This window comes from Marmota flaviventris, chromosome 16, assembly GCF_047511675.1.
Source record: "Marmota flaviventris isolate mMarFla1 chromosome 16, mMarFla1.hap1, whole genome shotgun sequence".
Taxonomy (NCBI): Eukaryota; Metazoa; Chordata; class Mammalia; order Rodentia; family Sciuridae; genus Marmota; species Marmota flaviventris.
The window spans coordinates 43,332,776-43,404,864 of NC_092513.1; positions in this window are offsets into that span (position 1 = coordinate 43,332,776).

The window sequence follows — 72,089 nt, forward strand, 5'->3', positions numbered from 1 at the left end:
CACACCCCTTCTTGTACTTCTTTATGTCACATCAAGATTTGCCTGGCTACCTCCACAGAATAGCATGCTCTATTGGTTTATTAAGACTTTTCCTATAGTTAGTAGACTTTCACTCCCTCAGAATACAAAGACTTCTGCCCACAGGTTGGCTGTTTTCCAATTTATCCCTCCTAGATTACAAATGAATATTTACAACCACATTTATAACATTAATTATATGTAATGTTAATAAATGGCCCTTGTTCACAACCAAGGGAGAAGCACACTATTCAGTGGAAAGAATATTTATGATTCTTCCCCAGTTGGTGCTGGAATACAGAAACAGGGTGTGACCTTCTTTTACAAAATTGCCTACTAGTCAAATTTTCAAACTTTGTGACAATATTGTCAATCATGGTGATTTTAATTATTTGTCTTGACACTTTTCAAAAGGTGTATCTTTAGAAATAAGTCCAAAACTCTCCATATAACCAGGGACTCCTTGTAAGGTTAGACCTCAGAGAACAGGACACGGGAGTGGAATTGCTGGACTGAGGAATGGTTAGAGCTCAATTTTTATCAGTCCAGGTAGAATGAGTGAGAATGGAGGAAAGATATAAAATGAAAAAGAATATATTGTAAAAATTAGAAAGAACATAGCAGCTACAGACAGGAATTCAAATTGTGCTGATTCTTTGACCCTAGATGAATGGAAAGAGGAACTGACATTAACATAAAGTTTAACATAAAGTACAAACAAATAAGAAATTAAGAATGAGATGGAGAATAAAGAGTAAATATTCTCTAGAATATGGGAAATTATGAGCTGCTCGTAGGATTCTGTTAGTCAACCTTCCTTTATAGTGGTCAAATACCTAAGATCATCAACTTAAAAACAGAAAAGGATTGTCTGGACTCTTGGTTTCAGAGGTTTCAGTCCATGGTCTGTTGGCTACACTGCTTTTGGACCTGTGGGAAGGAAGCACATCATGGTGGGAGCACATGGTGCAACAAAGTTACTCACCCCATGAAAGAGAAAGAAAGAGGTTGGGGTCCCAACCTCCCCTCCAGGGCACAACCTCAATGACCTAACTTCCTTCCAACAGGCCCCACCTACTGAAGGTCCCACCACCTCCCAGTAACACTATGGACTTGGAACCAAGCCTTCAGCACATGGGCCTTTGGAGGATATTCAAGATCCAAACTAAAGCAGACACCAGGCTTTGAGAACTGAGCAGAAGCCCAAGCCCACTCAAGCTCCTTCCCTTCCTTTATCTTTCTTCTTCCTCCTTCCCCTTTTCCTTCCTTGACAACTTTCTTTGCTGTAGAGTTCCTGAAAAGGGACTGAGGCTTGGCTGCTGTGGTTCTTATCCCAGTTGAAGCACAAGTGCATCTGTGTCCCTTGAGGCTGCTCACACCAGACCCAGCTGCAGCTGCACCAGTCTGGTTTTGCCAGTCATTCTGGAACACCAGATGAAATTTTTGGGGTGGAGCTCAAGGAAAAACTCAAGTCTCTGGATAGATATTTGTAAGTCCTCTGCCTAGAGATAATAATTGAAGCATTGAGAGTAAATACATTCTTCTAGAAGACAGAGGGTGAAGAAGAAGGCTAATGGAGAACTTCAGGACACCTATGTGTAGGGCCCAGAGGCAGGAAGAGAGACAGAGATAAAGCCAGAGAAGTGATTCAAGGGAAGAACAACAGAATAAACTGAAACCTGGGGTTTTAGTTTCAATTGGGCAAGGAAGGAGCAAGCCAGAGTAAGTGTTGCTGAGCAGCAACATGATGCTGCATGAAAAAAAAAAAAAACAACACACGATTGCAGAGTTGGGTGGACTTGGTGACCAGCAACGACTGCTGTGTTTTGAAAATGGGATCTTAGCAATGACTGAATGCAGACTATAGAATGCACAGCATTTATAGGACCAACCCTCATGCTCCTAAGAAAACTCACTCCTCCATAGTTAGTTACTAGCTACCAGGCTCAGGCCAGAGGTGGAGTATTGGAGATAGGGAATGAAGAATTAAACACAGGAGCAGTGGCTTCAGAGAATAATATGCAAAGAATATTATGGCATGCAATTATTAAACTACATGTTTATGATTACAAGTTACCTACTAGGTAATATAATATCTATATCCTTTATAGAATGCTTTCTGGTTAAATAGAAATGCTGAGAAGAAAGAAAAGTTTGAATACATAAAGGAGAGTGAAAATCATTCTAAGATATGTGTGTGTGTGTGTATAAGTCCAGGAAAAAAAAATTGCTTCCCTTAGATAGATAGCGCTTTTCACTTGAGAAGGAAGGGCTTGCTGCCTAGAAAAATGAGGGTTTCATTCATGCAACTTGCAATCTATACAATGATACACGTAGATAGAAAACCTGCTGTATTCACACTTAGTAAGAACTATCCATGTACCTGGTTTTTCCTCTGTGCTCAGCAACATTCATTGTTTTCTTCAGAATACATGGTTTTCCTTATTTATAGCCAGAAAAAATCAGTTTGTCAATGTTCTATGCTGAGCTCTCCCCAAATACTCCTTCCCAAGGGAGCACAGAGGCAACCAAACAGAAAAGTCCTCAGCTGAAGTGTGTGGCGGCCAATAATCACATTATTAAGGACATTTTCCCTGTGTAGAAGTTCCCAATCAGCTCCAGTTCTGCCACTGTTAACCAAGCCTTAAGGACAATTTGGTGGTGTTGGTTATGTTTGGAAAACTAAAAAAAATTTTTTTTCAATCCGAGTAGGTAACTTGTAATTATAAACATGTAGTTTAATAATTGCATGCCAGAAACAGTAATAATTATATATATATATATATATTTTTTTTTTTCTTATTTCCCACTTGAAAGTGAAAAGAGAAAAAAGAGTAAAGATAGTTATAAATATTATTTAATTTCCTTGAGAGGACACCAGCCATCAAATACTTATTTTAAGTTTTATGTTGAAATCTTGTGCATGTATTTTTAGTAATTTTTTTCAGTGATTTAAAAGGAGATATTTTCTATTTTAATATATCTAGATGACAATGCTCTGAATAAGAATCCACAGGAAATTTAGGGAAGATTTTTGTCATTGAACAAAGAAGGCAAGGAGGAGCCCTAGAACTCATGGATCCAGATGAAATAACCCCTTCTTTGACCCCTTCCTTACCTCCATTCTATCACTTGCAAGAAAAGGGGTTCCCCAGAACTGTGAGTGGCCCTGCTTAGGTTACATCTTTTTTTCCCAAACATGCACAGCTTTGTGCCACCTTTTGCCTTGACTGTGGTCAACTCCTTGGGTCTCACAACCCTGTCTGCCTCATGTACCACAAGAACCTGAGAACTTCACATCATCCCGCATTCCCAGCCCCTGCACAGCCTACTCTCTCAGCATCGATTAGTATTTTATGAATTTTGCTTATTTATCAGTCTGTCTCCAATTAGAGTGTAAATCAGAATTGTCCTCTGTGTTACTTATGGCTGTATCCCGGTGACTGAAACAATGACAGACACATAGTAAGCACTGCATAATTATTTGTTGGATGAGTGAATGAAAAACAAATTGAGGAAATGAGCATTTGAATTTGACATCAGCTTGGATGTGACCATGGAGACAAAGCATGAACTCACAGGACCTGAGATGTTTGGAGGGTTGTATTCACTGGTCAGTGTCAGGAAAGGTAGCAGTAGTATATAATGAACTCAAATCTAGGAATTCTGTTTATGCAGAAATTAATTTGGATCATGAGTGGTCATAATATTGGCAAATTAGACAAAATACTTAAAAAAAAAACAATAACAACCCAAAATGTTTAAAATTTGTGTTAAATAGCCTTTCATCACTATAACAAAATTACCCCCCCCCCCCCCGCCAAAAAAAAATATAAAGAGAAAAGGTTAATTTGGGCTCACAGATTTGGAGATCTCAATCTGTGATCAGTTAGCCACATTGCTTTTTGGGCCCCAGGTGAGGCAGCTCCATGGTAGGAGAACATGATTCCCTTCAAGGGTATACCCTCAAGGAACTAAGACCTCTCACTAATTCCCAACTCTTTTTTTAAATATTTTTTTTATTTGTTGCTGAACCTTTATTTTGTTCATTTATTTATATGTGATGCTGAGAATCGAACCCAGTGTCTCACACATGCTAGGCAAGCACTCTACCACTGAGCTACAACTCCAGCCCCATAATTCCCAACTCTTAAGATTCCATCACTTCCCAATATAGCCACTCTGGGGACCAAGGCTTTATCATTTGTAACCTTGGAGGACATCCAACACCCAAACGATAGCGAAGCTCTTGAATAGCAGCTTCTATATCTAAAGTCTTTCCAGTATAGAAGCAGAATTTATGATGCCTTTTTAGGTCAATATTTGCCTTCATATGAGCTGAAATTGTTTGAACAAACTGCAAAACTAAAAGAAGCTCCCACACAATTTTAAATTTGCATACTAAATTCATCATGGTACTTTAAATTTATTTATTTATAATTCTTTTTTTTTATTAGTTGCTCAAGACAATACAATGATCTTGACATATCATACATTTGATTAAATAGGGTATGAATTCTCATTTTCCCACATGTACAGATTGCAGGATCACATTGGTTATACATCCATGTGTATACATACAGCAATCCTAGTGTCAGTTGTATTCTGCTGCCTTCCCTATCCCACCCTCCCCTCCCATCACTATTCTCTACTCATTCTACTGGGACACTTATCTCTCTCTCTCTCTCTCTCTCTTTTCTTCCCTTCCCCCTCACACCATCGTATGTGTATTTTGTGAACCCATGAGAGTCTCCTTCCGTCTTCCGTGCAATTCCCCTTTTCCCTCCATATTATAAGAGAAATATGTGTAATGTAATAACTGTTACTACTAGCAACTGGTAGCTGTGTAAATTTAAAACTATATTCCTTATGCTATGTCTGTAGGATCATGTTTGAGATATATATATATATATATATATATATATATATATTATAACCAAAATTTGAATAATTTGGTTTATAACAGTAATTAAATATATAATAAAATGTAAAATTAAAAAAAAATAAAAGAAGCTCCCAGCAAATAGTTGTCACTCAAAAAAAGCATTTTGGGTGAGGAGATATATTAACGCCTGGGCAAAAATGATGAATTAGGCAAAATATATCTTTAATTTTGCAGATCTGCCTCCAAACACTTGGGGCTGATCTGCAGGTTTCTTATAAGACTATTTCTGAGTTCTCCCTCATCCTGAAAAGGCCTTCTGCGTACAAACTAACTTCTGACTTTCCTCTCCTCTCTCCCAAATATAATGACATGACTTTTAGACTCCATTCATGCAGAACTGTGCTTTTTCTTTGCTTGATAGACCATAGAATTCAAGAATAACAATGCCCAGAACAGGTTAAAATGCTCAGGATTTTAAAGGTTCCCTAAGGGATGAATGATGCTTGGTCAGTCAGGTGTTCACTACTGTGACCAAATACCTGACCAGGAAAACTTAAAGGAGGGAAACCTTATTTTGATTCATGGTTTTGGAGGTTTAGTCCATGGTGGGCCAACTCTATCTTCTGGGCCCAAGCTGAGGCAGAGCACCATAGTGGAAGGAGATGGCCAAGAAGCCCTGCTCACCTCATGGCCACCATAAAACAAAGGACAATAGGGGTTATAACCTAGTGATAACCCTAGTGAATGCCTTAATGATAAACCTCCTCCAGCCACACCCACCTGCTTATAGTTACCACACAGTTCCTCCACACTAGGATGGATAATCAGGCTCATAATCTGATTATTTCACTTTTGAATATGACTTCATGAACACAGGAGCTTTGGGGTGACACCCCATATCCAAACCATCAACTATGCTCGTGGTAAGAAATGTCAGGCAATATATAATTGGACACTTTTTGCTTAGATGAGTGAAGAAATGAAAATATATTTTATTTTCCGTTACTTCTAAGGAAAATCAGTAAAGTTTTCTCTCCAAATTATTATTTTTTTATTAATGGATAATTTGAAGATGTTTCAGTACATAACATATTCTAAATACAAAGAACATCCTATGTATCAAAATTCCCTAGGTGACAATTATGGTAAAAAATGTAAGAAAATGATTGGGGTTAGCATGGAGAGAGAGTGAAGAGAAAACGAAGAAATAAACAGTTTTGAGAGACTGTTAAGTGTGAGGTACTTTCTCATGTATTTTCTGGAACTTCCCAACATGACTGTGTGAGATCCATTATAAGCTCCAGAATTTCCTACCCTACATGAAGCAGCAAGTCCTCCCCTGAGCTGCCAATCTCAATGACTTTTCCTTTTCCCTTCTTCTCTGTCAGTCCATTACACAAAGGTTTATGAGTATGTAACTGGACTTCAGGGAATTTAGCATTTGCTCTGTCCAAAGTATTTATTTTAAAAATGAGTCCAGGTGCACTGGTGCGCACCTGTAGCCCTGGCTAATTGCAAGGCTGAGGCAGGAGGATGACTTGAGCCCAGGAGTTCAAGGTCAGTCTTGGCAACAGAGTGTGACTTTGTCTCAAAGGGGGAAAAAAGAATGATTATTTTAAAATTCATCGATTCATCTATCTTCCAATTACTTTAAAAATATTATTAATAGAAAGAAAATTCATCCACCCAGAAACTCTAATGGGAACTATAAAAATCAAGACTTGAGTTTCATAAATTCTCTAAACGCTTATCATTTTCACTAGAACGTGCCCCACTGGAGAAAAGGTGGCAAGTTACCCATAAAAATCCTTACTTACCATGTAGCTTTTATTTAACTTTAAAAAAAGAATTTTAAAGTTCAAAAAATAATGAGACAGTGAATTAGTTTGGTGATGATAACTGCTACTCATGTTATATGAAGTTCCATTTTTTGTAGTCACAAATAGGGAATGAAAGCATTTTAACAGATGTTTGATATGGTTTATAATAGATGCAGAATTTTGTCTAAACTATTGAGCAACAAACATTCAAGATGAAAATTGCCACTTTGTTGAAACCTGTTATGCCCAATAACATTGTAGAATAACACAAACAATACCAACATCCCTATTAAACTTAAGTTGATTACTCCACTGTGGATTGGATGGAGAGTGTTCATTTTTCAGCTTTAGGTCTCAACCAGTGATTCTCGTGTCACTTTCTGGTGTTTTCAATCCAGTAACCAATATTAAATGTGTGGAGTTTTTTGTTTTGTTTTGTTTTGTTTTTGTTTTTGCTTGTGATTGGGATGTGAAGTCAAATTCAGAGGAAAGGTGCAAGATGACACACAGGATAGTGTATTTGGGGCAAACATGAACTCAGGATAGGAAAGGCTAATCCAAGGAGTCAGGGCCATCTGTAGCAGGGGCACCCCTGACAGGGGCAGTGTCTGAACAAGTGGAGAGAAGGGGTATTGCCAACAAGAACATCATGGGCACTGTGGGAATTAAAGACAATGAGAAGATGTATTACTGACCAAGGAGTATGAAAAAACATGGTAGAATGGAGGAGATGCCTTCCACCATGCCTGACACTGATGAATGCATATGTGGTGATTAAATAAACTGGTAAAACAGATTACAAAAGGATTATGAATCAAACAAAATAATTTTTTTTTTTTTTTTTGCAGTGCTGGAGATAGAAGCCAGGCTTGAGCATGCTAGGCAAGTACTCTTCTACTGATATACACTGCAGCCTCAAGCAAAATAATATCTGTTTTTTTTGTTCACTACACATTTCCAGTTTCCCCCATATGCTAAGGGTTCCATAGAGAAATGTTTAAATGTTGATTGATTAATGTATGATGCACTTAATGTGCACTGATCAAATGATTGATATTATTTAAATTATGAGAGTCCTTAGTTGAACACCTTTATTTTACAGATTAAAAAAAAAACATTAATGATTTGTTAGTGTAAGACAGTTTCCATTCTGATTTGATTGAATAATATTAAAAAATCCATGTTGTTTAAAGATAGTCTATAGTGTTCCAAGGAGAAATTTTATGGACACAGAGTATTATATTGCTGGCTAGAGAATTAGAGCTTTCTACAATAAAATCCTTCCTTTGAAACATGGAAACGAGGAGACTGGGGAGATTAAGCAGTATGCCCATTTAATCTCCCACATACTCACTCACTTACTCATTCAATTAAGAATACATATTATAGACTGAGATTGTGGCTCAGTGGCAGAGTGCTTGCCTCCCATGTATGAGACACTGGGTTCATCTCAGCACCACATTGAAAAATAAATATATAAAAATAAAGGTTTTGTGTTCATTTACAACTAAAATATATATATTAAAAAAGAATATGTATTATGGCCTTGACACCATTTCAGTTAAACAAAACATATGAAATTTGTGCCTTTATAGCATTTACATTGTAATTGGGGGAGAGAAAATCAGTTGAAGGGTCTAGTAGTTTACAGTATAGTAAATGGTAAATAGAAGAGAAAGAACATGGAGGGAGATAGGAGCTTAGGGCAGGGAAGGAGAAATTTTAGTTTCAAGAATGGTGGCTTGAAACATTTGTGTTAAGATCTAAAACTTGTACAGGAGCAAGCTCTGAGGATGTCTGAGGGCAGATGGAATAGCACAGGTCACAGCTGTCATGAATGATCTATCTATCTATCTATCTATCTATCTATCTATCTATCTATCCATCCATCCATTATCTATTGATACTGGGTGTGGAACCCAGGGAGTTTCACCCTGAGCTCCATTCCCAATCCTTTTTATTTTTTATTTTGAGACAGGGTCTCACCAAGTTTCAGAGGTTGGCCTCCAACTTGTGAAGCTCCCGCTGAAGCCTCTTAAACTGCTAACATGGCCTGGATTTATTGAGTAACAGTAAATTCATGAGCTACGTCATTTTCATTGGCTTTAATTCATTGAAATACTCACAGTTCACTTGGTGTCACCAATGAGGCCATTATGAGTTCTTTTATTGCATTATAGTTTTATTCACTAGTATCTATAACCCAGAAAAGCTCAGAAAGGGTTAAGGCAGCCCCAGGGTTTCAAGAGGCAGAACTGAAAGCCAAAGCAGAGAGCTGATACAGATGCAAAAACAGTCACTGCAGATGGTCAGGTAAGATTAGAACCAACCTAAGAACCTGTTGAGGGCCCAGGGATATTCAGGAAGCAGAATTTGCTTGGCAAAGAGTGAACTGAATTGAAGCTCTAGGGACAGTGAGGAGTTCATTGCCTGTGGCCCTCTTGAAGCATTCACCAAATGGTCTGATGGGTGAGTGTTCCCAGTACCACTGTCTTACCGGTCCTTCCTTTTATGTGTCTCAGGTGAGCGACTTACATCATTCCATGGTGTGATATTGTGTTAGTCAGCTTTTCATCTCTGCGACAAGAGATACCTAACAAGAGGAACTTAGTGAGGAAATTTATATTGGGCTCGTGTGGTTTCAGAGGTTCAGTCTATGGTCAGCCAATTCCATTGCTTTGGACTTGAGAGGAGGCAGAGCATCTTGGTGGAAAAGGTGCAGTGGAGGAAAGATGCTCAGGTCATGGAAGCTAGGAACAAGGGAGGGAGGGAGAGAGAGAGAGAGAGAGAAGCCAGGGACAAAATTAAATCCCCATGGGCACAACCCCAGTGACCTACTTCCTCCAACCAAGCCCCACCTGCCTATAGTTACCTCCCAGAATCCATTCAAATCATTAATCCATCAAATGGATTAATCCACCCATTAGGTTACAGCTCCCATAACTTAATTATTTTACCTCTGAGCATTCCTACATTGTCACATGAACTTTTCAGGGGACATATCATATCTAAACCATAACAAGTATACCTGGTAAGCCCACGCACCTGCTTTGGCTGATACGAGTTTGACACACTAATGCATCCATGTGTTTCTGATTTAATTTAAGTTCACAGGTGGTCATTTTTATTAGCACAATTAATCTATCAATTTGTGCCTTTTTGTTGTACTGTGAAGCTGGGCTTATTCTTTCTGATAAGTTCTGCAGGCCCAACATTTGGTGGTTGTCCTTTTGCCCAGAAAAGTTACCAAGTCATACGCTTTATCACTTTTTCTCAGAGTGAAGTAGTTCATGGTAAGCTGCTTTATATGGTGGAGTATCTCAGGGACAGGCACCTCTGACTATACCACATGGAGTCACTCAGAGCAGGGTACAAACTGCTCTCCACAAAGGCCTGAGGTAACAGTGTGCCTAGTATATATATTCTAGGAACATCCAGGAGGCCTGGATATCTGGGATGAGCCAGAAGAAATTTGCTTAGAGAGGTTAATGGAAGACCTTGTGTGTCACAGGAAAGATTTTCCTTTTTACCTTAAATGTTCAGAAAGCCACTAGGAGTTTTAAATAGAGGAGAGTTGCAGTCTAGAGTTGGTCTCACTCTTGGTGAACACATACCTGTCTTGAAGCTGTCTATGATTTCATGAGGAAGAATTTATTAGTCCCTCCTGGGTTCTCATAGTATTTTTTTTCTATTGTCATCACACTTTTTATTTTTGATACCAGCAGGTGCAGTTGTTCTCGTTTCTTTCAGTTACTCCACTCTGATACACGTAACCAGTGCATCCCATGGGATTTCTGTACATAGTAGGCACTTACCAAATGCTTCCTGCCTTTACATAGCTTTCCAACTTTTATTATGGTGAATCCAATTCGAAAATGTCACACCAGTACGGAACGAGTGATATTTAGGGTGATTTTCAGACATGAATGAATCAAACGTGTGCATCGTTCATTTGAAAAATTCTGCCTGTATCAATGTTTGATTTTTTTTAAAGCAATAAATTGAAATGTCATTCCATGGAAGGCCAAAAATATTTAGTCAACTGTGTCACCATTGAGTTACCTTTATAGACATTTCAAACAACCTTGCAATTCCTTTGGAGTGTATCCTGTGAACTATAGCTATGGAATTAGTCCTGTGAGTGTGATCTGACAGTACTAAAAGGCCCTACCTGCCTTAAAATATTTCCACGATAAAGACTGCCCCCTCCTCCGCCCACCACTTACCAGTTCCCAGACCCTTCAACCTTTAGTTTCTACCTCAGGAGCAATTTCTTTCTTACACTGCAGTGAAAAGGGCATAGCTTTCAGAAGGCATCTATAGAACGCACACTGGTATCAAGCAGCTGGAATCACTCACAGCCTGGTGAGAACTTGGTTACAAACTCTGCTTTCCTTGCCCCTCTCCATCAGCTGAAAACATGACCATTCCTCTATTTATTTATATTTATGCAAAGCCTTCTAATTCTTCAGGATGCTAATGACACCGTGAACACCCCTCTTCTGAGCATGCACATCTTTTGGATGAATGATTTAATCAGCTTTGATGATTTGGAATAACAGGACTTTACCAAGAGACTGGCTCTTCTGAGTTGAAAGTAAATGTCTTAACCTCCCTCACCATGACATTTATTTTCCATAAATGGTGCTGGCTCTGGCTTGGTATTCTCTTAGCAGCAGGAGACCATTATCCTGTGAGAATGTTCTCTCCCCTTTCACTTTATCTCTTAATTATTGCCCTCTTTTTTTTTTTTTATGGACAATGCCCTTAGGAATTTTCATGTAATTCCACCCCCCTCCCTCTACTCCTCCTCGGATTTGTACTGCCACAGGGAAAGGATTTGGTGTTAACCCCAGAAAGTCCAGAATAATGAATCTTGTAGACAGTTGGCTCAGTATCCCAGGAGTCCTTTGAGAGGGGACTGAGATGCTGTGAGCAACACACAGGGCAAATGTTTGGGAACAAAAAAAATTTGCATGGATGCCTTGGAGGGAAAGAAGATGGTGGTGTAAATCTCAGGGCTGGCAGGGAGAGGGCTAGAAGATTTAGTTCTTCCCACATACTAGTCTCTCCACACAATCAGCTGCATCTATTTTATTTTAAAGGGAACTTTTCATCCCTTCCACTAACAAAAATAGCCCTCACCACGTAAATCCCAGCTCTGTTATTTTGTTGAGTCTGAAGCCAGTCAGATTAAAACAATGGCTACAAAACCCCTAGAACTCTCCTGATGCATCTGAATGGCTGTTTGTTAACTTCAAAGCTGACTATTTAAATGCTAGCCTTATTAAGCAAGTAATCCAAAACATAGGCACCCAGTTTGAGTCATTAGCATTTGGTTATCTAACATTTGCTGTTGCTAAATTACAATGCAGGGTAAAATCTTTCTATATTTATATATGTATAAAATATATAAAATCATTTTAGGATGCAAGTTTATGTTTAAACATAGATGCTTCTCTTGTATTATTTATAAATCTAGGGGATCCTGGGTTAAAGTTACCATTTTCTGCAGAGTCACATAAAAAATCTATTACGAAGAGCACCCTCATGCTTTTGGATGTTGGCTCAAGGGATCTACAGAATTCTATTGAATATGTCATCAATATTTATTGACTGTAATTGTAATTTCAAATAATGGGGAACATTAAGCTCTGATTGCAGGTGTTTCTGGCAGTGAAGGAGTCTTTTTCCCCATTTCTTTGAAAATGCAAGAAAAAAAAATCCTGGTGCTTTTTCCACATATTATAAAAGGTCACTGACAATAGCCCACCTATAGATGCTGATGTGTGACATTTAAACTGAATACAAAGAAAGCATGATAAGCATTAAAAAGAACTAGTTGCTTTCAAGATAATGCTGTTTACTAAATCCATTCTCTTTGAAAAAAAAATGAAGGTAACATTCCATTTTACTTTCAGAGATTACTTGAAAAATATACACATATACTACTTTTGAGAATGTGAATAAAGCATTTTCTAACCCTGATATTTATTAATTTATTTTTCATTAAAAAGGATTTTTTTAATATAATGGATAATATTTCGGATACATCATAAATCCTTTGCTCTGTGTATTTACCTTAAGGAACTTTATTTTCTGCAATTAGTGATCATGTGTGGAGATTTTTAATTTCAATTAAATTTGTTTTTTAACTGATACATAAAAATTGTACATACTGGGGCTGGGGTTGTGGCTCAGTGGTAGAGCGCTTGCCTTGCATGTATGAGGCACTGGGTTCAATCCTCAGCACCACATAAAAATAAATAAATAAAATAAAGGTATTGCGTCCAACTAAAACTAAAAAATTAAATATTTAAAAAAACTGTACATATTAATGAGGTAATATGGTTGAAACATAAATTTATCTCCTCATTTATCTTTAAAATCCTTTCTTCTAGCTTTCTGATTTGTACAATATATTATTACCTCTATCCCCCACTGTGCAATAATAGCACTGCTTGCTCCTTCTAACTGTGACTTAGCACCCATCTCCTTGCCCCGCGCCCCCCTTGTTCCTTCCCTGTACTCTCCCAGTCTTTGGTGACCATCATTCTACCTCAACTTCTAGGAGATCAACTTTCTTACAGGGTACACGTGAGGTACTTATCTTTTCTGTGGCTGACTTATCTCACTTAATGGAACCATCTCCAGTTCCTTTCATACTGTCACAAATGACAGCATTTAATTCTTTTTTTTTTTTAATGGATGAATAGTGTTTCATTGTGGAGATGTACCATATTTTCTTTATTCATTCAGCAGTTGGTGGATACTTAGGTTGTGTCTATTTCTTGAGTATTGCAAATAGTGCAGTAATAAACACTGGAGTGCAGATGTCTTAACAGCCTGACTTCATTTCCTTTGGATATATGCCCAGTAGTAGAATTGAAAGATCATATGATAGTTCCATTTTTAATTTTTTGAGGAAATTGAAAAATTTTAATTTCTACAATGATTCTACTAATTTATATCCATCCTCACCAATAATATATAAAAGTTTTCTTTTCTTACATCCTCACTTGTTATCTTTAATCATTTTGATAGTATTTATTCTTTCTAGAGTGAGATGACATTTCACTGTGATTTTGATTTGCATTACACTGGAGATTAGTAATTTTTGGGGGAGGGTACCGGGGATTAAACTCAACAGCACTAAACCACTGAGCCACATTCCTAACCCTATTTTGTATTTTATTTAGAGACAGGGTCTCACTGAGTTGCTTAGTACCTCGTTTTTGCTGAGGCTGGCTTTGAACTAGCAATCTTCCTGCCTCAGTCTCCCGAGCTGCTGGGATTGTAGGCGTGTACCACCATGCCTGGGTAGATTAGTGATGCTTTTTAATATTAAAAACTTCTACACAGAAAGGAAATGATCAATTGAGTGTAGAGAAAACTTATAGAAAGAGAAAATACTTTTAAATTACATATGACAAGGGGCTGATATAAGAAACTCTTAAAAACTCAATAGCAAAAAACCAAACAACTCAATTATAAATGGGCAATAGACCTAAATAGACATTTCTCAAAAGAAGACATACAAATGGCTAACAGGTTTTTGAAAAACTGCTGAACATTACTATCACTGATATCTAATCTACAGATTCATAAATTTTGGTTTAACAATATGGCCTGGGCTATGCAAACTAGAAAGTGGGGAAATATTCTTTGGGTGATATATTCAGTTATATCTTAGTGAAAAATATCTGAAGTGTTTATAACAGGAACTCTGTGTACGTGTTGCCAAAAGCACCAGTTGAAAAAGCTAAGCCATTTAGAAAACTGTTTTATTTTTGACATAAATATAGGACATAAATAACTGGCTGGACTGATTTAATCTCTCTGGGTAAAATGTATTATTTAACCCAATTTATGAAATGAACCCCTGGTTTAGCGTTCTGCTATCACAGTTGAGTCTGAATCTGTGTGAGGGGCTAATAGAGTATGCCCAACAGTATGCCCAGAGAATACTCTCCTCCAATCACAACTTAATATACCTAGGGGGATTCAGAACATGATACCCCTAAACATGGCACTGTGGCAACTGAGAAAACTGTCAAAGCAAAAAGTTCATTCTGACCTCTCTTGCCTTTCTCTCTTGAAGCAGGGTCACAAGGACATACTACAGTGACATGCCACATCGATGTTTTGAGCAGCTCAACTCACAATAACTAAACTATGGAACCGGCCTTAGTGCCCTTTCACAGATGAATGTTTAAAAAATGCAGTATATATACACAATGAAATATGTGTATATATACTCAGCCATAAAGAAGAATGAAATTATGGCATTTGCCAGAAAATGAATGGAACTGGAGACTCTCATGCTAAGTGAAATAAAACAATCCCCCCAAACCAAAGGGAGAATGTTCTCTCTGATTTGTGTATGCTAACTCACAATGAGGGGGTGGGGTGGGGGTTAGGAACGAAGTACTTTGGATTAGACAAAGGGAAGGAAGGGAAGGAAGGGAGAATGGAAATATGAAAGAGAGTAGAATGAATTGAACATTACTTTCCAATGTTCATATATAAATATACGACCAATGTAACCTTACATCATGTACAACCAGAAGAATGGCAAGTTATACTCTATGTATGTATAATATGTCAAGATACATTTATTGTCATGTATAACTGAAAAAAAAAAAAAAACAAATAGAAAATTTTAAAAAATTCTCTGGCCCATCTCTTCATAAGATCATAAGATCCTCATTCCAGGTGAGTCCTGCCCTATACCTGGAGGCCAAGAAGAATATGAACAAACAGGTCTTGCTAAATTCCCCTGTAAGGTCATAGTGAGATCAGGATTGGGTCATCATCCCTCTGATGTTGCAGATTAAACACATGAAAAACACTGAGGCAAGAGTAGAAAGCAAGATTTAAGAAAGGTAGCAGACTTCTCTGCAGAGACGGGGCCCCAGAGCTGGGTGCACAAAGAAGTGGGTATGTCTTGCTCTTTTAGAGGCTCCCAGAATCCCCCTACCTTCTCTGGGTTTGTGCCCAAGAGCAGGAAGGAGCAGCCCTCAGGTAATCACTTGTGTTGGGAAGTGGAATCCCTAGAGGTGTTAGCTGTTAGCAACCCATTGATAATCAGCCATCATCTTCTCTTGCCCCCCTCCCCCATTTGTCATCAATCATTATCTACACTGACTGTTGGGCCTTCTGGAGGCTGCCTCAGTTTATTGAGGAATGTGACAGTTCCTGTTCCCTCAGGCCAGGCAGGGCTGCAGGTAGATTGCTTTTTGGCAAAGAAAGCTTGTGGGGAGTCAATACAGTAGACTCATTTTAGAAAATTATTCTCTTGACCTCAAGTTCCCACCATCCTCATAATTGATCTCCTTACAATACCCCTTTATTTCCAATTGTACTTCTAATACCAATGCCCATTCTTCATCGATTCTAAACATAAAAACACAGTTTTCCCTGGGTTCATTGAGTCTTTGCCTCTGAAATCTCCTGATCACATGAAACTTTGGTTAAATAAATTTGTTCTGCTTTTCTCTCATTTACCTGTCTTTTATTTTGGGATATCAGCCATGAATCAAGTGCGAGACGAGAGAAGGTATCATTTTTTTTTTTGTCCCCTACATTGTTGATTACTAGGTAGGTTTGTAGGATCATGGGGATGAGTGGGAAGAAAGAATGGGAGCCATAGAAGGAAGGTGGACTGAATCCATCAGCCTCTGACTGAGGCTGTACGTTGTAATTCCAGAATTGGAATGAGGATTCTGATCTTTTCCTGGTAAATCAGTGATTCTCAATGTTTTCTGCACATCATACTTGTCTCTCCAACATCACTATTCCTAGGCCAAATGGGAGGCCTCTGAGTTTGTTGCCCATTTCTGTAACTGCATGGACTTTACACATAAGAACATTCATGAGTTCATGCATGAACTCCATGAGATGTGGGGAAAGCCAAAGCAAGCTGAAATCCTGCTGTCCATTCTGGAAGGACCTAACGGGGAAGAAAGTGAAGATGCGTGGATAAGAAGACCAGTTTTCACGGCTGTGGGCAAGGTAAATGCTGACCTGAGAGAAGTGGAGCTGGTGGAGTGCTATGGGGAGCCTGCTTCACCAGGTCAGGAGAGGTGCAGTATTTCAATGAATGGGCCCTGCACAGGCCAGGGTGTGAGCTGAGCTTCAGGTTATCAGGGAAATGGAGCCATCATCCAGCTAGATGTTTGGGCCAGCTGGGTGTGGTCCTTAATCCCAGTGCCCAGATAAACTGGGAATGTTGCCTAAGCATGAGCGACACACAAATCCTTTGGAAATACAGAGCTTAAAGCCAACACACTCTGATGTTCTAAACATAACATTGCTACCTAAATTGATAAGTTAGGACTCTTTTGCATTCTTTCTGATAGATTTCAGCGAATTTACACAACAGCCTAATGACTGAAGAATAATACAAGAAACTGTGTATAGAGCCAGCATTCCAAACAAACATTACTCAACTGAAAGAAAGAAAAAAATATTAACTTATATAGAGTACATTTTGTTTTTTTGTGGGTTTTTTGGACACTGGGGATTGAACTCAGGGGTACTTGACCACTGAGCCACATCCCTAGCCCTATTTTGTATTTTTTATTCAGAGACAGGGTCTCACTGAGTTGCTTAGCACCTTGCTTTTGCTGAGGCTGGCTTTGAACTCATGATCTTCCTGCTTCAACCTCCCAAGCTGAGGATTATAGGCATGCGTCACTGTGCCCAGCAAGTACTTATTTTTGATGTATACTATGCTAAGTATTTTTAAAGTATTTTAAAAATATTATTTACAATAATTTAAGATTTTGCCATTTTTTTATAGACAGGTTTTTGAGTTTAAAAATTGAACTAGGTGACAGGTCAGCTGGACAATTTTCAAGTTGATCAGATCATATTAAAGTAGATTTATGTCATAACTGGAAGAAGGAAGATGACAGGAAACTGAAGGACTTCTCTTGTTCTCGGTACTATTCAATGTAAAGTGGATACTTAATATTTTAGTAAACAGACGAGATGAAAAACAGATCGAAGTTAGCTGGAATGGGTAACTTAAAACCAAGAAAATGAAATTTATCATAGTTAAATATATCTGCATGTATGTATATTTTTAAAAAGTAGCTATTTCACCTATATGGTTGGCAGAAATCTGAGAATATCAATCCATGTTTAAAAATGAGAATTCTGAGGATATTGCTCAGCTCTTTGTTCAAGATGTGGATGTCAAAAAATGGTGTTTTGGGCAATTTTGAGATGTAATGCATGTTAAAGTTGATTAATATATTTTAAAAAAGCACTTTGCAAAGTGACTAGCATAAAATAGATGCAACTTATCGTCAGCTCTCATTATTATTGGGTTTGATATTCTTAACAGAGGGAAGGGAACGATGTCTGTTTTCCAAAGCAAATTGCAAGACAACCCCAGATTTAAGAAGCAGGGAAACTGACTCCACCTCAGTGAAAATATCCAGATAAAGGAAGGGAGCTGTGGAGAGCTGGCACCACTTTTGCAAGCAATCTACCATCCATATCGCAGTAGAAGACTGGACAGAAAACCATGTCAGTATCAGGCAATCAGCAGAGGGGCTGCAAAGGCCCAGGCAACAGCTCTGATTATGTGGGAGATAAACCAACCACTTGGCCATAGACCAGAGTCAGCTTTGACCTTCTGAAGGGCTGGGGGGACCTCTGGGCAAGAGCAGCTGTCCTGGCAGTGTAACATCCCTACGAAGATGCCAGGCAGCCTGGGCTGCAGTGAGGCACCTGGTTAAAAATCAAGAGAAGAGGAAGAACGTGAGGGAATGCCTTTTGGAGTATGTGCACAGCATTCTTGGTGATTATCAGAAATAACAAGGACTGTTAACAAGAGGTTGTGTCATGGAGTTGAGGCTGGGCTGGAGTGACTGTAAGCCTAGGCAAATTTGGTATCAGAGTGAACATTTGAACTCTTAAGAGACATTGTGATTACTCACAGAATATGCACAACATGTTTTTATTTATTTATTTATTTGTTTGTTTTCGGTACTTGGGGTTGAACCTCGGAGCACTGTATACTTGAGCTACATCCCTGGCCTTTTTCATTTTTTTTTTCTTTCTTTTTCTTTTTACTTTGCCAAGGCTGGCTTCAAGCTTGCAATCCTCCTGCTTTGACATCCCAAGTAGCTTGGATTACAGGTGTACATCACTGTCCCTGGCCACAAATGGCTTTAATGCTAATTTATGGTCCTTCTTCAAATGAGTAAATTAATTACAAGTAGCCAAGACCATTCTCTCTGACCAGTTCCTGCCTGGACTGTCCTTTTTCACCATCCTAGACGCAGGTTGAACCTCTTCAGGAGTGTCAGCTCCTTGGTGTCCACAGCATTTACATTACAATAGCAGTTATCTCGGATCGGACTTAGCCTGAAGTGTTTGAAATTCAGCTACAAAACTGGACATTTGTTAGTTATGATGATTCCTATTCTTTTCAGATGATGCATGAATTTGGGGAATTCTGGACTTGAAGAAGTTGCACTCTTCCATCTTATGCACTCTCTAGGATTGTATTACCACATGAGAAAATGATGTTACAGTGCCCCCATCTCTGCAGAAATGATGGTGAAGGCCATCTTATTTTTTGGCATCTGGAGAGCAGAATCCCAGTTTTCTGGTCTTGAATTACCACCTTCCACATGGAAAACTACTGTCTTTCCATGTTACTTATTATTATTATTATTATTACCTGGAATTGAACCCAGAGGTACTTAAGTGCTGAGCCACAACCCCAGCTCTTTTCAGTATTTATTTAGAAGCAGTGTCTCCTGGGTTGCTTAGGGCCTTGCTAAGTTGCTAAAGCTGGCTTTGAACTCCCGATCCTCCTGCTTCAGCCTCCTGAGCTGCTGGGATCACAGGTGTGCAACACTCATGTCTGGCTTTCCATGTTATTTTGAAATATCATTTCACTCTCTTTTTCCTTGTCTGCCTCTATTCTCTAGTCTAGTCTATAACCACATATTGCCCAGTTGAGGTTATACTTAGAATTTAACCAAGGTAGCTAACATACATGAATCAATAAAATAATTAATATTAAGCTTTGCTTTATTGATGGAAAATAGGATGGGAGCTACCAATAGGAGTCATTCTCATTGTAGAAGACTAATTAATACACAGTATATGGAAAAAGTGAGATCTGAGCAGGCCAGGGAGAACATCATATACAAATTCTTAATTCCAAGAGACTGATGATAATGTATTTCTAAAACATTTTAAACATACTAAATGTGTACATGTTTTAAGTGTGAAATGTTTCTTAAAACCACAGATTTCTTGTCCTAGTTCTACAGGAAAAGCAAATTGCAACACATGTAAAACAGCTAACTTCTTAAAAATTAATAAATATGAAAGATTAATTCTTATTTGTACTTTTTAACCACAGTTAAAATTTTCTGCATATTATGGTTTTCAAATACAAAATACTAAGTGTTCCATTAATATTCTTAACTGCTGTTGAAACTAAGATAATCTGTTCTGATTTTTGATGAGATAAATTTTAGGAGAGATGGCCTTTAAAAATAACTTTCAATAGCAAAGGCCCCTTTTGCTACCTTTACATTTGGTATTGAATAAAATCTTGTCTGAGTACTATGAATGCATTATTTATAAGTGTGCATTGTTATGTGTGAAAATTATACAATGGAGGCATTTTTAGCATATACATTTAGATGGATAAGTGAGTGGGCGAGTAGATGACATATAAGTCCATCCTTGCAAACCCCTGGGATGGAAGCAGAAGGAAATCAGCTGAGAATTCTCTTCCTCCCTGGAGACCTGAGATAGTAACACTGGGATTTTCTGTGTATCAGGGGCAGGTTGCTCAGAGTATGAGCAATCTGAGTGGGTGGCACCACTGAGAGACAGAAAATACAGGTCTCCACTCTCAGCAGAACTTTGCACAACTGGAGTCAAATATCAGTCTTCTTGTCTCATTTCATATGCTAGCAGGAGATTTAATTGTTTAAACTTTGCAGGCAACCAAAGGAGCACTGGTTCCACCGTGATGCTCATTCCTGTAGTTCTCTCGTCCACCTGGGATCCCGGCTTTCCTGTTTGTCTATGGCTCTCTTCTCTTCATCTTTATTCTTTCTGTTTCATTTTCTCCTTTGGCAAACTGTGGGTGGAGTGGATGAAGGAATAACCATAAGAACCACTGTAAAAGACAGAAATCTCTACCTTTCTCTTGTTCTTTTCCTGATTGAACTCAGGGGCACTCAGCCACTGAGCCACATCCCCAGCTCTATTTTGTATTTTATTTAGAGACAGGGTCTCACTGAGTTGTTTAGTGCCTCACTTTTGCCGAGGCTGGCTTTGAACTCACAATCCTCCTGTCTCAGCCTCCAGAGTCCATTAATTATTGTTTTGAAATTTAAAAAAAGTTATAAGATTTAAAATACTACAAAAAGTTTTGAAAAATATTTACAGTATAAGTATAAAAGAATTTTTCGTGCAATAAAAATTTCTCTTCTGTTCCTGTTTTTCTCAAGTTATCTGTTTCAATAACTTAGTATATAGTTTTTATACCCAACATCCTTATTCATTGTGGGGTACATTTTGCATGCCTTGAATTGTGAAAGGATAATTTTCACTCTTACTATTAATAAATTGGCATTTACTTTCTATAAATGTGCTCCTTTTAAGTAGTTAACTTAAAGACTGAAAAAGGTTTGCTATATTATGCAAAGGTTTATATTTATGGTGAATTATCACTGTAAAAAAAGTTACCTATTTTAAACTTCAGAAAGTTTGTTAAAAAAATACCTTGCATTTCTTCTGTTTGTTTCAGATTTTTTGATTGCTAGAGTTCTTGAGTATGAAGTTTTTCTAAACTTGGATCATTGAGTGTTAGCTATTATTTTGTGAGAGTTGTATTTTACAACTCTATTTTTCTTCTCAGAAAAATGGATTGCATTTTAAGATTAAATTATGAATGATTTTTAAGGGTTCAAGCTTCCTCTTTTTCATATTATCTTTGACATGTCTCCCCTAAAACTGAATGAATTCAGCTTGAGATTGTAATAGAAATTGTAGGTTCACATTCCCTTAATTGCCTACCAAAATCTAAGTGCTGAAAACTGACACATTTTTCATAACTAATTTGGTAGCATCTTGACCTCTTCTGAAGATGTTCAGAATAACGTGGTAAAACCAAATGTGGAATGAAATGAGGTTATTTATAATCGTTTTATCCTGCTGAGTGTAAATATTTATATGTTTCACTGAAGAAATATTAAGATGTTTGTGTATTGGGTGCTGTATATATAAAATATACATCTCTGCACTTTCTAAAATCTGATGAATTTGGAATTCCAAAACACATTTGGTCCCAAGTATCAAAGCAAAATTCTCAAAGAAAAAATATATGACTATCATACAAATATAAAATGAATGCATATCAAAGATATTCCTTATTAATTGATGAGGTAACCAGTAAGATAGCTAGATTTGTTCAAAGGAGAATTTAAGAAGTAAAAATTTATGTCAGGCAATCAAAGGAATGTTGAAATAGTTTTTAAAAATATAGTTAATGGCATGTAAGGTAAGGAAACCAGGTAATCTTTCCCACCCAATAGGAATCTATAAATTATGTTATTTCAGAGTTTCTGGACTATAATAAAATATATTGAATAACAAATCAAATCTGGGTGCATTCTACATATTTATATAATACATATTTAAACAATGACACTGAAAGGCCAAGCAGTTATCTTTAAACTTTATTCTAAGTTTTGGATAATTTTTCTAACTGCTCCCTTACCCCCACCATAACCATAAATCTTTTTTAAACTCTATTATTTAGCAAAAGAAAAAAAGGCTGGCATCATTTAATTTTAATTGATTATTTACATAAGTGCAACAAGAAATATAATGAACACATATAAGGCTCTTCAAGAACATAGTGTTTTGCAAATTAAGAAAAGAAAATTAACTTTTGTTTTAATTTTTTTCTAAAGAAATTTTGGCTTAGATATTTAAAAGTCTCCATTATTTGTTCTTCTCTCTTGAACCTAGCAAAGCAAGACCAAGAAACTACCTCCAAGAAATTTTACCTTCTGTATTCGTAGACAGAATAACTATCTCCTAGGTATTCCCAATATTTCATAATTCGGACTACCAAGAAATGTCTTTCCTTACTCCTGTGTGTCTTGGACCTTCTAAGCAACAGACTAGGTTCCAGGTCAATTTTCCCAAGGAGGGCCTTGTAGTCTTTGGCAACTCATAGCAAAATATCATCCTTATTCTTTAATGGTGAGCTTGTTATACTATAACAAATAAGAATCATTCTCAAATGTCACATCCAGATATGGCTGTGGTTACACAATTAATTTGTACAATTATACTTTAGGAAGGTAGAGTATGGATTCCCATTGAAAATGGAACCAACCTAGATGTCCTTCAGTGGATGAATGGATAAAAAAATATGGGATATATACAAAATGGAATTTTACTCAGCAATAAAAATAATAAAATCATGGCGTTTGCAGATCAATGGATGGTGTTGGAGAAAATAATGCTAAGTGAATTTAGCCAATCCCAGAAAAACAAATGCCAAATGTTTTCTCTGATATAAGGAGGCTGACTCATAGTGGGGTAGTGGGGAGCATGGGAGGAATAGATGAATTCTAGATAGGGCAGAGGGGTGGGAGGGAAAGGGAGGGAGCAGGGGATTAGCAAGGATGGTGGAATGTGATGGACATCATAATACAAAGTACATGTATGAAGACATGAATTGGTGTCAACACACTTTACATACAACCAGAGATACGAAAAAATTGTGCTGTATAAGTATAATAAGAATTCTAATGCATTCAACTGTCATTTATTTTTTGAAAAGTCAATTAAAAAAGAAAAAGAGAAAATAAAAAAGAAAATATGCATATAACCATATTTTCATTGAAAGTAAATAGACTGTAAATATTTGAATGCTGAGGGGTTGATAAGAATTAGCAGTCATTTACCAAATGTTTCATCTTAAGCAGCAGAAGCATAGTCTACTAAATTGAGACTTAGAGAAAAAAATTTTTTAAGAAGGAGACGGGCCTTCTCACATACCAACTAGATAATAGAGCATTAAAAAATGATACTAAGTATATGCCAAACTAAACAACTAGTGTTAAATTTCTTTCATTGGTTCGTTTAGTTTTATGTAATTAATTCTTAATTTCATGTAATCTGCTCCTAGAATGAAAAGGATTGTAAATCTTAACTCTTATCTTGAGGAAGTTTTGTTATCTAAGTGGAGTTACCTTAAAGCTCCATAGCTTGACCATGAGACTTTGCCCTGACATTGCTGGTATCAGCCTTCTATCAGTTGCTGAGATACCCTTTGGTGGAAGATACCAATTCAAGTCTGTAGCTTATAGCAGTCTTCAAGCCAACAATACGGTAGTGCTCAAACCTGCTCCAAAATGGAACCAAAGGGTGTGATTAATTTATTATAGTAACCAGTAATATAAAAATGCAGGAGCATAAAATTCTGTATTGCAGTAAAATTCATAAATCTTTCATGAGAATCTGACCAATGTTTCTCCTGAGGGTAAGGATATATAATGGACATTGAGAATATTAACATATTTCTAGGGTTTTTACACTATTCTGTAAGAAAATGGTTTGCAAACTTTCCAGGCACGGGTATCTCTGGGAAGGCTTATTACAGCATGACATTCTGGGTCTCACCCTCATAATTTCTCACTAAGTAAATCTGAGGTGGTAATCTACAAGCTAGCTTCCTTCCTTCCTTCCTTCCTTTCTTCCTTCCTTCCCTCCCTCCCTCCCTCCTTCCTTCCCTCCTTCCTATTGGAGATCAAACCCAGGGTACACCTGTCCTACCACTGAGCCATACCCACCCACACTCTGCCTAGAATTTGTACTTATGGACAAGAACCCAGGTGATGAGGTCTGAGGATCCCATTATGAGAAACACTGGTATAAAGGGTGTAATCTCTGAAACAATTTCATGAATAACACTTAACCTGGATACAGATTTATCTTCTGAATTGACAACTTATACTGATGTTCTTACAATCCTGTTAATTGAGAAATAGAGACTACAGTCAACAGGGACTGTCACTTCTAGCATCCCTTCTTTTGATAAGACAAAACAAGACATATTTGTGATTTTTGAGGGGCTGAGGGGAAAATCTCAAATTTAGCATCAGGTGACAAAAAAAAAATCCCATAATACTTTGTTCTTTTCTAAATTTGGATTCTGATATTGAGAACTGATATCAAGAACTAATGGAAAAGATTTCTCACCTGATTAAGATAGGAACCATAGGTGATATGGTACTTGGCTACATATTTAATCTAAAATGCAGCTAAAATGCAGTATTTAAAAATGAACATGACAAAAGATAACAAGGTAGCAGGGATTGCAGTGGACACGGAGCCAGATTCCTATCCATGTGAGAACTGTTACCCAGCTGTCAGCAGGCAGCCTCAAACTGTTGGTTGCCTCAAGGTTTGCTCAGAGTTTTGCAGAGAGCTGCCAGGGTGGCCCTCCTCCAATGACTGATCCCATCCTGGGAGATAAGACCTGGCCATTTCAGTCCAATGTTGAACACTCTACGAGTCATATATGATCCAGTGACTATGTGGGGTTGGCCAAAGTATGTGTGGGTGTGGGGATGGGTGGTAATGCCTTTCAAGATTTGCCAATCGATGCCCTATGCTGCTTCTCCTCTGTGCTGTTTCTTCTTATGATTGTGGAGACCCAAATGCCAAATTGTATCAACATCTGCTTCTGCAGAAGCTAACCTCTGACCTGAGTCCCTTCCCAAGGGAGTAAATTTTTATCCTTTTTATTAAAATGATAATCAAGGTTGGCATAGAGGCACATGCTTATAATCTCAGCAACTCCGGAGAGAAGCTGAGGCAGGAAAATTACTAGTTCAAGGACAGTCTCAGCAAAATAATGACAGTCTGTTTTTTACAAAACAAAACAAAAATTAAATAATTAAAAGGACTGAGAATGTAGCTTAGTGGTAGTGTGCCCCTGGTACTGCAAAATATGTGTGGGTATGCGTGTATAAATAAATAAATAATAAATAAATCACCGGCAAGATGAAATACAGAAACTATATAAAATTACCCTGATGTGTATAAATTCTTTTTTTTAAATTTTTTTATTTTATTTTATTTTTTAATTTTTATTGTTGGTTGTTCAAAACATTACATAGTTCTTGACATATCATATTTCACACATTTGATTCAAGTGGGTTATGAACTCCCTATAAATTCTATTTAGATGGATTATACAGAAGTAAATACTAACACTTACCATCCATTGTTCCAATGCTAAATAAACATTTCAAGATCATCTGTCTTTTTAATGGAGAGCATGCCAAGTTCTAGGTTGCATCAATACAATACCTTGCACTAGAGGTTTCTCAAGCTCCTTATAAATTATCTTAGGGATAAGAGTATCAAGATTGGGGAAATTTTGTCAAAATTTTAACATATTTTTTTCAGATCTGGGCATTATAAACCAAGGTAAATAAATTTCAGTTCTCTCCATATGTCTACAAGTGGCTATGGAAAATTAAATTTTCTTTCTCATTGTTCTCTTTCATATCCTGGAACAAGCTGACACTCTCCTTTAGGACAAAACTGCTCATTTCCTGGAAAATCAGAAAGGTATCCCATTACTTTATCTATATAGTTGCGTTTCTATGATTCTCATTGTTCTAGTACTATTTCCTTTATCCCCACTAAATATAACTTTTACCAAATAAACCAACTTCTATTATAGAGAGGTAGGTCATTGATAGTTGCCTGTCATACAAGCAGTTTAGCAAGAAGTCCAGCAAGGCTTTATCCCCATAACCTCACACATCAGTTTTATACATTCTTAAAATGTCAAGAGTGAGCACATTTAATAGCGTCATCCAAGATTACAGCCACCATAATGCATTAAGTTTTGTATTTTAAACATGTACTTGGGTTTTAGTTCAGATGGACCATGACTTATGATATATATATTTTTTTTACTTAAGATTTTTCAAATTTACAATTGTGCAAAAGCAATAAGCATTTTAGTTAAAAAAAACTTTTAGGTGTTTTCTTGGTGCAACATAATTATTCATAATAGTGGGATTTATGATGCCATTTTTGTTCATGCACATAATATAATTTGATCAATCTTTTTCCCAGCACCTTCCCTTTCTCCTTCTTCTCTTCCTTCCTTATCTTCCATTCACTTGCTCTACTCTACAAATCTCCTACCTATTGTTGTAATTATTTTTTATTTGTGCATTTTATATAAATAAAAATAATAATAATAGCATATATATATATATATATATATATATATATATATATATATATATATATATAGTGTGTGTGTGTGATTCATTGTGATATATTCATACATGAGCATAGCATAATTTGGGAGATTCTGAAAAGAAATTTTGAACTTTGATCTTTTCTAGTGATATGCATTATGATATTCTCTTGTGATACTCTCAGTCATGAGCATTGCAGTCATCCATGAGATCACAGGTAAATGACTGATGCTCTTCAGTGGGCTGTGTGGCTAAGCCATGATGATCAGTGGATTAGGTGTATTTAATGCATTTTCAAGTCATGACCTTTTCAACTTACAATGAATTTATCCAGACAACCTCATCATGGCTCAAGGAGCATCTGAATTGTTTTACTTAAAAACAATCCAGGTATCTGAAGATCATCTAATAATTAGCTACTTAAAATTAGCCAGAGGTTTTTTTGAGTTAAGTAAGGATCTTGCAAATTAAGCTGAAACTCTGTAGAAAATAATATAGAAAATAATTACTGTTTGTATCAAAAAAGCTCATCAGAATTATAATTAATTTTAGTTGAACACAAGTTTACATTTGTCATAGGCTCAAAAATAATCTTAGTAGTGTTAACTTATTTGACCAACAAAACAACACAAATAATTTTGAAAATTCATGAAAAAAATCAAATCTTTTTTAAAAGACAAAGCATTCTTAGATAATATTGACCTTTGATAAAACCATAGGAAAGATGTAGAGCTGTTTTCTTAACCAAAATCATCAAGCCAGTATCATTCATTTAATGGTTCATTTTGATTATTTGAACTTGAATTCTTATATAAACACCCTTCTGGGCTAGTAGTTTATGTGTTTTGTTTTAAAAAGGCCATCACATTTAATATTTGGTTTCTTTATTTTGAGAAACATTGTTATCTAATCTGCTAAAATACTCAGAGGTAGGAGACTTTTCAAAATCATTCAGTGAGAAGTTTACGTTTTTCTCAATTGTAGATACACAGACACATGCTTATGTAATCTGAGCAAAATGTCAAAAGTAGCACCAAACACAAAAACTCATGAGTGTCTACCTCAGAGATCTGTTTTCCTTTAATGTATCTAAAATATTTTCTTAATTGATTTGAGCACATAAAGAGACAAACAGAAAAAGAAAATGTCTTTGGTCTTTCCCCTGACAGAGGGCAGATATCTATCATCTTGAAACAGTCACGCCGTCCAGCCATGAAACAGGATCCCCACTGCTGCTCCCAATGAGAAAAAAATACATGGGCTGTGCACAAATTAGAATCAGAACCGAATGTGGCCAAGAACCAGAAACAAAACATAAAACAGGCAGAAAGCTGAAAAGAGAAGCAGTACCGTACCGGCCAGAGAGTCTCCTGCAGTTGGAGATACACTCAGGAGCCAAGAAAAGATGTGGCTGGGCTTAACCAATGCGAGCAATAGTACTTCTTAGCCAATAAGGTTTAATTGGCTTTGGCAGGTGAGTGCCTTTGAGCATCTCAGTGGACTCTCCAAAACTCCCAATACACGGTTTTCAAAAATTAAGACATGATTCTCATATAAACATAAAATGAACATGTCAAGGTTTTATATGACCCATTGCTTAATAAAAGAACCAGTAAAATCTTACCATATAGGTTTGAAGGAGAATATGAGAAATAGACATTTAAATGTAGTCAGTCAGATAAAAGAACACTGAAATAAATTTGCTCAGAGGTGCAATGTCTTACAGTACTATGTGACTGTAACTTTTGGGATCATCTTTCCTATGAATACGGAAAAAATTACAAGCAACTTAAAAAATGTCTGAACTTTACTTACATATTAAATAGCAGATGTTTTCCTTACATAGTCCTTGGGTGAGTCTATTAAACAATACAATTGAAATGACATGCTGTCATCCTTCTGCTTTATTTATAAGTTTTGGTAACTTTAATTAATGAAAAGTTTCTGATAAGAGGCCATGGATCTGTATTTACTTTGGCAACTTCAACTGTAATTGATTGTTTATTCAATCCATTTACACAATACAGTCTGCCCTCTGTATCTGTGGGTCCCGTATCCATGGAACCAACCAAACCTGGATGGAAAATATTTTTTAAAAAATTGCATCTGTACTGAATATGTACAGATGGTTTTCTTATCATTATTCCCTAAACAATACAGTACAACAACTATTTACATAGCATTTACATTATATTAGGTATAATAAGTAATCTAGAGATGATTTAGAGTATAGAGAGAATGTGTGTAGGTCATATGCAAATACTGTACCATTTTATAAAAGGGACTTGAGCATCCTTGGATTTTGGAATGACTGAGGAAATGGATCCCAGAACTAATCTCCTGCAGATGCTGAAAGACAGTTGTATTTACTGGTTTGTGAATTTCTCTGAAGTTTTACTTTTTCCCATTTTGCTACCTTGTTTATCAAAATGAAATGAGCTTGAATTGCCACTGAGCACTAGTTCAGTACTTAATTATATCTATTGTTAAGTATGGTGTTTCTCTAAGGTGGTTCTTTGGGATAACTACATTGGAACCATCTGGAATATTGTTTAAAATGCCAATTTCTGGGGGAGAGATCTACTGAATCAAAATGTCTAGGGATGTCGCCTGGACATCTGAATTTTGTAAAAGATTATAAATGATTCTTATGCACACCAAAGCTTAGAATTACTTGTCAAGGGGGAAAGAAAAGACGATTGCCTAAGATAAGTTAATACCATGAAAGGCTCAGGAAAAACAGACCTAAATCATCTTTGCCTCCAGAGATCAAGTCACTGTTTGAGCAAAAAGGGTTATTGTTGACAGACTATTCCAGGGTTAAAATCATGTATGTACTTATGAGAACTCATATTTCACTAAGGTCTTGGTGCTGTTGAACACCATTTATGTAATTTTAAGTGTGATATTGAAAATTCTGGTCAGTTGAAAATCTTTAATAACCTTCATGTAAAGTTAATAGTGATCTTTGCTGCTGAACAAAACCCTGGACTTAAAGGAAAAGGGGTCAACTTGTCACAAAATATATATACACCATGGAAGGGAATGAGAGGGATTTCTCTAAGGAACATTCTCCTTTGGCAGACTCACTTTACTTCTGTGCTACTTGTCTGCATGAAATCTGGAGTATCAAATTTTGTGTTCAAAACACAGATTTCTAGAAGCTACACGAGAAGAGTAAAAGGTTGATATTTTTATGAAAATAAATTGATCCTAGCTAGGCATTTATTACTTTAAAAGCATGGTCATTATATGATCTATATGAAAATGTGTGTTTGCTGAGCTTATTATTTATTAATAGTTAAATAGAATGTTTAAACAAAAGGGATCCATTACCATTCTTAGCAACTCTTGGCTTACTGGTGTTGGTGTGTATGAATTTGTATTGGGAGAATGTAAAAGGAAGGGGATGGATAAAGAAGGAGAAATATACACATTAAAAGTTGAGTAAGTAGATTAAAAGAGATTATTTTTTAAAAATCACAGTAGCAAATTTTATTCCTTACCCCAGGTCATTTTAAAAAATAATATCTTCCTGGCCCAAACCTTCCGGTGATAATATCAAGATGATTGCAAGTGGTACTTTTAGTTATATTTATTTTACTCTTTTAAAATTTCATTTTCTTTGAAACCAATCTCAAAATGTCTTGAATTCCTTCCCTTTATTTTAAAATTCCTTTATCATCAGACAAAAGAAAAAGAAGAAGAAGGAGGAGGAGGAGGAGGAAGAGGAGGAGATGTGACTAGGGAATGTGTCTCCAGTAGAAACTCAAGTTGGGGGTCAGAAAAATACAGATCTAAAATCTTTCCATTGAACTATAAAAATAGTCCTGAATTAATGGGAGCTGAATTTTATTGGCTTTGACCTGATTTTTCTGCTGGAGCTAATCAGTCGAACGCTGGTAGCAGTTCCACAGGCTTAGTGGTTTCCTGTCAGCCAGTTATTAGCTATGCATCTGCTTATTGTCATGTGGATCCCCAAAGCCCACACACTAACAGCAGAGCTCACTTTCACAGCTCTGGCAGCTTCATTAGAGCCCAAGGGCCTGTACATGCAGACCTGTAAAGTAAGACTGAAAAAGCAGAAAAGGTATTGTAAATGTCAGAGCTGCCCTTAGACCTGTGGGAGAGGAACTCTTTTTGGAAGTCTGTGCTTTAGAGATCCTGACTCTGGCCCTCCTTAGACTGGACCTCTTCATGAAGGCTCAGCATGAGAGCAAAGGGATGGAACCCAGGACTTTCTCCTACTCCTCTTTCTAGATAGAGTTTTTCTATCCATCTGTGGGTGTCTCACCTCCTTTAGAATTTTATATTCAGGACCAACCAATACTTTTGTTAACTATTAAACCTTGCACTTGAATGTTGCAACAATGTCAAATTACTATGAAAGACTTGAAGTACTTACTTCCATTTTTTGTACTTGATGAAGACTGGTAACATCTAAGGATCAGGGCAGGTTCAAACAATTCTTTGAATAGTACCTTTTAGGCCATGCTGAAGTCCCCAGAATTCTCTGTCCAAAGGGACCTGCGGTTGCTGTAGGACTTTTCCTTAAATCTTTATGCAGTAGTTTTCCTAATTTCTCTTTCAGAGGATTCATCACTGATATATAGAAATGCATTTGATTTATGAGTATTGATTTTATATCCTGCTACTTTGCTGAATTCATTAATTAATTCTAGAAGTTTTCTGGTGGAGGTTTTTGGATCCTCTAAGTATAGAATCATGCACAATAACCTCAAAAAAAAAAAAAAAAAAAACTTGAGAATCAACTTAACAAAAGAGGTGAAAGACCTTTACAATGAAAACTACAGAACTCTAAAGAAAGAAATTGAAGAAGAACTTAGAATATGGAAAGCTATCCCATGCTCTTGGATGGACAAAATTAGTATTGTCAAAATGGTCATACTACCCAAAGCGCTATATAGATTCAATGCAATTTCAATTAAAAGCCCAATGTCATTCCTTATAGAAACAGAAAAAGCGATTATTAAATTCATTTGGAAAAAATAAGAGACTCAGAATAGCCAAAGCAATCCTTAGCAAGAAGAGTGAAGCAGGAGGTATCACAATATCAGACCTTAAACTATACAACAAAGCCATAGTAACAAAACAGCATGGTATTGCCAACAAAACACACATGTAGACCAATGGTATAGAATAGAAGACACAGAGACAAACCCACATAAATACAGTTATCTCATATGAGACAAAGATGCCAAAAACATACAGTGGAGAAAAGATAGCCTCTTCAATAAATGGTGCTGGGGGAACTGGAAATCCATATACAGCAAAATGAAAATAAATCCCTATCTTTCACCATGCACAAAACTCAAGTGAAAGTGGATAAGAACTTAGGATTTAGTTCAGAGACCCTGTGCCTAATAGAGGAAAAAGTAGGCTCAAATCTTCACCATGCCAGATTAGGCCCTGACTTTCTTAACAAGACTCCTAAAATGCAAGGAATAAAATCAAGAATTAATAAATGGGATGGACTCAAACTAAAAAAAACAAAACAAAACAAACTTCTTCTCAGAAAAAGGGGCAATCATTTTGGAAGCAAATTTTTTGTCACACATAGGTCAGATAGATCACTCATCTCCAGGATATATAACGAACTCAAAAAATTTAACACTGAAAAAAACAACCCAATCAATAAATGGGCTAAGGAGCTGAACAGACACTTCTCAGAAGATATACATTCAATCACCAAATATATGTAAAAATGTTCAACATCTCTAGTAATTAGAGAAATGAAAATCAAAACTACTCTAAGATTTCACCTCATGCCAGTCAGAATGGCAGTTATCAAGAATACAGACAACAATAAATGTTGGTGAGGATGTGGGGGGAAAAGGCACACTCATATATATTCCTGGTGGGACTGCAATTTGGTGCAATGAATCTGGAAAGCAGCATGGAGATTCCTTAGAAAACTTGGAATGAAACTACAAATATTTAAGCTATCCCACTCCTCAGTCTGTACCCAAAGGACTTAAAATCAGTATACTATAGTAATGCAGTCACATCAATGTTCATAGCAGCTCAATTCACAATAACTAAACTAGAAGCAACCTAGATGCCTTTCAACAGATGAATGGATAAAGAAACTGTGGTATATACACAATGGAGTATTACTCAGCATTAAAAGAGAATATAATCATGGCATTTACAAATAAATGGATGCAGTTGGAGAATATCATGCTAAGTGAAGTAAGCCAATCCCAAAAAACCAAAGGCTGAATGTTCTCTCTAATAAATGGATGCTGATCCAAAATGGGAAGGACGGAGTCATGGGAAAATGGAGGAACTTTGATTGGGCAAAGGGTACAGAGGGTGGCAAGGGTGCAGGGTGGCAGGAAAGATGGTGGAATGAGATGGACATCCTTACCCGAGGTACATGTTAAGACCACACATAGGGTGTGATGCTATATCGTGTACAACCAGAGAAATGAAAATGTGCTGCAAATGTGTATAATGAATCAAAACTCATTTTACTGTCATATATACCTAATTAAAATAAATTTTTAAAAAATGAAAAAAATCTTTATGGAGTCAGACAATATCAACAGGGCCAACAATCAGAGCATGAAGTGTAGGGTAGGGCAATTGCAGTTGTGCCTGCCAGGGTCCTGGAAGTGTGGGGCTGATCCAGGGCTTGGAAGAGTCTGTAGAAGGGGATGGGAGAGATTCAGGGTGCCCTGCTGTGAGTGGAGAGATTCTAAACTTGAACATGGCCTTCTAGTCATTGTATAGATATCAAGGCAGTGGTGTAGACCATATTTTCTTTAGCAGTTTTTAAGATTTACTTATTGTTTTTAATACTGAGACATATGGTATGTGAATTTTTCATTTGTATTCTTGTCTATGGCACTAAAAATATTAAAGGCAGGCCTGATTATGGGCCAGAAATCTACTTCCCAGATAACAAAATCCTGTTTTTCATCCACTCAGCTACTCTTAGTAAAACTTCTGTCACTTAAAATTCCTGGGGGAAGCTCCATTTTTCTCAAGAGGTTCTATGTTTGTAATATCATAGGCTTTAGGACCAATAAAACTGCGCTCGAATCTGAGCTCCTTTACTTAGAGGTAAATTTGGGTCATTTATTTAACTTCTCTGATTCTCAGTTTATTCATCTGTAAAGTGAGCATGGTAATTTACTACCTAGAAACCTAGTGATGTTTTTGAAGTACCTGGTGCATAGTAAATAAATAAATAAATAAATGGTAGGCCATTAGTATAACGAGTGCTTCTCTGTTGAAGCCATCTGCCTGCTGATGACAATCTCATTTTTTTCCAGGTGTAATTTGGGAGTTAGAATAGGCTGGGGACATATTTACCACATTGCATTTATTCCCAGTAGCCCTACTCATCAACACTGATATAGTCTTTTGTTAAATATGGTAACAGACACAGGAAGAGATAACCATCTGCCAATGTAAGAATTTACCTCTCTGGGAAGTGATAATTTTAACTTTTTGAGTGTAAGGGTCTTTTCTACCTTTTATTTGAACAAGGTGTTCCTGATTAGAACAAAACAAAACAAACCCCTTTGCCTGTTTTGGTGCCAATCCTCTCTGCCTCCCTTTTCAATTGGGATTAAATTTTAATGAATTCTCAATTGTGTATGCTGATATTACAGAATGTCATATCAGGCAATATAAATAATTTCTGGGCAATATTTAGAAGGACTGCAAGCTGTTTTTAGGATTGGCTAAAACTTATTTACAATACCCTGTTCACACATTTTTATCTAAGTGATTTCCTTAAAACCCTTTAAAGCAGTGGGGATACTACTGCGACCCAGAGGTTTATTTCTGAGCCATATCAGGGAGGGTATTAAGCATTCTTCCTCTAAAGCCTGAGTGAGCGCCTGCAGTTTCTCAAAATCACCCCGGTCTAATTTGGCTCCAGGTTGGGCTCTGCCATTTCTCCTGTCTGGGGCTCCTTTCCTGGTGCCCCTTTGGTGCCCACCCTTCCCTATCTCTTCCTTGACTCCTACAAGGGCTCCAGATCTTTCTCTGACCTTAGCAATTGTGTTGAGGTGTCACCTCCTCTAAGTACCCTGTGCTTATCTTCTTTCTGTTTACTGCAGTGTCATTGCCATTGTAGTAAGAGCTCATCAAGGACAGAAACTGTCTCACTGTATTGTGTGCAGGAGTGGCAGTAAAAATATTTAATGAGTGGTTGTAAATACTAACGAGCCTGGTCAGCAGGTGGAATAGGGTTCTGTTGTGTCGAGTATAAGGAGAAATCGGGAAAGACTTTTAAATGGACCAAAAGATTAGCAAATGTCTTTAATGGTACAATGCATGGTGTCACACACGTCCTTCTGAGCTATGATTCTAGGGAGCTTGGACCTTTTATTATCTTTAGCTCTCCTGTAACAATGTAGAGAGAAAAGTTAACTTGTCAAGAACTAATAACACTGTAATTAATTCTTGTCTACAGATAGGCAATGACTGTTTAGTGGATATTCAACTGACTTTCACCCCCTACTGTGGAGACAATGGACCTTGGATCTTTTAAATTAATGCCAATATTTGTCTGGTCTTTGAATTTTCCTTTGAACCGGTTGTAACACCTTTCTAGTTCTCTCATTAATTAGGGAGTTAAATAAAATTTCTGACACATATTTAGTTTATGTCTATATGAAAGTCATGATTTCACATTTTTTTCTTTAAAAATTATGCTTAAATAGTTGTAGAGGTCTTGCACGGGGATTATTTAAAGGAGAGACAGAAAGAGAAAAGAAAAGAAGAACTCACAAAGAAAAAAATCTTCCTCTCTCATGAAAAACTAAGGATCTTTTTATTGTGTAACCTTTATGTTTAATTTAAAATGCCTTGTCGTGGCTTTGATTAAATGATCAAAGCATTAAGTGATCGAGTACTGTTTCTCATGTGCCTGTATAAAGTCTTAACTGTGTGTCCAAATTTCCTGACAACTCTTTTGATTATTTTCTTCAAAAACTCAAATTCTAAGTGTATATATATATATATATATATATATATATATATGCAAATATTTATATTTGCATATAAATATATTTATATATATGTACTAAATATTTATAAATATATTTATATATGTACTAAATATTAAATATGTGTTTACTATTTAGTACATATATATGAGGCTAAAACTTTAAGGATATCTTTTTTTTTAAACATTTTTTTTAGTTGTAGTTGGACACAATATCTTTATTTTTATATGGTGCTGAGGATCGAACCCAGTGCCTCACATGTGGGAGGCAGGCGCTCTACCCACGAGCTACAGCCCCAGCCCCAAGGAAATCTTTTAATCTAAAACTGAGATTATCTAGATCTCCGAAAAATTACAAGGATTAGTTCTTATAAAATGATACTGAGGCCAGGCGTGGTGGCATACACCTGTAATCCCAGCAACTCCAGAGACTGGGGCAGGAAGATGGAAAGTTTGAGGCCAGCCTTAGCAACTTAGTGAGGCCCTGAATGACTTAGTGAGATCCAGTCTCAAAATTAAAAATAAAAAATAAAAAGGGCTGGGAATGTGGATCAGTGGTTAAGTATCCTGGGTTAAATCAACAGTACCAAAAAAAAAAAAAAAAAAAAAAGCTGAAAATAAAGTTTGTTTAATAAGTTGCCAAATCAGAAAAAAGTGCTCAGATTTCTCAGGCTTACACTGAATACATAAAATATGCTTAGATGACTATTTCAGAAATTGCATGCTTTCATAGGAAATTTTTAGAGATTTATCAGTGCTCTCATTGTCCATAATATCTTCCTATGGATCAGAATACCTGGTAATATTATGATATTCTCATATTATCATGCAATTTTGGTTATTATTTAAAGTGCTTACTGTTATGGTTTAGATATTAGGTGTCCTCCAAAAGCTCATGTGTCAGAGGTAAAATGATTAGGTTGTGAGAGCCTTAACCCATTCAGTGAATTAATCCACTCTTAGGGATTAACTGGATGTAACTGTAGGCAGGTCTGGTATGGCTAGGGGAACTGGGCCTTGGGGGATGTATTCATGGTGAGGAGAGTCTCCCTCTGCTTCCTGAAGTGATGCCCTGAGCTGCATCCTCTACCATACTCTTCCTCCATGATGTTCTGCCTCACCTCGGGCACTGAGCAATGGAGACAGCTATATATAGACTGAGACCTCTGAAACCACCAGGGCCAAAGAAACTTTTCCTCCTTAAAATTGTTCTTTTCCGGTTTTTGGTCACAGCAATGAAATACTGACTGAACACTTCCTTAGAACAACATTCTTTAAAGTGAACCTAGTATCATCTGACCAATAGTTCTAAATTGGAGATGTGCATCGGATTTGCCCATGGAGTTTTATAAAAACACAGATGTCCAGAAAGACTAAATTTCTTTACTTGATGTTTGTGGTATAATTTTGATATATTATTATGTACCCAACATCACAGAATTGTTATGTTTCAAGATTTTTTCCCTTTCTAAAAATTATATTCATGTGTTTATAAATGAGATATAACATTCAATTATATCCTTAGAAATATTTTGCTTAGGGACACCGGGAATGTGACTCAGTGATACCTTGCCTGGCATGCATGAGGCCCTGGTTCAATTCCCAGTCTGCAAAAAAAAAAAAAAAAAAAGAAAAGAAAAGAAAAAGAAAAAAATTTTCCTTAAAAATATGTATTTTTTTTAAAAAATAGCCTTATCTTGCCACCAAAACAATCAAATTTCTTGTCAGCTGCTTTATTCTGAACTCTCATCAGATCCTTTACATTTAAAAATTATCAGTAATAGATAAAAATGCCTATTTCAGATTTCTGTCATTTACAGATAACTTTGTTTTATTGATTCTCACCTGAGAGAGCAGAGTTTGTATCAACAAGGAACTAGGGCCAGGTCCTTGAAACTATTGATTGTTCTAAGAATCCTCTCTTGGGAACAGATGGCATTGCTTACCAATGGTGACCTCTTGGGAACAGATGGTTTTGCTTACCAATGGGCTAGATCAGATTTTCCAGCTCTTTTTAGCCAAAAAGTCAGCAGCGTCCAAAGTCTGCTAACCAATAACCTAGTGGAACATAATTTAATTTCACTGGACTGAATGACCTGTTGAGGAAATTTTTAGTTTTGGAATACTGTTAGTAGTCCTTTCTGTGTTTTTTTCTAGATATGTAAATAAGCCCTCATTTTTTATTCTTAAGCTGTCTGCAACCAATAGAAATTTAATAGACAGAAAATGGACCAAGACAGGAATTTTGTGAGAACTGCATGCAAATAAAACTGAAACACAAGAACTAATTAAATAAATTGTATCTAATATAAAAAGCAAAACTATATTATAACAGTTATAAACTTTGAAGCTCACTTTTTATGAGAAAAGTCCAGATCAGCATTCTAATCCTGCAACTGGCTATATTACCTGAGCCAATTAATTGCTTTTTGCCTCACTTATTTTTCCACCTAAAAGTGGATCTATTTAAGAGTACCTTATTTTTCAGTCTATTTAGGATTAAATTAAGAAATATGAGTAAATTCTTACAACAGGACCATACACATAGTCTATGCTCATTAAACCTTGTTGGTTTAATGGATGCAAATCTGGCTTCCTCAATAGAGGGGGGTCAATTTGAACTTCTATGGCACAAAACTGTCTATATGTCTATAGATAAGAATTACTTCCATTATATCAATATTGTACCCGTTAACTTCTATAGAGCTAACTATATCTAGTTATCCCTACAGGATTATAAAAAACTTAAAGACAGTTAAAATCACAAACCCTATAGAGTCAGATAATTCTGAAGGGTATGGATTCTATTTATTTATTATTAAGGGTATTTTTTCTATTGGGGAAAAAAACACAAGGTATTGGGAAAAGATATCTGATTCTCACTAACATTTTCCCTCTTCTCACCCCACCCCAAATCAGACACTCTCCACTGTTTGCTATGGCAAATAAAGTTACCTGTATTTGCATAGGCTCAAGAAAAATCTGTTCTCATTTGTACAAAGATATAATTTTATAAAATAGGTATGCACCTAAGTTCTTGCCTGAATGTCATCTTCGAGTATGGTTTTTGCTTAATCAGGCATGACAACCATTTTAAGGATATAAAACTGACATTACTTTGGACACTCTTATGAAGTCAATGTCTACAAAGACCCTGCAGGAAGACTGACCCTGAGTCTCCCTAACAGGGTCCAACCTCAAGGATGGTGAGGAAGAATGCCTCTGGCAGACCAGAGACCTTGAGAAGAAGGGATTTGCCTCTTTATAGATTAGATGCACTAGATGAAATTGTGTGAAGACAGACTTTGGGGGGCTTAGGTTCCTAACTTTGGAACAGCAAATTACATAAACTTTTAAAAGTCCAAGTTGAAATATCTGTTGCAAACCTCTCAAGAGGTTAATTTTGTGATTGTTCAATCAATATTGTAGAACGCTAGATTCCAAAGCAAGTTTTAGAAGGCTTCTTGCTGCATCTCTGTAAATGATCAGTCCTAATCTAATGAGACCACTCTTAAAAGAATTTTTCTTTAGGATTATCTTGACTAAGAGAGTGGGTGGGTAGATTTACACACACACACACACACACACACACACACAAACACACACACAAAAGTGAAAGACTTTTAATTGGGCCAAGAGATTGCCATTTGTCATCAAGAGTAAATTGTGCATTTTTTGGTGCATACACTTTAGGATAATCTGATTCTATAGGATTTGTGATTTTAATTATCTTTAAGTTTTTTTATAATCCTATAGAGATAACTAGATATAGTTAGCTCTATAGAAGTTAACTGGTACAATAATGATATAATGGAAGTAATTCTTATCTACAGACATATAGACAGTTTTGTGCCATAGAAGTTCAAATTGACCCCCCTCTATTGAGGAAGCCAGATTTGCATCCATTAAACCAACAAGGTTTAATGAGCATAGACTATATGTATGGTCCTATTGTAAGAATTTACTCATATTTCTTAATTTAATCCTAAATAGACTGAAAAATAAGGTACTCTTAATAGATTCACTTTTAGGTGGAAAAATAAGTGAGGCAAAAAGCAATTAATTGGCTCAGGTAATATAGCCAGTTGCAGGATTAGGATGCTGATCTGGACTTTTCTAACTATTCTACTATGCTACTTCTGAAAAGTGAGCTTCAAAGTTTATAACTGTTATAATATAGTTTTGCTTTTTATATTAGATACAACTTATTTAATTAGTCCTTGTGTTTCAGTCTTATTTGCATGCAGTTCTCACAAAATTCCTGTCTTGGTCTATTTTCAGTTGCTATAACTGTATACCTCAGACTAATTTATAAAGAATAAAGGTTTATTTGGCTCTCTGTTTGAAGGCTCGGGAAGTCCATGCTCTGGCAGTTGCATCTGGGGAGGTTCTTCTGGCTGGTGGTGACTCTCTGCAGAGTTCCAGGGTGGTACACGGCAAGAATGTTACATAGCAAGAGGAAATGAGTGTCCAAGCTCAAGTCTTTCCTCTCATAAAGGAGCAGTCCCATTGAATTAGGGCCTTGCAGCCTCATTTAACTTTAATTATCTCCCAAGGGTCCCACGTTCAAATGTAATAGTCAGATTAAGTTTTCATCTTCTTAAAACTGCATGGTGAAGATTAAATCTCAAGAGTTCCAGTGTGGACATTTGTGTTGGGCAGTTTTCCATTACTGCGATGAAATACCTGTGTTATAAACCTAAAAGGAGGAAAAATATTACTGTGGCTTATGGTTTCAGAAGTGTCAGTCCATGGTCATCTCGCCTGGCCCTCTTCCTTCAGGCCAGCAATTGCACAGTACCTGCTGGTGGGTAGGAGTGCATGGCAGAGGAGGATGGTTCACCTCCTGGTGGCCAGGAAGCAAAGAGAAACAGGAAGGGCCTGGGGTCCTAATATCCCCTTCAAGGACTTGCCCCCAGGTTCTAACTTCCTTCCATTAGGCTCTACCTGCTAAGACTTCCACCACCTTCCAACAGTACCATAAGCTGGCGACCAAGCCTTCAACACAAGGCTCTTCTTGGGACATCTCTAAACCATGGCAATATTCAAACTGTAGCAAGCCCCTATAATAAGGTGTTATTCCCATTCTGCAGACAAGAAAGGGGAAGTTAAATAATCAGGTCATAACATTTAAATGTATCACAACAATGAAACATTTGTTACAAGTGTTTTCTGTTGAATAAATCTGTGCTCTGTTCCTTGGTCCACACATGCTTTCTGATTTTAATCTGTATAATTGCTTGAACTTGCTTTCAATAGGCACATGGTTCCAGGCCCTTGGCATCACTACCTTTCACAATTTGGAGATCTTCCTGTGGTCCCTGGCAGAGAAGGCATAATCTCTTCTAAGAGGAGTAGGTGAAAAACCAGCCTCTACCTCAGAGCAAAGCCTGTCCAAGGAAGGGACATGACCTTTGTCCTTGGAAAGACCCACAGAGCACTCCTAGGCACATTCCCACCCTGCTAAGTTGTTTATCTACAAATAACAGGAGAGATCTGCTGCTCCAGGTGTCCCTGACTCAGTCAGGCTAGGTGGGGATCCATAGCAACCCCCTAGCAACCACCAATCAGCATGAGACAGGGAAAATACCTGGGATGCCAGATGACCCTCCCAGTAGTTTATGGTGGTTGATAACGTGTTGGGAAACCATGTGGTTCAGCACGAACACCCCTCTTGGCTTAAACCAATCAGTTCAAATAAATCCCCCTCTTGTAGTAAGTAACCAATCACCCCTACCCAACTTGTTCCCGCCAGTGAATGTGCTAATCATGTTTTAGAGTTGTTATTTGATTTTCCCGCTGTGTGTGATGATGTGCTTAGAGATGCTATGATGTATGTGGGGGTCCCTGCCTTCTCCAAAGAATGTATAAAACTGCTGCAGACCCTGGGCTCGGGGCCTCTCAGCGTCGTCACCAGTTGCCGTGTGTGCGCGCAGAGGACCGAGCTAGCTCGCAATAAACACCTCTTTGCTGTTTACATCGATCTTGGTCTCTGGTGGTCTTTTGGGGGTCCCGAATTCGAGCATAACATAGGGTCATACTCTTGAGGGCACTTGGGAAACTGCTGTTTGGGGAATTTATTGTCTATGTTGGTGGAAGGTATTAAGAACATAGCTGAGTTGGGCATGGTGACACATGTCTGTAATCCCAGCGACAGGAGGATCGCAAGTTTAAGACCAGCCTCAGCAACTTGGTGAGACCCTAAGCAATTTAGTGAGACCCTGTCTCAAAATAAAAATGTAAAATAGGACTGGGGATGTGACTCAGTGGTTAAGTGTCTTGATATCAAAAATACAACATAACACAAAACAAAACAAGAAAAAAAATATATAGTTGACCAAATGAAACTTTCCTAAGGGTAAGTCCAGGAACAAGCGTTTTTTTGTTTGTTTGTTTGTTTTTCTTTTCCTTGCTGTGCAAAGGATTAACTAGCTTTAAATGAATATTTCCCCCGCCCCCTTTTATGACCGGTTTTCCTGCACAATTGTCCATTCCCTCTTGATCTGGACTTTTGGCAGGATAGAATCACAGCTCTGCTGTGGCTGAGCCAGTCCTAGCATGGCTCTGCAATGACTTCAGCCGTGTCCTCTTGGCTGCCTCTAGCTTGACTTCAGCTGGTTTTTGTTCATTCCGCGGCAGATTGGTAAATAGCATGTGTTTCTTATGCACCAAGTTCTTCATCCATGTGGCATCTGACATTTTCATTACTGCTTGTCACAAACCTCACAGCATCTACAGTCGCAGTCCTCAGCTATTAGTTCAGCATTGACTTCTGCTGGGTCTTTGCTCTCTAACACATGGTTTCTTGTTTATTTCTTGTAGCCACTGTGTGTGCTAAAGCTGGGGCTTAGCTTCTCTTTCTAGCAGGGGGACACGAGAAAAGCGAAAAACGCAGCCTCTGCTGCTCCAGGGGTGGGTGGGGAGGAGAAGCCATGCTCTCTCTGGAGCTCTGGTCTCTCATTTCCAAGTCCTTGTGAATGTACTGCAGCCCTCTCAGCATGTTTCAAATCAAACTCTCCTCTCCCCCCTTATCTTTCAGTCTCTGGCCTTCTTTTCTGTTCCCATTTTGTAATTGTCATTTCTCCACTAATCCCTTCCCAAATCCTGAGCCTGTTTTCCCTATTTATTTTCATACTTGATATTCATTTGATTGGAAGCCCTACCAATTTACCTCTTGCACCTCTCCTCTGTTTGGGGGTTGAAGGATGCTGGGGATTGAACCCAGGGCCTCTGGCATGTTCAACACACACTGTACCCCAGAGCCACACCACCAGCCCTTCTTATTCCTTTTCAGTTCTTTATATTCAGTTCAACTCCTCACTACTACCAACTATTATTTTAAGAATTCCATTTAGGCAGAATTCCCAATCCCTATATGCATGCAGCTGCCAACCTCCACAGTAGAAGGAAATTTTCACAGGGGTGATAGGGTGTCCTAGAGAGGATGTTATCCTCATTGCTAACTAGTCTGTGAGTTTCAAAACATTGTCAGGCTGCTCCAATGAAAGAGACCTGAGTTGGATTTGCATTTCAAAACTATTGCTCGGATCCTCATACTTTCTGTGGGCCAGAGCATCTCCCCTTTAAACCACATATCCCAGCTTTTCCTGATCTGAACTTCTCCACTTGGTTTTTTGTTTTTCTAAGGGGAAATTTGCCTACTAAGCAGGATGAGTTCCAGAAATTTCTCTACTAATCACTTGAATTATGAGCCAAATTATTCAAAAGTATAAGCCAAATTATTCAAAAAATAAATAATGCCTCCCACTCATTCTTAACCCAACCTATTCTTTGTCCTTCTGGGTTTCACTTTGACCTTGACATACCTTTGTGCAGCTTAGGTAGGGCAGTGGGTAGCAATCAAGAGTTGGATCGCTGCAGTTGGATTCCACCTCCTGCCTTCTGCCCTTTCTGCCTGGGCTTCCCCATCCCTACTGCCTGGGCATCCTGTAGCCTGTGTCAAAATTAGCTTCTTAAAATGTCAAGGTAACACACCTACTCCATTCGATTTATAGGCTGATCATTACACTCGGGATAATGGCAACATTTCTCAGTCTCTCCTCTGAGCCCCTGTCCGCCCCAACAAGTCCCTTTTCCTCATTCTGCTCAGCTGGAGGACACCTGCACCTGCTCCCCATCCCTGGAGACCCCTGCATGATTCAGCAGTCCTCTCAGGATCTTTACCTTTGTGTTTAGTGAAGGGGTTCTGGACTCCGCGGGGTGCAAACATGAAAGGGTTTATTTTTATTCAGTCATCCCTTTAAACTAGGTCCTGTTGACCCATTCTTTTGTCCTTTGAAATCTGGAACAGCAGCCCATTCACTTTCAGTTATTAAAATCTGGACTAACATGACAAAGAACTCCTGTGGTGCCTTGACTTGCCACTGCAGGGTGATCCCTGGTCCTAGGGAGCCCCACCAAGGGGTCAGGGGAGTGGTCTGCTGTCACTCTCACTGGTTCCTCTTCCTCCTCAGGAGCTCCAGTTCTTGAGGGTGGACACTGAGAAGAGAGAGGAGAGGTAGGAGGGATGGTTCCACAGGCGGGCGGCTCATCCTCTCCTGGCTGTCACCGCTCCTCTGGGCATTCTTTCAGAGTCAGTGACTTTCACACACAGCTCCCCTGCCCAAGAATCACAGGCTGAATATTCCTGGCGTTGAGTGTGGCAGGGTGAGATTCACATCCAGATGCTCCAGAAAGTATGAGGAAGGATTCACTCTTCAAGTGAATCCCTGATCTTCTTCAAAGCCCTAGAAAACCACACTCCGAAGATAAGTTATGAACAACAAAACTGGCTGGTAGAAGTCCAAGAATGCATATTCTCGGAATTATTTGACCATGGAATAGCAATTGAAAATTCATTACTTACAAATAGACCCCATCCATGTGCTTTGGGATGTCCAGCTACCCATACATTTAATGGCTTTGTTCCTTACCTTGGGCCAAGGTAAGTTAGTTGAAAGGACTAAGATTTGGCACAGAGTAACTCTTTCTTAGCGCCAGGGAGAAAATTGTCCTTTCTTCCTTTTTAAAGCACTCAAACAGGGAAAATCAAATACTGGTTTCTTAACAACTGCCTTCTTAGTTTTCAGAGCATTTATATGCTCAAAATTCCTGGATTCTTTTTTCCATCTGCTTTTTCTTTTTTCTTAAATTGACACAATCCCCTACTCCTCACCGCCCTCATCTTGCAGAATGCTGAAATTTTTTCAAGGTGGGCTAAGGTCCCAGTATCCTTCATGCATCCTTCATGCCTTCTGGGGCTTCTGCAAGGCCCGGTAACATTGTAGACTTGCTGTTCCTCTCTGTGGCTGGATTCTGGATTTCCTCTGAACACAACATTGACCTTGTTCAGCTTAGTTACTGCTGATCCCAGTTGGGAACATTTTGCTGGGCCTTGTCTTTGTTGCAACAAGCATTATAGCCAGTGGGTGTTATTGTCCTTTGTCTTTCTGATGCTTTCCCTGCTACAGGAATGATTTTACTCTTTCAAATTTGGTGCTTCACCTGACTGGAGACTCAGGACAAGTTCTCAAGGAACTGTGCTGGAGAATACAGGAGAGGCTGCCTTCTGTGACCCTCCATGGGAATTTTTAGCATGTTGAAGAGGATTGCACTGCACTGAATTTTCTGCAGTTGAGGGCAGGGTTTATCAGTTGCAGAAAGTTTAGGGTTAAAATAGAAACAGCCATATTGCTCAGAACTCAATTCTAACCCATCCCAAGTTCTCTCCCTAGACTCCAGGCATTTCAACTACCTTTTCTTAGACGGGAGTCTTTTGTGCCTTCCCTGACATGTCCAAGTTATCTGTGATTTCAGAAGACTCAAATGCACAGCAAGTGTCTTCAGTAAAAGAACGAGTGTGCACCTGTTCTTATATAATTTTTATCCCAACATCGCAATGGGGCACGGAGAAACTGGAATTAACATTTACTCCCTGCCTAGCACATACAAGGCCCTTTAAACACACCATGTTCTTTAACCTTCTTAGAAACATTCTAGAGGCTTATTCTCATTTTTCCAGATGAGTGATCTGCAGTTTGCTGAAGACCCCAAGATTGGCACCAGTATTCAAACAAGTTTGTTCATTCTTTTCATCATGTCCTCTGAAGAAACAAAAAGGGAGGTAAGAGGGAGAAAATTGCAATTTCTATAGGCCTGGATGAGTTTCCCAGGGCTCCTACAACAAGGTACTATAAACTGTATGGCTTAAAACAACAGAAATTTTTAATCTTACATTTCAGTAGGCTAGAAACCAGAATTCAAGGTGTTGGCAGGATCATGCTCTTTATAAGACCAGTAAAGGACTCTCAGGCTTTGTGTCTTCTAGCTTTGGAAGTTTGCTGCTAATCTTGGGCATTTCTTGATTAGCAGCTGCAAACTCTAGGTTTTGCTTCCATTGTCCCATGCAGAGAATTTTTCCCTGTGTGCCCCTGTCTAAAAATGGCCAGGTTATGGAAGAAATCCAAGTCCTCGTGAATTAGAGACCCACAATACTCCACTAGGACCTCACCTTACTACAAAAGCTCTATTTTCAAATATGGTAAATTCAGAGATATTGGGAACTGTAATTTCAACATTTCTTTTTTGGAAGAAATGTTTGTAACAGGACTGTAACTAAGCACAAGGACAATAACTTTGATTGAAGTAGCTATTCTTTTTTATAAAAAAAAAGTATTTACTCTCTCATATTTGGCTCATTGTTTCTTTAGAATACTGCATTTTAGTATACTAATAAATATTTTAATGTGTAAAAAATGCTTCTCTTCAAAAGTCTCAGTAGGAATTATAATGTTAGTATTCTAGGACAAGCTTTAAAATTGAGAAAATGGTTAGGATTAAATTTCATACTACTTGGATATTATTATTTAGACCTTTGCCCTACTTGGCCTGTTTTTATAATTTTTTTCTAGTTTTTTTTTTTTTTGTTGTTGTTGTTGTTTTTCTTTTCTCTTTCTTCCTTTCTTTTCCATTTCTTTTTCTTTTTTTTGGAGAAGTATTTTTTCCTTGAAAATAAATTATGACTTTTTTTAATTAGTAAGGTTCAAAATGACAATTAATGGATTGTGTTGGCTATTCCTTTGTTTTTCTAAATATTCACAATGACTCAATTTAGCATTTCTGAATTTCTGTAAGTGTGAATGAGGAGAGAAGACTCACACAGACTTTTCCTACCCTATATCTCAAGGATTATCCATGGAGATATAATTTCCCTGATATGGGCTATTCTAAAAAATCATTAAAATCATGGTTTAAATCGTGTTATGGACAGTCCCTGTGTTATAAAAAGTTCATTGCTTATTGCCTTTTAAAGTTCTGCTTCCCTCTGATCACATTTTGCAAACTCTCTCGTGTGACCTGTTGCCATGTTGAATTTGAAATTCCAGCTCACTAGGCAGGGATCGTGTCCAACACACTTGGTTCACCTGTCACTCTTAATAAATATTTAATTGTATAAAACTAAAAATATTATACCAACAGTGCCTAAGTACTTATTCTCATTTCTGTGCAGAACCAGCTATAGACCACCACATCCAAAGATATTGCTACAGAATATGATCAAGTCCATTAAGAACTCATCTGTTTGACAGAAAATCCAAAATGTGACTACAATGCTTTCAAAGCAGTACGGGAATTGTTTAGTTTCTCTCTCTCTTTTTTTAATTGAGGAAACTACTTCAAAATACATAATTACATAGTGCTTTCTATTGTTACATGTGTCTGCCTGCCCTATGTCTTCTGTCCTTATGGTACTGAAATAATTGATAACAAATGTAGAATATTTTACATCCAATCAATTTTATGATTTCTTTTCTCTTCCCTGGTTTTGACCAGACCTTCTCCTAATGGTGTAATTAAATTATCATAATGCATTACAGGGTTCGTCCTAGGAGCATTGGAAAATGAAGATATTGCCATTCCTGAAATACTTTCAGGTGGTTTAAAGCAATACTGCTGTTTTGCAGAGATGAAGTCAAGAGAATAACCTAAGAATAGAAATTCTAGCATGATGAGATTTTATTTAATTTTTTACTTTCAGAACATATGTGAATTCAATCTTTTCTAACCACTGTCACTCCACAGATGTTTATACTATACAACAGAGTCAGAATCTAAAACACAAGGCTTAAGTTTTTTCTTCCTTCTTTTTTTATCCAGAAACTCTTAGAGATGGCAGAAGAAGGCTGAGGTGCTGGGTGAGAGCTTGGCTGTGAAGCCACACGGCTAACCAATAATCATATGGCATTGGGCCTCAGTTTCCCCTCCTTGACATTAGATTGAGTCTGCGAAGTCCTCAGCAGTGTCTCTGTGCACTAGACACTCCCTACAGAGATTTTGCTATTGTTCTTCTGGGCTTAGTTTTGTCTCTGTTTGCTGTATGATTTAGGGCAAATTCTTCAATTTTTTTAAATGAAATGTGAGCAGTGAAACCTAATTACACCTTTTCAACAAGATTAAATAAGATAATTTATGTAGAAATTGGATGCATATCTTATTGCTATTAACTATGCCAGGCTTTCTAAGTACTTTTAATGTATTTTTCAAGGCATTATGGTAACCCAAACAATAAATATCTTCCAAGTCTCTTAAAGCTCATTTTCCCCTGGAAGTTATTTAGACATTACCATCTAGATCATTACAACTTGTTTGGAATATGGTTTGATATTATTGCCTATGCAATATTGCATTGTGGGTAATCTTGAAGTACATCCAACCACGTTTTTGGTTGTTGTAATTTAAGCCATAATCATTGAGGAAAGTCCATCAAAGCATCGAGTATTAAAATATTTTGAGTAAAAATAAATTGAGTAAAAACATTATTTTTGCCTTGTATATCATCACCCCCAAATTCACTGAAACCAGTTGCTATTAAAAAAAAATTATAAATCCAGTCATGACTATGAATGAAAGTCTAGAGCTTTTAATTTAAAGTAATATTGCATATCATCAGATTTTGTATTATGGGTGGAAAAGTAATAAAGTGAATAAAAAATATAACCTATTTTTTTTTAAGTAGAGTTAAAAAACTTTTTTTTTTTTTTTTTTTTTGACATTCACAAGAACTACCTATATTCTTAATGGACAATTTGGGGATGTTCTAAGACCTTTTGAGCTGAGGTGATACCAAGTTCAGACAGTGGTATTCTGTACCATTTGTATGTGTAGTAATTTCAGAAGAGCATTATAACCTTGTTTTATATTTCTAAGCAGCCTGACTCATTTAGTGTTTGGTTTCCTGGTTCATTATATGATCATTATTCCACATGGCGCCGTTATCTTCCAGCTCATATTTTTATCAACCAGCACTAGCTTGTTGCCCATTTAATGATGCAGAAATTTAAATTCATGGATGGCAGTTTTGGGATGTTAAAACACCATTGCAAATTTACCTAAGGAAAACCAGTGAAAAGCATTTTTGCATTCAGAGCAAAATGGGTCTTTATGCTAAGGAACAATTCTCTGTCTCCTCAGTTCCCACACCCTACAAAAACACTGCCCATTTAGAGAATGCCTGAAGTAAGAACATTAGACTCCTTAGCCTATGATGAATTAAATTGAAGTAAGACAAAAGATGTATTTTTACTCCAATCATGTGTGTTAGGTTTCACCAAGCTGCCATTTAAAAAAAAAAAAGTTTCCTCAGGTATTCCAGAGTTTGCTACTGCCCCCTAGTTTTTAAACCTCAAAGCTAAGTTCTCTTAAATTCATGCTTTAAATATCCACACGTGCTAGGTGATCTCCTTACATGGAGAAGGCAGAATCCAACACAGAGGTGTAGTTATTTCTGAGGGATAATGACAACCTAGTACCACATCAAGCTGTGGCACTCAGAGTCACTGAACAGAATTTATCAAGTCCATGAATCTTGGGATAAGCAGCCTAGATGGAGACCTAGAGCAATGTGAGGGCTGCTCATTGTCTCTGAAACAATTACCAAGCAAGCGGCTGTTAGCATCCTTTCCAGACAGAGGAAGATTGCCCAGCTTTTTTGGCAGGCTAGAGAGATATTCTGATGACTTCTCAGTGGGTGCCTTTTCAGAAACAGGTGAATATGGCTTCTGTAAATTGGCTTCCTAGCTTAGCTTTCTCATTACTTCTATCTGGGAATTAGTCTTTTTCAAACAGTAGGTTGCATTACTTGCATGTTTTAATGTTTGCTGTGGTCCTTTGGGGTGTTGAAAACAGATTTTCACTTCTCCATTGCATCTCACCTTTAACTCTTTAGGATAGCTAGGCAAAATCCAAGACTGCTAGAAAGAGGTGGCATACAGTAGCCACTGAGTAAATGGATGCTATGTTTCTCTGAGTCTGATAGCCACCATGGTTTCCTAAAACAGTGCGGTTCCAGATGTTTTATAAATGACTATTTTCAAAAGTAAGTTAATGGAGCTGGGTGCGGTGGTGCATGCCTATAATCCTAAGGGTTCAGGAGGCTGAGGGGCAGGAGGATCATGAGTTCAAAGCCAGTCTCAGCAACTTAGAGAGTCCTAAGCAACTTAGTGAGACCCTGTCTCAAAATGAAACATAAAAAGGGCTGGGAATGTGGCTCAGTGGTAAAACACCCCTGATTTTAATCTCTGATGCACCCTATCCCCAAACAAGTATGTTAATAGTAAAATAAGGGGCTGGGGTTGTGGCTCAGCGTAGAGCTCTTGCCTAGCATGTGCTAAGTGCTGGGCTCTATCCTCAGCACCACATAAAAATGAATGAATGAATGAATAAATAAATAAAGGTATTGTGTCCAACTACAACTAAAAACAAAACATTTTAAAAAATAGTGAAACAAAACAAAACACAACTTACATATTCTGATTTGATTTGAACAGGTTTTGGGGCCATTCTTGATTCTTTTTCTATTTTTATAGCACTGCTTACAGACAACTCATGTACTATAATATGAGTTCACAGTTTTTGATCACATTACAAAACCATGTTCCTAGGATTTCTGAATGCTGAAATGTTTTAAGATGTATAATATAATATGTTCTTATTTGTATAAAAAATTTTTGTCACCTGTCATGTGAAGGGACAATATCATTGATCCATATTGGTCAGCTGCTGTGTCATCAGAAGGTTGGGATGAGAAAGAACTAGGTACAACAGTTCTTAATATCTGCCTGTAGCACAGATGTGCTGAAGTATCCAATATCAGTCAAAAATCTTTTCTACCTTCTTTCTCAATCTCTGCACATCAGGTGCCTGTCCAGCCCTTGCAGATTGGTTGTAGGTTTCATTAAGCCAGGGGAAGTAGCTAGGTGCTTGGTTTGAAGTCACTAGGCAAGGAAGAATTTCAATTTACCCACTAACTGTACCGACCACAAAGCCAAGTGGCTTTATTCTGTCCCCTTTGCTTCACTCTTTTCCCATTTAGATTTCAAAAAATTCATTGAATGAAAAAAAAAAGTTTTCTTCTTTATGGAATCTATAGACTTCAATTTATGTTCATGGAAACAATTTGCTCCCCCAGGCTCAACATCTTGAAGGGACTAATGAATGAAGGGGAACAAGCATAGAGAATGTGTTCCTTTAGAATATGAGTGAATTATATGGGGGGCTAGGGACAATAACGGGTTGAGAGCTCTGAGTGTGTGTGTGTCTGTGTGTGTGTGTGTGTCTGTGTGTTTTCCACAATCTGTGTGAGCTGAATGCATAGGGACAAGGGTCACATAGCAGTTAATAGTGCTATTCTCTTTGTGCAGTGGGTAAGAGCATTTCACTTCATGCATCATTTATAATCTTTCTGCTAAGATGTCCCAAAGTCAGTCCTAAACACAATTGAAACACAAAGAAATATAAAAAGATGAGTTAACTTTCTTTTCTTGGGGACTGCTGATATTCTGGTTCACACAGTCTTTGGAAGGAGGGAGGGAAGGGCCCTCCATAGCAGTTGGAAGGATGATTTGCAGTTGAATTTTGAATGTTCTGTGGTGGGGTTGATGGATCTCAGTCTCAACCCAGGCCATGTTTAGAACAGTCTCTCCTACCGTTCTTTTAGCCGTGAAAGCAAGAAGGGGCTTTTGTATTTCCCAAAGTGCAGCTTCATGGTCTCTGGTTCAGTGTGTGAAGCTTGTTCAGCTGTGTTTTGCAGGTCTGTTGGTGTCACCTGGGAGCCCTCCTCTGCAGGCCTTTCCACTGCATCCTTCACAAGGGTACACTTCTTTTCAGTCCGCAGAAGCATAGGGCTTTGTCCAAATTCCAAGGTTTGTGCTACTAACCTTCCTGTCCATTCTCAGTCATTTCCCTGTGAAAGTCATGACTCTTTTCTTACTTCTAAGGTCTAAAATATCCAATGGTTAAAAATATTCCTTTTAACTGGGTGTGGTGGTGCACACTTCCAATCCTACCTATTCAGGAGGCTGAAGCAGGAACGTGAAAAATTTGAGGCTGACTTGGGCAACATAGTGAGACCATGTCTCAAAAATAAATGAAAAGGGTTGGGGATGCTCAGTAGCAGAGCTTTCCTGGGTTCAATAACTTCCAGAAACAACAACAACAAAACCCAACAAAAAGAATCCAAAATGTGCTCTGTGTCTGAGACTGTCACTCTGTGGTAGAATGCCTGCTTAGCGTGTGTGAGACCCCAGATCGCATCATAGCACTGAAAAAAAATAAAACCAGAAAGACAACAAAAAGCATGCAGTTCCTTGATCTTTGCATGGTTCCTTCTAGATCATCTCACATGCTCTGTAATAATCTAAATTATTTTCTACTCTTTAGATTTCCTAATGATCCTATGTTCATTTCTCGGATGTTATTCATACTGAGAAATGAAACATGTCTTTATGTTAATTCTGCCATTGCTTGATAGCTTGTGTTTAACTATGTAGCTGATGAAGAACGATATCACTACAAAAGGGACCCACAGTGTGGTGAGAGGAAGCCAAACGGCTCTACTGAGGAGCCACCCAATGTGCCCCTGTGGATTGGTTTCTGTGTCCCATGGTCTGCTGCCCTAGTTTGTTGTGTAGAAGCTTGCAGACTTGGGAAGGCTGACTCATGCTAATCAAAATGATACTAAACTCTGCAAACCGTAATGAACATTTAGAACGGGAGCATTTTTTTCTCATGATGAAGATGAGTATAGTGAGAAGTAGACTTGGCCAGGGTTCCTTGGTGAGTATAGTAGAGAGGGCAGCTTTGAGGAATATTTCAGTAAGGCTGTGGTGAAATTGTAGAATAATCCAGCTCTTTAGATTACATTACTATAAGAACCAAATTGTATAGGCCTCTTATGGGATCAGAGAAACAAGGTCCACTTTGGGAACCTGGTGGTCTTGCTACTCTCAATTTTGAGACCAACTGTCCTTTCATTCAGTTTTCCTATAAACTAGGCACAATTATATTCCTGTTTTTAAAATCATGAACATCTTTTAAATCTTTTCTTCCATTGAGATGGGAGTAGAGAGTTAGGTTTAAGTTGGTGACTGTTGAGAAGAACTGCATGCTCCGCGCTTGAGATCAATGGCAGGAGGACCTTCCCCAACCTCATTCATCATTCAAGGCAACAGGAGTACACAGGCAGCTCTGAGCACAGCTGTGGACTTGAGAGTAACCAGGGACCCCCATTTATATGCATTTACATGTTAAAAGATACACCCAGTAGGGAGACCTAATGCAATTTTAGGTATGTTTTTGATCAGGTGAAAAATAGTGCAGGTACAATGAGAGATTATAACATAGTTTATGAATATAGTAATTTCTAACCCCATATAGATATATGATGTTCACCTCTCGCCCCTCTGCCTATAGAGTAATAATTTTGCTTTTGTTGCTACTCTCTGCCTAGCAGGTAACCACTTTGTTATGTGAATAGATGAAATAGATAATTCTGACTAGCCCTCTCTTTGTTATCTGTGTTTGATTTCTTTTTTTTATCTTGCTTAAATGGAAGGACTCACTGAGCCAGTGATACTATTACAATAGGTCTTTCTAATTTCTTGAGAAACAAATTTATAGACAAGCTCCAAATTTAGAGACTGCTACAAAGTCTAATCTCATCCATTTTATATGAATTTTATTAGTTTACTGACTAATATTCAGCTTCTGGGTGGGCGACTGAACTTTCCTTGACATTTCCATCAGCTACAACATATAACAAAATACTCTAATCATTCTTTTTTCATTTGCAGAGACTGACAAAGCATGTATACTTTTAAACCAGCTTCTACATAGGTCGTACATTGTAAAACAGAAAAATGTAAGTACTTAATGAGAATTCTTTACAGTGGTAAAACTGGGGAGTATAGTAGACCAGCCATAATTATATAATCAGTCATAAACCATTAATCAAATAAACTTGCATTATGTGGGAATTCCCTCCTCTAACCACACAGTAGGAATCCACACTACCAAGGATTCACTGTTGATGAAATAATTGAAAGTATTTCAGGATGAATCTGAATTGTTAGAAAACCCTTCCTTCGAATTGAAGTTATTTGGTAAATGTGTTAGTCAACTTTTAATCACTTTAACCAAAATACCCGAGAAAAACAATTTAAAGAAGGAAAGATTCATGTTGGTCATGGTTTCAGAAGTTTCACTCACTGTCAGATGGTTCATTGCTTTGAACCTAAGGTGAAGCAGAACATCATGGTAGAGGGCATGCAGAGGAGAACTGCTCTGCTGGTGACAGCCAGGAGAGAGAGCAAGAGAGAGAGAGAACTAGAGAGAGAGAGAGAGAGAGATATGAAGGGAGAGAGGGTGAGGGTGAGAGAGAAGAGGAAGAGGAAAAGGAAGAATGATGAGGAGCAGCAGGAGGAGGGGGAGAAGAAAAGAGAAAAGAGTCAGGGACAAGGTATAGTCCCCAAGGCATATCCCCAAAGACCCACTCCTTCCAACTAGGTTATACCTCCTACAGTTTCCACCACTTCCCAATAGTCTATTCCGATCATGAATCCATCATTGTATTAATCCACTGATGAGATTATCATCCTCATGATCGAATCACTTCCCAAAAGCTCCATGTTTGAACATTGCTGCATTGGGAACCAAATTTTTAACACATGACCCTTTGGTGGATATTTCAGATCCAAACCATAACGGTAAAAGTTTCTGTCTCTTTCATTAGGAGAGAAGTTTTCCATGGTCATTTTATTTTTCTCTTCCTTTCACCTACTTTTAGTTTTTCCCATGTTTTTGAATACTAATGTCTAGAACTGAATAAATACATGGATGTGGTGTAGAGGTACCACCTTTTAATTTCAAGACTCCTATGTTTTTTTAATGCCTGCATTACATCACTGGCTCATAGCAAGTTAGTGATAAATTAAAACCCAAAGTATTTTTACAAATTCTGATGGGAAATTAAGTCCTTCCCCTCCTGAGACACAAAAACTCCCTTTGATTCTAAGTGCAGAATTTTCCATGTCTCCTTGTTTTTTGGCATTTTGTTGTAGTGGCTTGGCCTTTCACCTCCTCAAGTCCCTTTTACATTCTTACTTTACCATGAAATGTATTTATCCAGTATAACATAATGAGAAAAACTAAAACAAAACAAAATCTCAGGCCCTCTATGTTTCCATTCAAGACTCTGAAAAAATTATATTTTTAAAAGACAAAATAGAAATATGTGTCATCACTTAGGATTATATTGACTAATTTATTCTTTATTTCATTCAATATTCATGGAAGTCTTGTTTATGCCAGACATAGTGCTCAGCCTAGGGAACACTTGTTGAGTAACCAAACAAGGTCATGGCCTTTGTGAAGTTGAGGTTTTAGTGAGAGAAATGGAAAATAAACAGAGTCTAGTAGGAAATACCCAGAGGGATAGGATAAGAAGGGGCAGGGTTGGGTAGGTGGCTGTCTCATTTAGAGATAATGTCTAAATCCTTGACATTTAAATTAATGCCTGCAATTTGGGAGGGATCCAACTATCCAAAGAGCTGGGAGGGAGTATTCCAGACAGAGGGAACAACAAATGCAAGCAGGAAGGAGTAAGTGTGGCTTGGATAAGATCAGAGAGTCACTAGCTCAATGGCAGCTTGGTGGACAGGAAGGAAGTGAGTGGGACAGATCACAGGACATTGTACATCATGATCTGGAGTTCAGGTTTGTTCTGGACTGCCAATAGATTTTGTTCAACTAATAAGATATCTGTCAAACTGCAATTCCCATCCAACCTATGTTTCTCCATATTATTCACAAGAATACCATGAAGATCTGTCTGTTGTATTATCAGAATCTTGTCTTATTTTAAGGAGTATTTTTTTTTCAGTGTATAATTCAAAATAAACGAGCAAACAAATTCTTTTAGGGCTTGTGCTTAGTGAACTGTGTTAGCTTATTTGTTGAGTGCTTCTAGACCATTTTTAATGGACGGATCCATTATAGAATATTATAAAGGATTAGAGTGAAGTGGAGCAGTACATAGTTTCTAGAATTAATGTTTTTGAAATTTGGGCCAAGATTTCCCTCATCTGCAGTCTATTTAAATTTCTTCCATTCCTCCTTTATTGCAAAAAAGATGATCACAAATGGTTCTTGATTGAATCTATGAGAGTGTTCAATACTCAGCAATATAATTTTCTCTATTTAGAGCAAATGGATTCTTCCTCTCAACAAATATGTCAGGATTGTTTTGGTTCATTATGTTTTAAGTTTGGAGTTCTTTTTCCTTAATAAGAAGGGAGCAGCAGATCATTATTTACCTGGTTCTGTCCTGACTCTGTTTTGAGTCCCAACAGCAGGGTCACCACACTTGAGTCAACACTCCCTCTTTCCACCTTGCTTGAAGCACAGCTTACCCTTGACAACAGACTTCCTCTCAAAAACAGCAGTAAGCATTTGTTAATAGAAGCATTTTACTTCAACAATTAGAGTTTCTAATTTAACTCCCGGTGTCTTTAGAAAAACAAGAGGGACCGGGCGCAATGGCACATACCCGTAATCCCCGTGACTCTGGAGACAGAGGCAGAGGGATAGCAAGTTCAAGGCGAGCCTTAGCAACTTAACAAAATTCTGTCTCAAAATAAAATAAAAAGGGCTGTGCATGTAGATTAGTGGTAAAGTGCCCCTGAGTTCAATTGCCAGTCCCAAAAACAAAAACAATGGAAAGTAGATATTCACTCTGGTTACTTGCTTCTGCAGACAACAGCAGCCCATGCATGATGTGGAGACATTAACAGGAGAAAAAAAGTCAGTGTCCTTCTCAAAATTGGAAGAGAGTGGGGGATCAGGGAAGGTAGTGATGTAAGCCCTCTGAGTCCTTCTCATGTGACCACAGGAACTGGCTGGTTCCTGCTGAGTTAGGACAGTTAACTTTCCAGTTTGTGGGTACTGTGTGAGAGTGCGCTTTCTTTATTACCTTTGTGCTTGGCACGAGCAGAGCAAATCTGCAACACAAATCATAGGTTTCATAGCAAGCTAAGAGTGAAGGTGACCAGAATGAATGGCTGAAATGATCTGGCTCTTGGTTTTCTCTTCTATAAAATAAAGTTGGTAAGATCATCTCTGAGGCGTCTCCCAGTTACAATAGTATAAGGAAAATTTTCTCCTCCTGAATAGAAAGGTTGATCTTCTTTGTGGTTGATTGAAGCAGAGCTCTGACTTATTTCTTCAGCAATTTTATGTGTAGCTTTTACATGGGGCATTTGAAAATTGGATCAATTTTCCTCAGAGTTTTCAAATAACTTTTAAAATATATTCCATTTACTAGTTAATATCCCTTCTATGCCATATGAGGCAGCTCTATGTTAGATGTTAAAAATGATCAAAATGTAGGTGGTCAGTACTAGGACATTTTGCCAAATGAAGAGTTTTTATCACATCACATTTAGGGTTTCTTGTAGCCAAAAATTGTATGTGAGAAGATCTTCATTAAATCTTCAGTGTTGCCCAGTTGGAAAAAAGAAAAACAATGAATTTAATCACGGCAACTTATCTATATATAATTTGACGGACAATATGTAATTTTTAAGCCTTGCAAAATTTTAGAAACATCAGTGGAGAAATAGTGCTATACCCCTTTTAGAGTTAGTTTCTTTAAATTGAAATGTTCTCATTTTATTCAGAAAATGTGTTCAGAGATCACCACCAACATGGATTCCAATGGAATTTCATATACTTCTTTAGTCTGGAGATTTCAAAACCAGAAACAGTCTTGGAATGTGTATCAGATAAATCAGACATCAAAGCTGAAAGATCTCAATAATCTTTTCTTTTAGGCTCAATTGTTATGGGATGTTTGGTTAAATATCATTTGCTGCTCAGGCTATTCCTGATATGGAACAGATATTAGGATTACATTTCCCAAAGAAAATGTTGAGTCTCTGTAATTTTTAGCATGGAGAAAAGAAAAGTGTGAGTGCAGGTAAAGGCTGTATCAGGCTGTATTGTTGTTTGGGTAAAAGAAAGGGGGAAGGATGAAAAGCTGAGAGAGAGAGAGAGATGAAAAAGTAGACTTTCCTTTTCTTATCCTGTTTACAAGTACTGTCTTTATCTGATTTCTATGGATACCGTTTCTTCTCAGTCTCAACCAATCAACATCTATTATGTCTTAACTACTAAAAAATAATGGGAAGGTTTTTCTTCAGGCTTGACCACAGAACCTGATTCCCAGTATCAGATGATACTGAAGCAGGATATAAAGTTTATTTCAACACATTTAATTAGTTAAATTGATGCTACATTCACTCCCATAATTATTCTAGGATGCAAATGTGAATTTGGACTTAAATGGATTTGGAGACTCTGATCTATGCTCCCCCCAACCCCTGCTCTCATGTCTCTTTCTTTTCTAAAACAAACAAATTAAAGAATGCAATGTTTATATGAATTAAACATGGCAATACCCCCATTAAATGTATACTTTAGTGTTTTGATGTATCAGTTAAATAAATTTAATTTTAAAAACTGGTCATATTAAATTCTTTAAAAAATATAACACATTTGGTTTTGGTGTGGAACAATGCACAGTACCCTCCTCCAAGTGTGTATGTGTGTGTGTGTATGTGCGTGCACACACACATTCTCATCACCACGAAAGCTCTGAAACTCTTCCTTTATGACTGCATTTCCTCCAAGGCGGGGCAGATTGCTGACGAATGAGGAAAGATTTGGGTCCTAACATTCAGCCCACGGCATTTCCTATTCCAACACAGACACATGCTGTTGGACTTCTTTAGCTGGCTGTGAACACAATGTGTGATTTGTTATTCTCCTTAATTTCTCAAGAAGCAAAAGAGATGCCCTTGGCCAATTCTAATAGGGAACAATCCACCTCTGTTGAGGAAGAGTCGTGAGGGTTATTCCTTGCATGTCATCAGTCCCTTCATTCTGCCAAAATGCGAATCCCAATCCCTGGAACCCTCCGGAATGGAGGGTGGGCCATCATCCTCTTGGGGCAACAGAGTACAGTTTTAACACAGAAGTGATTCTTTTCTTTCTGTTAAATAAAACCAGTTTGTCCTTTGTCCAATGCAAACCGATGCTGCTTCTTTACCATCTCACATTTAATTGTTGTGAAAACTTATCTCAAGGATTCTCCATATCTAATTTTCACATTTTCTCCCAGAAAGCATCTGTTTCATGCAGGTGCTTTTGAACATGTTATCCCCCCCCCCCCTTTCTACGCAGAAACAGTTAGTGTTATATTTATTGAGGGCATCACTATTACATTTTTGTGGCATGACAAGTGCAGCACATTGCCAAAGTGAGAAATTTGGGGGCGGGGTAATCTGGCTGTGTAGCACTTCCTGGTGTTTGTGTTAGCACCTGTGAAGTTCTGAAGAGAACTGTAATGAAGAACACACCCCGCATAAAGAGGAAAATGGGTAAAATGGGTTCCCTGAGAAGAATTCTGAACATGGCCCGTTTCCCGTGTTTTTCTACAGTTATGATCAAATAATGCAATGCATTCTGAAAAGAATCATGGTAAAAGGCATAAAAATAAATGTAGCACAATATTTGCTTTCTTTTCAATTATATAGCATAGACGGAAACGGGATTTGAGGCGCCTGTTCTTCAATGAACATGGGTGGATGTCAAATAATGTACAAGACTTAACTGAAAGATTTCAACCTGGCAACAAGGACTGTCTTGTAAGGGAAGAAATGCCACTTCCTTCTGGAGATGCTGGCTTAGAAACATGTCTTAGTTGTTCGCATATTGATGAAGTAACCAAAGCAGAGCTGATCAAGGTAGGACATGACTTTCCCAGTGCTTTAGGTTTTATTCAGCATTTTCACTGCCATGACTAGACCAAAACTATTTTAGGAGCAGAGGTTTATTTGAGGGCTCACGATTTCAGAGGTCTTAGTCCATAGTAGGCTGGCTCCATTCCTCAGGGCTTGAGGTGAGGCTGAACATCATGGCGGAGTGTGTGGGAAGGAAACAGCTCACATGATGAACAGGAAACAGAGACAGACTCCACTTGCCAGATATAAATATATACCCCAAAGCCACACCTTAATTCCCACTTTTCCTCCAGCCACACACTAACACTTCAGTTACCAATCAGTTAAACCATATCAGGGGTTTAATTCACTGATTGGGTTGACTTTTACAACTCAATCATTTCTCCTCCAAACCTTTCTTCATTGTCTCACACATAAGCTTTTGGGTGACACCTCACATCCAAACCATAACACCCAGATCATGAAGAATTCACCCCAAGCATTAAGAAAGTCAGAAGTTGTGGCAAGAAAATCCTCAAAAAGAGAAGTACAATGGATATATTCTCCCTTCCAAGCTCCCCTCTCCCTTCCCTGCAATCTATTTTCGTAAATCTCAAACATGTTACCCTTTACCAATTCTTTGCAAACATTTGAGGTTGTAAACTGTTATATCCCACCACCAAAAATAAATTTTAAAACAGGCACTGAGGTAGCCAGGAGAGGAGAAGCGATGAACAGGAGAAACTGGTAATGTGTTCTAGAATCTAACTCATCTCCTTCCCAGGGGAAGGAAAGCCACAAGTGACCACAATGATACTGTAAACATTGTTTTTTTGTTGTTTTGTTTTGTTTTTCTCTTGTGATAATATCAACTCTTCATGAAGATCAGAGCAAGTCACTAATGTATTAAAGAAGAATGATTCACCATCATAAAAGGACATGGTTTTTAAATTTATTAAAGCCTGCTTCAAAATTATAGAATATTTTTTAGATTGCAAATATTTCTTAGATAAAAGGAAGATTCCATTGCCTAAAGGGAAGTTCAGTGAAGGGGGGAGTTTGTTCTTTGTTTAGTTTTGAATACCTGAAAATTTGAGATGTTTTGAAATGAATATAGCTGTATAGTTGAAAATTATAGGAACTGATGTTAACGAGATAGCACCTGGTTTAAACGTCTGCTGGATTTGTGTAAATTTATTTTTTAAAATTTTTTTAGTTGTTGGTGGACCTTTATTTTATTTATATGCAGTGTGAGAATCAAACAGTGCATTAATAAAACATAATTTACATTAAATTGGTCTGACACTATTCTCTTTTTTTGGTGAAACTAAAAAAATTCTATCTCAACTTCATTTGGGCAGGAGTGTAAATACAGATGAAAGATAAAGAATTTCTGTTCAATTTTAAAATTATGTCTAGATATAGATTTTTACACAATTCTTAACTTGTATCATGTCTATGCTACCATTTTGCATGGTTAGTGCTTCTGCTAAGAATACCTGGTGATTGAATGAATCAATGAGTTAAAGTCACTAGGAGATCTGGGTGTATTTCAGAAACTTAAAGGCCAGTGACTCAGAGAAGCAGGTGACAGAGAACAGGAAGTACCCAGGACCCGCTGTACCCGTGGAGGCGTCTACCCAGAGCTGAACTGCTGGCTGATAGACTTTCAGGAGGTCATCTCTGCAGGCCTAATAACTGTCTGCTTAAAAGGGAAGGCACTCCTTCCCTGGGAACAGTTTAAGTGGGCGGGCTGTAGATACCCAGGAAAGCCTGCCTGCTGCTCCCATTTTGGTAATAACCATCACTGTTGGAGAATGTCTCTACTGTGCCAAGCTCACAGCTACAGACACTGCCTTCTACACAGCAGAAGCAGCTCTGGACATCTAAGAAGTTCCTCTCCTGTAGGTGAGGAGGGAAGGAGGTGGGAGATGGGTGGAGGAAACAGATGTGATCCTGGGTCTAGAACTAGAATTAGAAAGAGAGAGGCTTCACTTACCAAAGGGCCCCCAGAGTACCAGGTGCTGTGTTAGGCAGAAGGGATATAATACAAACAGCCCATGTCCTCATGGTGCTTACAGATTTACCTTGTACAGCAGGTAAACTGGATTCAGATTGAGGGATTTATCTATATAAAAATCACAAATGCCACAGGTTGATGTAGTTATGTACACAAAGCATCTAGTCCAGTGTCTGGATCACACCAGATAATTGATAAGGTTTTTTCCCCCTCTGTTCTTCCCCCTCTCTCCTACTGAGCCTGAAACTTAATAGTCTACATGGAAACTTCTGAAAAACAATAGACAGATGGCCAGTGGCAGATTCCTTGTATATATAATCAGTGCTCCAACATCTTTGTTATTATCTAGCACCCTCCCCGCCTCCTTTTATTTCACTGCCTATTTCCTTTGGGGGATGATTTCATTTCTCCCCCAAGGTTGTCCTTGATGTTCTTTTTAACCTAATTCCACCCACATACCATATGCTGGAGGGTGTTGGTACAGAGGAAAGGCGCTGAGATTTGTTCTGCATCCTGCACCTGCCCGGGGCTGGACTTGCCTATATATAAATAGCAATGAGCAGCAGGAATTTCTGAAATGTCAAGCTAAGGGAACAGGCAGGTCCCTCTGCTCTGTTTGGGAGTGTGCAGAATGGCATCCATTGACTGGCATGGCAGTGCTTTCAAATCCCTGAGCACAGGTGGAGTGGCTCCAGCCCTATCCCTTCCATCTATGCTCATCTGAGCTGCCTGAGATTCTAAGGCCACTGCTCAAAACAAGAGTGAAGGAAACAAAGGGGAATCAGTGGGTCCTACATTGCTCTTATGATTGAAGGTATAGGCTTCCAGGCCCTATTGACGTGGTTCAGAAACACCCTCCACCACGTACAAGCTGTCTTTCCTGTGGCAAGCCCATAATGAATGGGAACCTACATATCCTAATTTTAAAAACAGAAGGTGTGTCATCAGCCATCTACATAAGAACACCCAGCTTGATCAATGATGCCAGGCAACTTTTTTCTGCAACTTCCACCAAATGCTTTGCTACCTTCTTAATTTTTCTCTTTCTCCCCTATTCCGATCTTGCTATTAACATATCCCCACTGACTCTCTCTTCAAAATAAATTAAGAATTTAAATCCAACCATGTCTCTCTCACTTCCTTTTGTTCTTGGGGTTCCTTTTCTCAGAGCCCAGCCCTGAGCATCCTGTATCATGTCCTCTTGTATTTCTTCTTCTCCCAAGTTATTTTGTCCATGGGACTTGTTTCCATTTAGTGCTCATTTTCTGTCTCCCAGTTATGGTCTGAATGTTTGTGATCCCCCCTCACCAAATCCATATGTTGAAATCCCAACCCAATCCCAAACACCGAATTTACCTGCAGCTTGATCTTAGACTTCTCAACCTCCAAAACTTGGGCAATAAATAAATAAATGTTATTTATAAGCTAACCATCTATATTATTTTTTTTCAGCAACCCGAGTGGACTAAAGCAGTCTCAACCGCCACCACAAGACTAGATGATAAACTCCATGATGTTCAGGGTTTTGCATAATGTGTTCACTGCTGTCTCCTTGTTAACTTGTGCATAGTCTGGTACAATGTTGTTCTTGTGAGGATCCATGTCAAGAAAAGCTTTCAGTCCTTTGATTGAACCAGAAACTATCTGAAAGTCACCTCGCAGGGACCCACTGTGTTACTTCTTACACATTTGGAATCATAGGGAGCTTTTCTTTGATGCTATTCAGCAGCAACAGAAGCTAACTTCAAATTCTAGGACACTGCTCTGTGAGAAGCTCCCAGAGGACAAGTTGCTCGATCCCTTTTAAAAGGAAAAAAATAATATCAAGTTTTCTGTATCAAAAACAATGTATGAAGCTTGCATATTGAGCTATAGGGCTGCTGCTGCTGCTGCTGCTGCTGCTGCTGCTGCTGCTGCTACTGTTGTTGCTGCTTCATGACAGAACTTCTGGTCGCCTAGTTGCCAATCACCAGCATCAGGATCACCTAGGAATAATGTTCAAGTACTGATACCCAGGACTCATGCCTGACTGTCCTACTTTATTGCCATGATTCCTACATTGTTCATGTTAAAATGTTACATCAGCAGTGACAACAACATCTCATGTCCCTGGTTGTCATGGGCTATAATAAGTATACAATAAGTGGCCCAGGAGTCCAGATGCTAAACCAAGAAAAATCACACAATTCTTATGCCTACCATTTAAGTTATGTAGATTGATTGAACATAAAGGTATTGGCTAGAGCTGAAGGAAAATAACAAACCTACACTTGAATGTGAAGTGAGGCACTTTTATACCATGCATGGATAGAGTGGGGTGGGTAGGTAATGGTTGCAGTTCACTGTATAAAGAAACATACAGGACAATAGACTTCTACCTAGATATGTCAGAGTTACCTAGTATGGAAAATGCAGAGTCATGATGGAGTTCTAGAAACCCTATCTTTGCCAAGTTTAGCTTGAATATATATATATATATATATGTATGTATTTCCCATAACATTTTTTTGTTAAGAATATTAAAAATTGCCTGACCTAAAAACAGGCCTTGAGAATATGCTAGAAGAGCAATTGTTCCATTGGTTCCCTTGGTATTTTCAGCTTGGATGCAAATTTTTATGGGTCCTGTAAGCATAGATCCATATGGGAAAGTCTCTATTTCAAAGAGTAGTAGGGTACTGAATATATAAATTACCCAAATACCCAGAATCTGTGTTTTATTCTCCTAATACTGAGTCATGACATTGAGTTCTAGAACACCTGGAACCTGACAAGATTAATTATGTAATTAACTTCATTTCAGTGATGAAAAAAGAACATGAAAATTATTTTCTATTTTATCCCTAAGAGTTAGAACTTGGAAAACACTTTTCATTGTTTGAAATTAAATAGAAGAAAGGAAGAATACCATCAATATGCAACTTGATATATTTGTTTATTAAACCTTACCTCGGTGTGTGGAGATAATAGCCAAGGTCATTAAAATCCATAGGCCCAAAGAAGACTTGTAGCCAAAATGACTGTGGAGTCAATTATTTAATGATGAAATAAAATAAAATATGTCTTGAAACCAACAAATTGCTTTTCTAAGAATATTTTAATATTAATCTGAGTAATGTGTAACAAAAATTTTGACTCTCATGAGATTCTCATGAAAGGCTGGATTACTTCAGATTTTTAATATTTTAGCCAGGGTGATGTTTTTTCCACAGCCCTCTCTACTCAACTGTATCAGGGTCATTGTGCTTGTCATATGTTTCCAGGGTGGAATTCAGATCAGGCACTTAAAACCTTCCTATTTCAAACATAAAATACAGTCCACGGTTTTTCCTCTTTTCATCATGATTTCAAACTCAGCTGTATATGGTAGCCACAAATAAATTCTTTCATCTCTCACAGTCTTATGAGAGTCTGACTCCATAAGGTATTTGGATGCTCTGAGAATGATTTCTTGTAACTGTCTGTCGGAAATGGATATCTGTATAGGGTTTTGGCAGCTGAACAGAAGATTGAGAACTTTGCCTGAGTCATTTTTTTCCCCTTACCCTAGGTGATTAAAACAAAATTACAACCACCAAATAAGGGCAGCACTAGCATTTCTCTCTGGGAGAGGCTGAAGGGTAGATTATGTTTGAAAAGGATGGAGATTTGTCTTCAAATGCATTTGAATGGTACATGCATGGTTTTACTTAGGATATATGTTATTAGATAACCAAAAAGAGCAAAGTTTTTCTAAGATGCTCTTATCCACATCTTATTTAGATTGAAAAAAAAAAAAGCATCTATAGTCCATCCCTATCAAAGAACCAAATAACCAAGGGTGTAGGAGTGTTGTGTATGGAGATTTTGAGGACTAGAGACTTGCAGGTCACCATTTTGGTGCTGTCAGAATCCTTCCAAAACACTGAAGTAAATCAGAACAAGGGCATGCTTCCATGGCAAACTTGGCAAAGGTTGGCTGACATGCTAATCACTGGTGTTCTCTTCACCGGTGGGGAAGAAACTGGGAGTTGGGGTCTGGCGTTAAGATGTCAACCTGATTTACAACTTTGGTTGGGGAACTGTAGACAAAAAGAAAAAAGGCCATGCTTTTATTTCCTTCTTAATGTGGCACACTGGTCTCATTTCCAGAGTATTTCCCATAACATTTTTTTGGTTAAGAATATTAAAAATTGCCTGACCTAAAACAGGCCTTGAGAATCTGCTAGAAGAGCAATTGTTCCCTTGGTTCCCTTGGTATTTGCAGCTTGGATGGAATGAGACATTGAAAAGGATTAACTTGAGCCTTTGAATCATTCCATGGAGAAGAGTAACAAGGGTGTTTTTCTTTCATGGGGATTCACTTGCTCCTGAATGGGTTTGATTCTGAGACAAAATTAAACGTATGAGTCACAAAAACCTTTCAGTGTACTTCTTCCTTTCCAAACATATAAAGATCCATTGGTAAGAAGTATTTTGGTAAGAATATATGCTGTGAGAGTATGTAATTCACAATGCACTAGGTTTAGATTTGATTAAGACAAGGTCTCCTGGCCAATAAGGCTGTTCAAGGACACTTAGCCCGGCTTTCATGGCTACTGCTGTTGAGGTATTCAACTTGGAAGTGAGCCACACAAGCATGCACATGCCTGAAAACAGGGAACCACTCAATAGCAGAATGTAAGGAAGAACCTCAATTGTTATAGAATTGAGCCACAGAGTCTGTAGGTATCAGTGAGTCAACACTTTTAAATAAACACTTTAGGATTCAGCATCCTTCAAACAAGAAATTTGAGAAATACAGGTTATGGCAGTGATTCCCATTAGGATGGTGTGTCTTAAATAAGTTTAAAAAATAAAGAAGAAATTCAATCAGCATAAATCCTATTTGATGACCTTGGAAGATCTACCTAATGAGTCTAGAATTTTAGTACATTCTCTGGCAGGAAATCACAACACTAGTGACAGCGTTGACAATGTGAGTGGAATGGTAGAGAATTGTTTTGGATTTCCTGAAGCATGATGTTTATGCCTCAAGCTCATTCCTAATCAACGTGAGGACTTCTTGGATTCATAGTTGCTTTGGTTGCTCATGTATCCATCACATTTTGTGTGTGGTATATTTTAGTGCAAATTAATTTATTAGATAATCTTTGTTTATTGAGCTTATTGAGTAAGACCACAGTTATTAAAACAATAAATAAATCAAAAAAATTTTGGCTTCTCATCATAACATAACCCAGTAAACATAACCCAGTAATATTATGTTTAGTATTGTAGAGAATAAGACTTTCTGGTCATCAAATTGTTGAAGTTATGTGTCAGCAAGGTATAATTCTACAAAATATGAAGATGTCAAAATTCATACCATTGCCTAATTAAGCATTTTCTTCAAACATATCCCCGAAAGCTCCACAATGTGTTAATTGTCTGTTATTACAGACAATAGAATTGCACATAAAATTAACTCTTTAACATAATTATAAGATATGAATAAGTAAAATTGAGGATATAATTATGAAAATATCATTATTTTGGTCTCTCAATTAAGTTCCTAATACTGACATTAATGCTGCAAAGTACAAATATACTTGATAAGAATAACTTGATAATGACATCTTAATATAGCAAAGACCTGAGGAAGGAAAAGACAGTTTTATTATACTGTACATATATCAAAGTTTAAAAAGTAAACCATATTTTAAAAGCCATAAGCTAGTTTATAATTTATAGAAACTAAAGCTTATAATTTCAGAGAACCAAAAAACTAAAGAATAGAGTGAAGTACGTTTTGGGATAATTTGAGTAATATTTCTATTATTCTAAGTTATGTGGTTTTGTTTGTGTTTTTATCTGATATCTTATATTTAATTTTTTTTCAAAGCTAGGCAAACCTGTGGGCATGTATTTTAAAATTCAATATAGTATTTAGCTTAATAGGATGGAAAATACACTTCAGTGTACCTGTACTGTTGCTATAGTATCTGAGTCTTTTAAAAAATAGTAATTTCTTGGAGTTAATTATCCTTTACATGGATAATCACAATACTGAAAAAAGCCATTAGGTTTATATTAGGAAAACAATAGACATTCAAAAGCTTGTGGGTTTAGAACTAGAAATATATGAGGACCTTAAGGCTAAAAGAAATGTAGAAATAAATGACAGGAAATAGGTTTGAGCTGCAGAGTAATTAACCCTCAAATGGCTCTATTTGCACAAAGGAAATTTTATGGGAAACTTCAGGAGCATGGCAGTAGCTTTCTAAGCTATGAAGTTCCTCAGACCTGAAACTCGCATCCTATAATTTCTCCTTCACTTGAAGCTCTTAAAAGGAGTGTCTGGTATGGTGGAGAAGGCAATGAGCTGACTGTAATTATCTTAAATCAGAATAGATTCTGCTTTTTGTAAGCTAGTAATCGATCTCTTCAATATTCTTTTCCTATGCAAGAGAATTCATGAAATTTTTGTTTTCCTCTACAACTTGAGCCTTTTAGTTTGTTATGCTGCTTCGTTGCTGTATACTCGTTCTATTTCTTGGAATGAATGAATATGTGCAATTGTATCAGTAAATTAGAATCTATAATTATGATGTTATTGTGATAAAAAAAATTTCTCACTAAGTTTTGTCAGATGAAATATCCTAAGCATATAAATCACATTAAAAATCTCAGGAGATGACTTTCTTAATTTGTTCTTTAAAAAACCAAGAGGATGATTATTTCAGTATTTCAACGAGCCCTTTTATGTAATTTGAGAGTTCCATGTGTTCTCATGTACTTCCTCTGGAATAGGACATAGCTAATTTTTAGCTCTAGCCTTTGGTCGGGTGGAAATATCAAGGGAACGTGTGGGTAGTATTGTAGGAGGTTGCTCAGATGCACGACCGGCCTCCTAGGTAACAGTCAAAGGTAGGTTCACCAGGAGACTAAATAAGGCAAGCTAAAGTGTGTAGACCACTTTCAAGGCTCCAGGACAGCCCCACTAGGGTCTTAGCATTGTCACATACTTAGCAAAAATTATGGTCTCTTTCCAATGTATTATCTTCTTTCACCTCTCCTAACATTAGGCAGCATTGGGGTGGCTGTGGGCGTGTTTGGGATCTGGCTAAGACATAACTGAGGTGAGAATACACGTATTGGGTTGGTTGGGACATATTACTGCAGTTTTTGTCACTTCTCTATACAATTGAATGAGCTCTCACTGTCCTGATGCAGCCATGGCTTCCTAGGACACACCCCCCAGGCCCTGTGACAACTAACTGGTCTGGCATCTTGACACAGAGGTGTCAGGTGTTCTGACACCTGACATTGAAAGGATGTTCTGGAATGTTTCAATAAGACAAATAAGAAATTGGACTCAAGTTATTAGATGTAGATGATGGATCCCTTCTTTTGTCCTTAAAGTTTATTAAAGTACTGAGAAAGTCTGAGAATAAAAACCATAAGTCTAAAGCAAAATGACTAGAGAGAATGATGAAAATTATGCAAACACCAATGTGTGATTATAACCAAAAATTATGTGGAGCATAGGAAAAGCAACAATTCAGAGGAAGTGTGATATATTTCTAGTAGAAGTAGTGAATAGGTTCTTAGATTGAACCACATAAGCGAATGATATGAAACTGCTGAGAAAATATTAAAATTACTTGGGGATTTAATGAAAAATGCTAATAACATTAAAGAGATAATAAAAATTCATATTATGCCTTTACACTGAAGTTATCAATGACAAACTGATTAATGAATACAATCCACATGAAAGACACAAATTAATCACAGCATAAAATGAAAAACCTTAGAATGAAACCCTCAAGTTAAAGGATTGTTTTCAAGTATGACAAGTATCACAAAATATACATACTATTAACAACAATTCAAGAAATTGAAAGTAACTGTTAAAAACTATCAACAATAAAAACAAATTTCCATCAACCAAGTAGAAGGTCAGCAAACTATAGTACATGTTTTTGTATGGCCCATAAATTTAGAATGATCTTCACATTTAGAGATAATTGGAGGAAAGCAAATAAAAATATTATATGACATGTGGGCATCATATCAAATTCAAAATTCAAGGTCCATAAATAAGTTTTATTAGAATGCAGCCAGGCTATTCATTTAAGTATGTTCTATTGCCGCTTTTGTGCTACAATGCAGAGGAAAATAGTTAGGAAGGAGATTGTATGGACATCAGACCCTAAAATATTCCCTATCTCGTTTTTTTCTAGAAAAATCTTGCCAAATTGACAGTAAAAATTCATAAAATTCTTCCCATGATAAATAATATTAAAACTCTCTGTTATATAAAGAGGTAATCAAAGGGTAGCAGCTATAATACATAAAAAATGTACTATTATATTGAAATAGCTAATTTCATAAGTATAGCTTGTTATCCTTCTGGATTTTAGGCTTGTGGTATTTATCAGACTTTAGAATTTGTCATTATTTTTCTTATTCTAAATATTCACTTTCATTTCTAATTTTGTAATTGTAATTTTGTCTTTTTCTTAATTACCTTCCCAAATTCCTCAAGCTCTAGGCCCAACAAAACTAGATATGCCAGTTGTATAATAAACTACATTTTCTGTCTTAACTGTAGCTTGAAAGCAGTCCTCATGCTACGTGTCTGTCCTATTTATAAACATCACACATGAGATTGAAATTTGTTTTTCAGAGAGCGAACAAGCATCTAGGGAAAAATAAAGAAAAAATTTCCACTAAATGTTTTACCTTTTAAGAACTTGACCCCCTGCTAAAACTTTTTCAAATATTGTTCCTAAACAGCGGAAACTATTGGTTTGAGTCTTGGAATGGCACATTATGGCTCAAAGGGATTTTTTTATGACTAGGTTTAAAATGGAAATGCCAACAGGTTTAATTATGGTACTGCTGTAGAGGGTATAGCACATTAACATTATTGCATGAAAAAATACAAATCTGCTCTTTGAATATATCGAGCACCTTTAATATTTTCATTTGCATCTACAAAAACTCACATTTAAATTTTTCATGAAAGCCAAATAAGACTTTACAGGGGAAAATGCCCTCTCAAGGTCTTTCAGTTTGAAATTCCTTATTTTAGAAAAGGTGATAAGAGTATGTGAAGAATTATGATTATCTGTACAAATCAAACGGGCTTGTCATTCTCCATTATGGCTCTCCAGAGTATCATATTTGACTTGTTTTTCTTGGGGGCAAATAGTGTTATAATGGGCTGAACATTCAACTGTTAGGCTTTTAAGAGAAATGCAGCTACAGATATTTAAATGACTCTAGACAATGCTGTAAGAAGCTAGATGGAGCCTTTGGCTACAATATTTTGGGCCAATATTCTTTTTCTTTTTTCTTTTTAAATTTTTAAGTCCATATTCATGGCAGAAACCAATGGTTACATAAATAGACTCTTCTAGTACCTTCTTAAATTTTGATTCTATGCTGTAGTAGAATGTACTCTCATCCAAGCTTCAGTCTCTTCCAAGACACCAGGTGGTTAAGAATGTCTTACTCTATTCCCTTCCTACTGATAAAGGCTCTCTTTGACCGAAATCTAGCAAGACTTTTAGCACCATAAGGCCACATCTCCAGGATAACTCCAATGTAGCCCACTTTTAAAATGCTTACTTGAAATACCCATTTTTTCTCAGTCTTTGGGGCAGACATTTTCTACTATTCAAATCTGTCTCCTTAGAGACCTGAATCATCTCTTTGAAATGAGAAGAAATTTGAAATGAAATCTCCCTCTCACCCAAAGAGATGAGGCCCTCTTCTTGTCTTCTAGTTGCTGTTGGGAAACAAAGGGTGGGCGCCTTGCTCCATGTTGCCACTACCTCCTGTCATAAGGACAGAAAAGCTTGTTTCTCCTCAAGATAAGCACCAATGAGCAAACCCAGATGGCCTAGCCACAGGCCTACCTCTCTCTCCCCTTGATTCCCTTCAGCGCCTTTCCATTAGCAACACTCTAGCATTTAAAACAG